We start from the raw sequence: 59,905 nt of genomic DNA, 5'->3' as shown, positions 1-59,905 counted from the left end.
CACTACTCACATACAGACACTTTCCTACCAGCATCGTATAGCGTATATATATATATATATATATATATATATATATATATATATCTATATATATATATACTACTCCAGGGATCTTGACTATCGATAGTTTCCAAAAACCTCCAGGAAATTAAATTAAGAAATTCTTTATAATTGAAGGGTTATCCATGGGTAGTACCCATATATAATATATCTATATATATATATATATATATTATTTGAAGTTAAACTTCGTTACAAGTAATTGTTATTATTATAATTAATATTATTAGAAATATATGGTTCATAGTGGACCACCATCACAAAGCCCTTTACAAGGTATGAGACTAGGGTGTGTGAACAACGCATCAGCCGCAGAGTCACTTACAACAACGTCTCACCCGAAAGACAGAGCACAAGGAGGTTAAGTGACTTGCTCTGGGTCACACAGTGAGTAAGTGGCAGTTAGCTGGGATTATCCCATCTGTATATTCTCTGTGACAGTTGTGTGCAACTATTCAGCAGCATGCATGGAACAGCAGAAGGATGTCTGTATTTCTAAACAGGGCATGATAGTGGGTGTCCATGCAACTGACTGTCCCTCAACATTGACCAAAGTGTACATCAAGAAAGCCTCATTTGAGGAAAGCACAAAGACTTTTACAACTAACTGTGACAAACAAATGAGCTGCTGGGGGAATCACAGAAGCTGTCAACAAGACACACCAGTTTCCACTAAAGCAATGTGTTGGGAGCTACTCTGCACATCGTGGGCTTTGAAATGTTACCTTAATAGAAAGAGTCAAGTGGAAATACAGCACGAACCTTACCTGACATAACAGTTTATTTCAAGTCTCCCTTGATTTCTGCCCACTTCTTATCAGAACCATACATCACCTTCCATCCAGGCGTGCACATCAAAACTGGCACATGATCAATACAATGTTCTTACTGCGTGAATAAGGAAGGAAAACACGTCTTCCTTTCGAGGTGTCAGTGAAATCTGTTTTTAAAAGCGCGTAGGGGGCTGGATGCTTCTGGATGCACTTTCTTTGTTGAAATCTCTGCTCCATATTCAGAGTTCAACCCTTACATTAAATATATTAATGTATTTGTTTGTTTTGTTTGTGCCGTGTGTAAGAGATACATGTATATATATATATATATATTATAGATGAATATATATATATATATATATATATATATATATATATATATATATATATATAGTAATACAACAGGGAGGGGGATAATATCCTCCCTGCCAAAAACATTTGCGAATGCACATTTGTGTGTTTGTTTGTTAATTGAATTAGATTACAGTTAATTGTTTTATTGTTAATTATCCCCTGCACCTGGCTATCATTGTAAATTAGAGCCAGGTGCAGGGTATTTAGCCAGTGTGGTCAGGGCTGATGCTGTGTGGAGGGCCTGGTTGATGGTGCTTTCAGCCATTAGAAAAAAAAAAAAAAAGGGGGGGGTTCTGTGTGAAAACCTTTTTTGTGTGTTTTGTTAGTTTTTAAAACAGATAAACAGCCTAAATGTCTTGTTGTGTAGTTTAGGTTCTTGTTTGTTCAGTTAGTGCTCTAGTAACAACTAGGTGTTTTGTTTGTTTGTGTTTTGAACCGCGAAGAGGAAGCCCTAAAGTGCTTTCACTTTATTTGTTTACTTTAACATAGCACACATCGAGCTACACTAAGAAACAAACAAAACAATATGCAATGGGATGTTTATTTAATAACATTGTTTACAGCACCTTTCACAACTATGATATCTGACCCTGGTGAAGTTAGGTTGATATTGAATATTCGGGTGGACATTCGCGCAAAACACTAATATTTCACCCAGACAGCGTGTATGGTGTCATGTGGGTGAGCGGTTTGTTAATGTCAACGTTGTGAACAGAGTGCCCCATGGTGGCGGTGGGGTTATGGTATGGGCAGGCATAAGCTACGGACCACGAACATAACTGCATTTTATCGATGGCAATTTGAATGCACAGAGATACCGCGACGAGATCCTGAGGCCCATTGTCGTGCCATTCATCCGCCGCCATCGCCTCATGTTTCAGCATGATAATGCACGGCCCCATGTCGCAAGGATCTGTACACAATTCCTGGAAGCTGAAAATGTCCCAGTTCTTCCATGGCCTGCATACTCACCAGACATGTCACCCATTGAGCATGCTTGGGATGCCCTGGATCAACGTGTACGACAGCGTGTTCCAGTTCCCGCCAATATCCAGCAACTTTGCACAGCCATTGAAGAGGAGTAGGACAACATTCCACAGGCCACAATCAACAGCCTGATCAACTCTATGCGAAAGAGACGTGTCACGCTGCATGAGGCAAATGGTGGTCACACCAGATACTGACTGGTTTTCTGATCCACGCCTCTACCTTTTTTTTTTAAGGTATCTGTGACCAACAGATGCATATCTGTATTCCCAATCATGTGAAATCCATAGGTTAGGGCCTAATTGATTTATTTCAATTGACTGATTTCCTTATATGAACTGTAACTCAGTAAAATCTTTGAAATTGTTGCATGTTGCATTTCTATTTTTGATCAGTGTGTATATATATATATATATATATATATATTAGTGCGCACATACTTTTGGTATCACTTCCATCCATTAAAGAACTTCAGCTGCCAGGGTGTCCCTCCTGTGGTTTATAATTCTAAAGTGTGAGAAAACTTGAAGTATCAGGTTAGAGAAATAGGACATAAAATGAATATGTCTCGTCAAATGACAAAACAGGATTAGGGTACTATATGTTTTTAATTTTTATAGGAAACAAGAATGGGGATAAGAACAAGAACAGCGAGAAAAGCATCAACAACAACAATACTATTACTACTACTGGGACTACAAAGAAGAAGAAGAAGAAGAAGAAGAGCCAGGTTTTGCTTTGAAAGGTGATGTCTTTCCTATAACTAAACAAACAAAAGGTTTTCTAAAACGTAGAGAATTTTTTTAAAAATGGCATGTTTGTTGATGCCATCTTTCATGAGGTGAAATGGCATTGTATTGCGAGTTTTTATGCAGGAGCTGTGGACCATTATATGACGTTACCTACTGTACAATGTCTAGTGAATGTGTACGCTTATTTTCCGTGTTCATAACTAGAGATTGCTTACTCGCAAATCAACGAGACATGGCTTAAATTACTCGTTAGCATGCCATCTTTCATTGGGTGAAATATAATATCCACCCGAATACCCAATATCAACCTAACTTCACCGGGGTTGATATTTGAATGTCTCTTGTCGCAAGTTTTAGGTTCTACTGCATTGATAAATTGTCATGGCCAGCAAACACACAAACAAACAAACAAACCAAAAATTATAACAGTTTAAACTCAGTAGGAATATATTCAAATCAACTCCACTGTTCAACAGGTTAAAACTGCAAGCAATTTATATCAACAAAAAAGATTCCCGCTAAGGACTGCCAAGTTAGCTAATGAATTACTGTAATGATATGACTTTAATTATTTTTTTTTCTCATATCAACCTGACTACTGTGTTTAAAACACGTCACAAACGTATTTAATTGTTCTTACCTTGTTACCTCGTGTATCGCTATTCCCAATGTTAAATGTAATCGTTATCAGAGTCTCTGCAAATGTACCATAGGATTACATAGAGAATGAGTAGAATAGCGAACAGAAATAAGGCGATGAAGATGGCTTTGGTGACAGGTGAAACCAAGGACTGCATGGCACGGCAGACAGGGCGAATGACGCGTCAAATCAGGTAAGCTGCTCTCTCAGACAACACAGCAGTCTCTGCAGAACAACGAGACCGAACACAGATATATAAGCAGCCGGCTGCTCGCTGATTGAGCACTAGCGCCACAGCGTCACGCAAGAAATGGGTTTTAATAATAATAATAATAATAATAATAATAATAATAATAATAATAATAATAATCCAGACAGGATTTACACAATGGGCTGGATTTTCTAAAACCTCATTTATTAATTGATACCAAAACAAATATTAGAGAAAATGTAATTAAACAGGAGTAGGCTACTTACAGAAAGTGTGATTTCATGGCATTTTTTGTACCTTACTAGGTTAGTAACATACAACCACACTGCCACAACTGTAAAATTAAAAAAAACTATCAGAAGTCAGCATGATGAAAAGGCTGATTACGGTGACATATACCAACAGTAAGTAGAGTAGAATAAGAATCAGCAATGAAAGTCTTAATCCCAGATTGAAAAGCAATGCTTGAGATATATGCAACAATGTACGTGTGACGAGAGCTGCATGGACAGACAGACACACCTATATATCCCAACAATATGATAGTATCAATAACTTCTGCTACCGGTATATAATGTTTATACCAAGTTACAATTGGATAAGAGGTCGTTCAGGTGCAGAAATCAAGACGTGACAGACGCATGCACTATAACAAGGTTTCGTAAAAGTAAGCTTAGAACAGGTAGGAAGCACTTTTTATAGAAGTATAAATGCATGGAGGTAATAGGATCTAAAACACTTAAAAAAACATTTGTTAAAAAAAAAAAAAAAGAAAAAAGTATAGATTCTGTGCTTTTAAATTAGTGCGTATTTTTCAGTCAAGCAGCCAGAGGACAGTGAGCTCGGGAGACATCGTCCAGCTTGCTATGCTTTTCGCACAGATTGTTCTTGGAAATATGTTGGGTTGACTAGAAATTGAATTTATACAGTACCAAGTGAATGACTACAGATCTTAGACGGAATCTGGTGCCACAAAATTGCACTCTTGTCTACACCTAGCTGAGAGCCTTGATTTCCCGCGCTTGCTAAGTTTTTCATTAATATGTTGGCTTTGCCGCACAAGTACTGCAAAAAGGCCACTGCGAGGTTGGCAACCCTGCCCCTTGAAGATCACTATCAGAGAATTTTGGGGACAGCCGGTTCCAACACATTCTGCTATTGTAGGTCACTTTAAATATACATATGCATGACCATATTTTTCCAAATATCTGGAGAACCACTTCTCCAATTGTGATGAAACGTGGTATTAACTTGATTTAGTTAATTTAGTTAAGGTGTCTGTATTATTGTAAATCAGTCATTTTAATATACTTTAAATGATAGCAACAGCTTGTTTGCTTACCTTACGACATCCAAGTCTGTGCATACTGTTAATAGATGTCATGGTCACGTTTTCATCATAGTGATCTCTTCAATTTTGAATTTACATCCGCACAGGGGGGTGTAGGTTACTGACGTGCAGCACTTTTTTTTTCATTAAAGCCCATCTCTAATAACATTGGACACAGTGGACAGCATTGTGGTTCCTGTCTATAATTATTTTATTTAATAAGTTTCTATAGCTGAAAATAACATCAAATTTACTCCAAAGGTTACTTAACCTACAAATGCTTAAATAACATGTATCCTTGATGCGCCTCAAGGTCTTACCAGTGAACTCTTGTGACTGATTTCCCTTATGAAAGTGATACTGGACAGTACTGATTCCATTTTATTATCTGTCTCATAAACAAGGCTCATGCTGTAAATCAACAGAAGAAAGGCTCAGTGGAGGAGAGGAGGAAGAGCATCAAACCAGCTCCGTGAGTAAACAGGAAAAAAGCAGAGTTTGAAAAGCAAAGAGTTCTATATAAAATGACACCTCAAGCCACCATCAATCCCGAGGCTAATGAATGAAATGTGTCAGTTGTTTTCTTTGAACTGAAAGAATCCCTCCAAAAGCAGCAATGGACGTTAAGCTCTCCGGCGCTGACATATTGTCTCTTAACCAGAGAGTGCAATGGACAGTCGGTAGTTCATATAAAAGAATGAGAATGACAGCTTTGGACAGCGGCCCGTCCCATACCTGGCACCAGATAAAGCCCTGGCAATGCTGTCTTTGGATGGGTTTCCTTTCATACAAAGAAAGCATTAGATACATTGCATTGTTAGGTATTTGTGTGCAAAAGGGAAACTTATATGTTTTTCTATGAAGGCTTGTCATACTTCTATTAATTCCCATACATATAAAGCAGATAAATGCACCACCATGAAGGTGACAGAGCGGCCTTCTTAAATACAGGGTGATTAGGAAGTTTATGTTTGTGCAAAGATTAAGATGATAAAAAAAAAATAGAATGATCTTCAGCTATATTTAATAGTACAACTCTTTACGATAACATGCCTCTATTAAGTCCGTCACCTGCTGGTAGTCAGCATTGCAGTGACATGAAAGCAATGTTCAGAGATAGGAATTGCCAGCATGCTGTACATAATAAATCACAAACAAACCTTTTCTTTTAAAACAAGAATTTATATTCCAGTTATAAAGCACAAGAGAAGAGTGCAATTACAATCTGTATGAACGGCGTGTAAATACAGTCAACTCGTAAATAATACATGAGGTTCTGCACAGCACTTGAAGGAATCTGAATTGCAGTATTTTGCAGCTTGCTGTTTCAATGTTTGTCAGCTGCCTTTATTTTAAAAAGTGTGGTTTACAACAAAACATACATACATGGCTGGTTTCACCTTATGTTAATTTAGGTAAGGTACAGTAATCCAAGATCTAATCAGGTTCTGTGAAACCAGCCGTTAGTGTTGAATAAGGAACCAAGGCCACATACACACACCAAAAAAAATAAAATGTATACAAAATTTAAAATACAAGGACCATACCCAAGACAAATGGAAATTGGCATTTTTATTGTGGCACACCAGCATTCTTTGCACAGTGACAATGAAAAGGTTAACAATGCAGTTGAACTGAAGTGTGTGCCCATGCATCTGGCACTGTTCCTTGGGCAAATCAGTTTTGTAAGGGTCACTTACGTACATAAAAATCGCCCTTGAAAACCATCACGGAATTTGTGAGCAGTTCAGCCACGTATCATATCTGCTGCAGAGGCACAGGCCTGTCTTTTAAAACGTAGCATGACAGGTTCAGATCAGAGACACACCTCCTGTAGAGAATTATAAACACAAAAAAACAGGCCAGCCAAAGAAAAAACAGAGTTACATACCGGTATACAATGCTAGTGCTATACACTACAGGAGAAAAAGAAATATAAAATAACTAGGGTTCCTTTAAGTGCAGAGAGTAAACGAAGTGTAGGCAGCTAGAGACAACTGTAGGGATTGAAATACTACTGGGAGGAACAGAACATCATAAAAGCACATAAATGACAGCTGAAGCCATTTCCTTTACTGGGTGGAACTCAGAGACTAGAATGCAGGGCAGGCACTGACCAATCACATTCCTGCCAGCAGAGAGCAGCACCCGCCCCCAGGAATCTCATGTCCATTCACGGCTAGGTAGCAACAACCCCAGACACGACAACACACACAAAGGAAACAAGCATTACGGTATAAAATAAAACACACAAATACAATACAATAACATGAGACCTGTCCTTCGTTATACAGGTATTTACAGGTTTAACGGCAAACATTTTATATACAATTGGAGAAATCACAAGTTGCTATCCAAGTGCTAAATGCAATTTGCATCAATTGTAAAGTGTTTTAAAAGAGCAAGTACCTTCAGATGTCGCTTTATTGTAGTTTTTACATCTCTTATTACTTCTATCATGCTGAGTAGCTCTTGGTTTTGTTATTCCAATACTGATTTCAAATATTCTCTCTCTCTAAACCTACCTTTACCTGGCTTTTCTGGAGAATCCTGTGCCTGGTCTAAACAGACTTGTTCATTCAATTCAAATCATGTGACATTGTGACCTTTTTAACTGAGAAATAATAACACAATATTGGGTCCACAGAACCCACAGCCACTCTAAATAATTGCAAACACTGTAAAGTAGTAAGGGAAATGTAAAACACACACACACATATATTTTTTTTATATATATATATATATATATATATATATATATATATATATATATATATATATATATATATATATATATCCTTGCTGTTTAATTACTTCCAAAATTTAACAATTACAAAGAAATGAGAGTATGGTAGTGCAATAAGTGAAACCATGGGGTAGCAAACGCATTTGGTCCAGTTGGTACAGAGAACACCGACAAAATATTGTACAACAGAGATAATCCCTACTGGTTCCACATAGGAGAATTCCGAAACTCTAGCTCTACATTGTTATAAAGATTTCATGAAAATGGTGCTTAAAATGAGTGCATTTAAGCATACCCTCATATCAACCCAGCCTTCAGCAACTAGTTCTTATATTGAACAATCCTTCATCTAGTCTTGGGCTTTTCATCTCTCGTTAAGTACATCTCTGCATTTTAAAAGAGAAGTCCTTTTCATCTTCCTGAGGTCACTAGGCCTCACATATCTCCTGGTTTAAATGAGAATCTCCACCATCTCGTTGTCAATGTCCTGTCCCAGTGATGAGACTGGGGCTCTCCTATCCAAGGTTCCGCTGTGGAACGATGGCCCGTCTGGAAAGAGAAGGTCATGTTAGTACTAGGAAGTACAAATACTGCTGGGCTAACAAAGGAGGAGTGGTAATTAGGCCTTTTTGGTAAATTAATAACCCTTGATTTTAAATACACCATTGTTGTTCAGAGGTGGAGCTGAAAAGTGAGAACTGGATTTCAACCAGCACGGTACTTGTTTTATTTGCCCATTGTAGCTGTTTATTTTGGCCATCGTGACATTTGTTTTCCGGATCAGTGTTTTTGTTAGTGATTAAACATTTGATGTATAATTTAATAAATACACGCTCAGCGCTTCATCCTGCAGTACTTGAGTCTGTCTCTTCCTGGTTTGACGTCACCACCAAGCCAATCTGCCACAGGTACATACACATAGCAACCACTCAAAGCAGCTGTACATACACATAGCAACCACTCAAAGCAGCGGTACACACACATAGCAACCACTCAAAGCAACGGTACATATACATTTGCAGATATGCTTTGTCTCTCAACGTTTAATAAAACATACAGGGACTGGATACTTCAAGCTTTGATATAGTGTTGTCCAGGGAACAATATTGGATTTGGGCAATATAATCCCCTGGTGGTCACTGTATCCTGGGGACAATAGTTTTCCACTACAGGCCTCATTTCAAATTCATATTTGCATTCAACTGAGATCATTTTTAAAGCTAGCAGTAAGGCAAAAAAATATGTTATTTACTCTGATAGCAAGCAAGGACGCCTAGCAACGCTGTCTCTACATTTTTTGAGAAACAGATTGTTTTAAACTATGCACCCATCCTAACAAATGGGGTTATTTTTGAGTGTGGAAAGCTACTTCGAACGAATGAAATCTTCTTTGAGAATACATGGAGATAAAAACTGAAACGCACTGCTGCAGGAATCCGTTTTCTTTTTTTCCCATATCCTCATGATTATCTGAAGTGCTGTCAAGTATACGAGGAAACTGAAATCCATACACAACACATTACAATCTCCTCAGCTTTAATCCATTTCTGTTTAATTTCAATCATTCTTCCTGGAACCTTTTTCTTGCAACTATTTAATTGTCACACAATGTTTTCAGGACTACCATCAGTTATATTGACCACAGTTTACTATGGTTTGTCATGTTTTTATAACGTGCTTTACCAAACTTCTCTGGGCTTAACAATGCTTACCTTTGCTTTGCCATGCTTCCACTATGGTTTAATTACACTTTGCTATGCAGTGCACTTACTACAGTAAGCTTTTATAAGCGATACATTGCAATTTGCTTAAAACAGAGTTTGGCACTAAGGGCTGTGTTTTTACGCCACAGTGAAATTTGCACAATGTTTTGTGAAAACAACAGTTCTTGTCCACAGAAATTATACAGATCTGTGACCTCTGAACTCAAGTGGCTCTATAATGTGGTGTTTAGATCACTCTATGATTTCACTGGAAGCAAGAAACACAGACACCTGGTCATGTCTATCGAACAAGTTGAAAGCTGGTTAGACAGAACCATAGAGGAAAATATATAACAATTAGTTTTTTTAGAAACAGCAACTGTATATTTCAGCCTGGCCTCACTGGGGGTGCAGAGAATAGAGTGGCGCTCATTATTACCTATCCTGTCTGGGATGTAGGCTGGGCTGGGGCTGGCCAGTCTAGACTGAACCGGCGGTAGTGCCAGGCTGGGGGTAGGCTTGCTCTGTTCACTGCCCTTGTCTGTCTGGGTGCAGCTGTCTCGGCTGCCAGTCTTGGAATGGGCTGACATCATGGGGGTGGAGGGGAGGACCGGGGAAGGGGAGGAGGAGATAGATTCAGTACGCAGGGACTCTGTGCGAAAGTCGGTGCCCAGCAGAACACCTGAAAGAGTTTCAATACAGGCTTGGGTTAGGAAAACAGCAGTGAAAAAGTAGGCCTGTGCATACATCTTTGAAAAAACAAATGTTAAAAACAGTTGATACAGTATTTTCAATTAAAGTTCATTGACCTAACAAAATAATTCCAGTAAATCTTACTTAATATGTATTACCTTCCTTTTGTATGTTTTACATTTTCATAAAAAGCAGCTCACATTTTGGTGATTTTATTTCTCAATGGTATTTTTTACTGAAGCTCTCAGTATTAAGGAAGTAATTCTGAGGTTTTTTTTAAGTTTTTTGTTTGTTACATGTTTTAAATACTTGCAATTATTCTGAGTGGTTCTTATTGAAACTCAATTACTGTGACCCTTCTGTTTTTTTTTTTGTTTGTTTGTTTTAACAGCCTAGGAGCTGCTCTTCAGGTCCAGTTGCCTGCCCTGTACATATGCCCTATACCATGAGGGAGTGCCAGCCCAATCTAGTGCACTGCTGTGTACTGCCAACAAAACAAATGGAAACATGAGTCAAAGTGGCAGATCACTAGATGGCGCTGGTGCGTGTCTATAGCTGCCTAAGCTACATGTGTACTTGGCAGGCAACTACAACTGAACAGCAGCAAAAAAATATATATACTTTGCAAACACCATAACAAGTTAAGGGGTCAGTAAAAATGGTGAAAAGGTATTTATTAAGATCAAACAAAGTTCATTTATGTTAATCAACTACTGTCACTTTTTAATTGATTAATCAATTCCACCTAATATCAGTTTAAATGATTACTATATTGTGCTTGTATTTCAAAACTATGCCACAATTCTAGTTCAATATGTAGCTGACCTCTGAAGCGACTTGCTCACTGTACAGAACGACAGGGGTTCAGTAGTGGACTCTTACCCAGACTCCCCTTCCAGCTCCGCTCCTCCTTCCTCTCCTCTGCGATGGGGCTGCTGCTCAGGCCCAGGGAGTGTGACAGCAGGCCGGAGCCGGGGCTGGGGTTTGTGATGGACATCAGGGACTTGGAGGGCCTCATGGGGGAGGACTGATCCATCTTGTTGGGCTCCTTTCGAGACCGTACTTGGAGCACCTTGATCATGGCGTCTTTCTCAATGATCTGGGCGTGCAGGTTCTTTATCCTGGGAGAGACGGACCAAGGGACTGACTCGTGAGCAGCTTTCACAAGACTTTACTGACTCAAAGACTCCCCCCCTGCACACCACACTGTCATGGCTTGACCAGACGAGGCCTCTAAGACCTGCCCTGATATTTTGCTGCGCTGCCCTGCTCTTCCTGCTGTATAACCCGGTCTCTCACCTGCTCTCCATGTCCAGGCACCTGCGGTTGGCCATCAGGATCTCCTCCTCCTCCCTCTGAATGCGTGCCTCCACCGATGTGTCATAGCTGCTGCTGGGAGAGTGGCTGATCCTGGGGGTGTCCCTAGTTTCAACAACAGCACTGTCAGCAGGGGAGGAAGGCAGTGGTTTTGAGTTTTTAAACACTCCAGACCTGCATACAGGTCTAAGAAAGATCATTAAACTAAAAGCTGCAGACTGTTTCAGTAGTACAGGAAAGATAACTCCACTCAAAAGACCAGTAATCTGATCTAACCTGCCAATGTGTATATCCATGTCCATTTGTATTTTTCCAGTACAGAACACCAAGGGCCCTTCACACAAATGTAAAAAATGTTTTAAGGAAGGTTCATTTAAAAGTGCTTACAAACACCCTCTTAGGTTAATAGTTTGAAAAGAAAGAATAAACTTGACAGATTTTGTCAACTAGAAGCTTGATTTAATGTATCGAAACTGGCTTTAAAAAACAATCATGTCGTAGTTTTGGACACAATAAACATTTTTCATTGAAATAAAATAAATAAATGCCATTGCTTTATATTGCTCATAAGAGGTCATTGTGCATTTGTGTCTTTCATATATCCCCCCCATAAAAAGACTAGAATGTTTTTTTTTTTTATCCTTCCCCATATGAGGTCGCCATGCATGAAAAGGTTACAGTCCAGGTTTGTGAACAATGCCCTAAAACATTTTAATTAGTAATCCTAGTGTGGTTTTAATACAACAAGTGTTGATAGAAACAAAGAGGTAAAAACAAGTGTGCTGAGAGGGAGGCAGCCCTCTGGCTCAGCCCTACCTCTGGGTGGTGGCACTGGTGGCTGCGTCCAAAGCGAACTGCCTCATGACACTCTCCTCCAGGTACTTCTGCTCCCACTTGGTCATGTCAGCCTCCAGAGCCAGGATGCGCTCCTCCTTCTCACGCAGGTGCTCCATCAGAACCGTGGCATTGAACTCGGGGGCGCCGCTGCTGCTCTGAGCCCCGCCCTGGCGCTGTGAGGGACAGGGGAGAGGGGGCGGGGTTACACCAGACAGCACCACGGCTGTGAGGAAACTTTCCCATGACCTCTCAAGTGTCTTTGAAAAGAGGTATGTCATTGGACGGAGTCACAACAGGTCTTTTTTAAAAAAATTATTTATCTTTAATATAGAACTCTTTTTGGTCATCTCCTGTTTTCATCATGTTAAAAAAGCCTGAAAATGATTTTTCAGCCCCCTAGTTTAGAAAACATCCATATGTATTTCTTACAATAACATTTGTGATGCATACATTTGTTAGCTACTGATATTTCACAGCACTCTATATGATACTAACAATACACAGAGTCATTAACCTCTGCCACAGGTTTTAGATTTCCCACCTGTAGTCTATGTTAAAGTGTTCTCTATTCAATTAGATCAATAACTTAAAGCTTGGCAGTGAAACGATGAATATAGATTTATCATGAAATGAGTGCGGGGCAGGCCAAGGTGTCCCTTGTTACATTATTAGTGTACATTCTGTGTTTAGGTAGAGGGTTGGCAAGGATAGGGTTAAAATTCCCAATCCTTACAGGAAAACTCTCAGGCACTGTCCATTCCAGCCATGTGAGGAAACCAGCACCCTGATTGGTTGGTCAATCAACAGTCAATTGAGGCACCCGCTAAAGAATTTAAGCAGTGGAGTGCAGGTGGAGAAGTAGGCGGTGTGTTTCCTGTATGCCACACAACAACCTTTGATTTACAGTTTGTATTTCTGTTTGATTATTTGCTGCCAACAAACAATGCAAGCGCACCAGTGGTTTTTGCTGTGTTTAGCTCCTTGCCCATCGACTGACCTGTCAGAGTATATAACCAAGGCTTCTAAAAGCCACATTCTTACCTCCTATTAGCATGATCCCCTGAACTGTAGTGGTGAAGATCTTTTTTATTATTATTTATTTATAACCACTTTAATTGGGAATGTATCTGTGTGTTCAGTATACCTAACTTGGGAAAGCAGTTCAAGATGTACATCACGCCATGGAGTCCTAACAGCAGCTCTCAATCTGTGAGTTAATCACTAGAATATATTTGAAATAATCACTGGTGACAGTGGAAGGAATTATCTTCTGTCCAATAATACCAATTTCATCCTTAAACTGTATTTAAAAGAAACTGATAAAAACTGACACTTTCACATTCAGCACCCAACTATGACGGCATCTATAAACGTCCTCTTTTGAACCACGGAGTGTGAAATATAAACAGGACACACAGCTGTTTGTAAGAAGCAACCTTCCATCCTTAACTAAGAATAGAAAACCTCCTTCATGTCAGTCTTAATCCATTGTATTTAAAAATGTGCATGATTGTCTTTGACATGGGTCAAACGAAAAATTCACAGGATATTTTTAAAAGCCTTATAATTCAACCTTTTCCTAGCAGATAAATCTGAGGAGACCTTTCAGTTTGGACTCTTTTCAGACATTATTAGCACATGCATACCATACTAATTTGAAAAGCTTTAACAGTTTAATAAATGAAGCACGTATTTCCACCCCTGCATAACATGCTCCAGTGTACCCAGAAAGCCAGCAGGATCATCACAAACAGACTGGTAAACTTCCCAAAACACATCATCTGCTATTACACAGCTGACCTGGGCCAAGTGACTCACATCCCGACAGCCACTTCCTGTCATACTTCTAGAGCTGAAACACATTCGACTGCCCTCTTACCTTTCACCTAAGCTGAATATTCCAGTATGAGGAAAGTTGCACAAGTCGAAAGCTTTGGCCCGGCCTAACCCTTTTCATACTGATCTATGTCTGAACAGATAGCACAGATAACATGGAAATCACTGTGAGCAAACATTAAGGTGGACTTCAGCTGTCCTCTAGCTGTCATTTTTGTGCAAAACTCCTCAGAAAACAGTCAAAAGCCCACAGCAGACAGCACCCTGCGAATGAGGTAACCAAGACTCACTGCTTTACACAAGTTGACAAACGTTTTGGCTTGGGCCTTTCTTCAAGAGAAATAAATTACAGACTGGAATGATTCTTTCGCAATCATATTTCAGAAGCGTCTTTCATCCATACAGGAAGAGCTTTACAAAACACTCAATTGTTTAGCAACAATAAACATCCAGCGCCCCCTACCTATCACATCCTCCCAAGCTGTGAGGTGAACAGAGCTGATTGCACAGACTCCAGCCCCTCCCTCTCACTCCTCCTACCTGCTGCATCCGGAGAGCCTCGAGCTCTCTCTCCAGCCGGGTCCGCAGCCTGTGCTCCAGCTGCTCTCGCTTCTCACAGGCTGCCTGCAGCTGCACCAGGGCCTGCTGCATCCGCTCCACCTTCTCCACGTACACCTGCTTCTTCTTCAGCTGCAGAAACACACAGCACAGCACAGGGAGGGGGGTTGTTATTGCATAAGAAGCACCTCCAAAGTGGGATGTAGAGGATATCCCATGAACTATCACGGAGCACTGTAGATATTCCAGGATTGGAGAAGGACAGATAACAGTGGAGCCCCTGAAGGGATTGCTATCAGCCATCCCTATGAGTAAAACAACCACAGCACTCCATGAACACGTATTCTGTTTGAATAACTGAGAAATAGATCATGCTTAGCAGCGCAGCAGGACTCGGAACAGCGTGGTTCAGTCCACTTGTTTGGAGTGTGGTGGAGCATGCATAAAATCGACTTTATGCCACAGCTGTGCTGTACCGGCTTCATGCTTCAGTCTTACAGAGATTTCAAGAGTCAAATATGATATAATTACTATATAATAAAATTTACAGTATTACCCTCTTCACCAGGGATGCATACCCCTTCTTGTCCTCTTTATCACTAACTGTACCATAATCCTGAGTGGCATGGCGTTTGTGTGTCTGTCAGAACACTGCAGTGAAATAGGCTGTCTTTCTGTCTATCTTTATAAAGATATCTAGAGAAGTGTTTTTCCAGTTAGGATATAAAATTCTTTAACACAAGGTATTACAAGTAGCAATACCGGGGCTATATGTAGGCCCCGTTTGTCTCCCAATATGTCACTAAGTTTTCTATACACCTGGGGAAGCGCATTCAGTTGTGGTTAAAGTTGGTACAATATATAAGGGTTGGGGTATCTGTCTGTCTGCCTGTATAATTTCCATTTTAACATGTGCACACAGAGATCCACCTTTTCATTTTACTGAAGCCTCTAATTTTGAATTTATAGGAGGGGCAGAGGATGACTCACTCACATGCTTGCAGTTTTCATCACTGCTGTAAAACACATTCCTTGGCAAGGTGTATAGCTGTATTAGGATCTCTGTGAACCCATGGGAAAATGACCAGCTACCAAATTGAAGTTCTGGGTGTTTCATCCCTTGATTACAGCATAGGGCTTAGTACAGTTACTCAACAGGACGCTGGTTAAACATGACACATTTGAGCTTTCAAAAGGTGTTATATTCTAATTTAAAAGACTGTCCCAGAATAATATTTTGTTACAACTACCGGTAAGTATTTTTGTCACTTGTCAAAAGTGCATACATACATACATTATTTAAACCTGGGGTCACTTAATATTTGGTGCCACAGTATTTTGGACAATTAGAAGATTTTATATTCTTGCCTACAGTCTTAATAAAAGTGTATTAATAAACACCACTTGGCTGCTCAAGGTGATTGAATATGTCAGTTCAGTGAGGGGTGGCTCCACTTGCACAGAGTGAAATATAAAGCCGTGGCTGGAGTTTGCATGGCAGGTGTGGACTGTGAGTTCGGGAAGTCCTTTGCCGGGAATTCCAGAGAACGGAATGCGAGGCCGGCCGTGATCCCACATAGCCCTGTGCCGGCCTGTCTCCCTCTCCACAGGAAGGGCGGACCACTGCAAATCCTAGGAACGCAAGGCAGTGGCGACTTGGAATGCCACAAATCACCTGACTATCTGGACAAGACAGCACTGCAGCAGCAGAGAAGAAACAGAGCTGTGGGGGGATTTCCAGCTTTTACTGTGCTGAGAAAAATACATAAATATATACTGCAGACCAGCGTGCCTTCAGTCTAATCAAGAGTTCCAGACATGGCCTTCGTGTTTGAAATGAACAGTCCAGAGCCGTGTTCAAGCCAGATCTTTCTTGTTTAATTGAACCACGGTGTTAAATTAATTCATTAAGGGAATTCATTTTTATTGTGCCACTGCTGTACATATATTTAAACCTATGCCTATGTGTGTGAATATTAAATATTCTTTAAATGTTGTATGTCTACTGGTTTTGAAGTTTAATGCAACTTGCAACTTGATATAGGTATGAAATATTACTGTTATTAAGTTATCAAACTGCTTGTTAAACCTACCAGACTGACTGAAAAAAATCCCAAAACGCTGGTAAATAAATCATTAAAATAATATTTCCGCATGCCTTGCTCTCTCCTAGGAGATAAACAAGGTCCAGCCATTCCCAGCACATTGACCGCAACACTGTTCCTACCTCCTCCTCCAGCTTGACCACTTTGGCCTGTGCGTTGTTCAAAGCCTGGTCTCGGATTTCAATATGTCTCCGCTGGTCCTCATTGGCAGAACGGAGGGATTTCAGCTCAATCTCCAGTTTCTCCTTTTCTCTCAGATTTTCTTTGTCTACGAAAACAAAAAAGAAATGACATAAAAATGTACGTATGGAGAGGATTCTCATTATAGTCACGGTTTCTGATACTCTCAATAGCTTGTTCAATAGAATATCCACAGCAGGTTTCATAGCATTCAGGGTTTTGTATGCTGGACTGGTTGTAGACACTCACTCTGTGCAATGAGCTGAGAGATGGTCTTGCGGTTATCCTCAGAGCCTTCATATTCTTTAGCTGCCAGCTGTTTGTTAGCCGTCTCCATTCGCTCTACAGTTCAAAGAGGAAAATGCTTTGATTATAATAGAACTACATATAAGGTTGTGCAATGCAATCTGGTGTACAGTTAAGAGTTTTGTGTTGTGGGTACTCAACCCCCAAGACTGTATTTCATCAGTTTAAGCAAATAAATAAGCCACGTTCGTACCAGATATATACTTGGTGCTACATCCTTATTCTCCCCCTTCAAGAAAGTCTGAGTGTCTCCAGTATTGGAAAATAGAGTTACAGAAAATTAAACTCGCTGCATGAAAGAGGTATTATTATGATACACAATTCTGAAAGTGCAATTAACACTATGAAGGTTTTGTCCAAAATGTCAGAGTACGTCAAAATAATACTCCTTTTTGCAGCAGGCTTCTTCTCAAGTAAGCCACAGCTTACCCTTTTCCTGGCCTGCATCAAATACTGAAATCCACTTTGCCGCCTGAAAGATTTGCTAAATAATACAAAAAAAAATGGTCTTCTAAGTTTTCTCAAAACTCCAGAATCTTTTTTGTGCTACTGAAATCTGTTTTTAGACCTGTTGCTGTCTAGTAGTACAGAATCTCTCAAGATTTCAGTCGCTGTCCGTTACAGTCTGCTCCAACCGTGACAGAGCTCTCACCTCGGAGGTCCCTGTTGAAGTCGTGCAGCCTCCGGATCTCCCCCTCCAGCTTGTTCCTCATGGCTTTCTCCAGAGCCTCCCGCTTGGTTGACGACTTGGCCAGGTTCTCATAATCCTCGGACACGTGCTGGATCTCCATCTCCAGCTGGGAAAGCAAAAGGGAGCGGGGGGGGGGGGGGGGGGGTTATTACACAGACTTCTGCAGTACATTTATCCTCCACATGGCATAAACTAAGAACAACTGTACTGAAACTAATTATGATTTTTGCTGGTATGAGTGATTTCTAGATTGGTATGACTGCATGCATAAAAGTCTGGTGTAAGTAATGAGACAACATATTAAGACTAATATATTTTCTAATAACCACTTAGCCCCCTGCAACACTCTGCACCCAGTTGATGTAACAAATAAATCAGAAATAGTACACAAAACAAATATGTTGATACAATGCAGCATATGATTAAATAAATATTCTAGTTCTTTCAGACAAAGAATAAATGCACTTTTAATCTCCAGCAGCAGCATGGCATGATTGAATTATATCTAACGGTGAATAGATTTATTTAGAAACTAGAAAGGGTGGGGAAGTAATTACAAATGCAAACAGAACGCTTTGGTATATAGTCAAAAGTGTAGAGTACAAATCTAAGGAGCTTATTATGAGATTGTAGAACGTACTGGTGAGACCACACTTAGATTATTGATTCCTGATCACTAAATATCCAAAAGGACATTGTGGATTTCCATTACATGAGAGTAGATGTTAAAACTTCATGCTGATTTGAACTCGGCTCTCGCCAAGATAAGCACCAACTAAGATGTAGCTTTACAGTAAACTAATGTGATCCATCTGCGTCTCCATTTGCGTTTCTTTCCATCTGATGATGTAGATATCCCTCTGCCTGGTGTTGATGGCTGAAGTGTAATGCTGGCTCCAGGGATCAGCTTATTTTGCCTCCCCAGCGCATCAGCACACACAACGGCTGCGATGTTGGTTCCAGAGATCAAATGCAGTGTGGTCTCCCCAGCGCATCAGCATGACAACCGTCTGGATTAAGCTTAGTAGGGTACATCTCTGTGGTCTTCAAGTGGGTACCTCCCATCCTCTATGTTTCGTCGACTAGCCCACAACACCTCAAGAGGGCTCAACAGTGATTCTGGCGTCCCATCATTATTCCCCACTCAGCTCAGCCTAGCTTACTTACCCATACATCAGCGTTGCTTTCTTTCTATTGTGCTTGAGATCCCCAGCCAGAATTTTTCCGTCTCAACCACAGCCAGTTGCTGCTCTAGATAAGTTCTTCACTGTGCAACACAACTCTTGGCCACTGAACCCGACATCTCTGAGAAACTGGGTTGTAGAGTGTGCCACAAATCCTGCAACCCACCTCCACTGGGTAAACCCAGACTCTCCATCCTCGCTGTTCCGCTTCAGCAGCTAGTTGAGCATAACAAAGTTTCTTCTGCTCATATGCCTCATCCACAGCATCCTTCCATGGCACTGTTAACTCTACCAGATGAACAAGGCATTCTGATCCAGACCACAAGACAATGTCTGGTCAAAGGTTAGTCGTGGCAATCTCAGGTGGAAATATAAGCCGCTGACCAACATCTGCCAGTATTCTCCAGTCTCTCGTAGCTTCCAGTTGTTCTGGGCGAGGATTGATTTTAACATCGTTTCTGGTGGTTGGTCTCTAGATGGAGGAATATTGTCTTTTGTGTGCAATGCTTTGATGGAACTGGTGGCAACTTATCGGTCAAGTTACACTTGTCTTCCAATGCTAAGGCCAAACATCGTAGCACCTGGTCATGGCACCAAGTAAACCGTCCTTGGCTAAGACCCACCTTACAACCTGTCAAAATGTGCCTTAATGTTGCAGGTGATTAACACAAAGGACATGACAGCTCCTCAACCACCCAGAGGTTTAGGTTCTGTCGTGATGGAAACATATATTGATCTGAAACTGATCTTGCTCTGTTTGTTTCATTGTCCATAGGTCTTGCCAGCTGATTTTGCATTGTTCCACACTCTCCCATCTCATCCATTCTCCCTGCTTGGCCTGGGAAACTGCTTTTACACAACTCATCCTCTCCTTCTGCTTTTGTACCTCATTGACTACCAGCTTCCTCTGTTGAACTGGGGTTGCCTTGTGCCATATAGGAGGATCTGAACTGAGACCAAGACCCCCCTCTTCCATGCTGAACTTGCCCCATAATCTTCCACAGCTTTCTTTGTCACTCATTTTCTTCCAGTTTTCAACACAGGTGCTGCCTCCCTTACGTATTTGTCGCGTGAATCTACTAATATAATTTCCAGTCAGACTTTGACTCAATTAATCTCCTCAGTTAGAGCAGAGACTGGTAGCTGCAGTATTCCTTTACCATAAAGTCCCATTCTGCTGAGGCAGCGTGGAACTCCCAACCATTTCCTGACGTATAAAAGGATTAAAGTTTCCAGCTTCTCAACTGTTGTCAAGGAAACCTCGTACACAGTCAGTGGTCACAGCAGTCTTGGCAGTAGACAATACTGAAAGCACCAGAGTTTCAGTTTGCCTGGTAAAGCGCTGCTGTCTATGCTCTTCAACCCTTCCACTGCTTGTTGCCTAACTTCTCCCACACGAACTGTGTCCTTTAGATCCCCATCGTACCATCTCCCAAGACTTTTCACTGGCTTCTCGGATACTGTTGGTATTGCCTCAGTGTTAATGTAAAACCTTTTATCTACTACTTTACCTTTAATTATAGAGATTCTTCTCGATTTCGTGGGCTTGAATTGCATTCGTGCCCATTCAATGTTATTGGTTAATTTGCCCAGTAACCGATTAGTGCAGGCTACTATTGGAGTCATGGTTGTCATTTCATCCATGTATGCTTAAATTGGTGGTAGTCACATTCCAGAAGCCAAGCACTCTCCTCCCACTACCCATTTTGATGCCCTAATAATTACTTCCATTGCCATGGTAAAAGCCAGTGGAGAAATGGTACATCCTGCCATTATTCCAACTTCTAGGCACTGCCATGTAGTGTTGTAAATCTCCAAAGTAGGCTTTTACTAAATCTGTTAATGTCATTGGTAAGCTGAAAAAATCAAATGCTGCCCAAAGAAGTTAATGTGGCACTGAACCATAGGCATTAGCCAAATCCAGGAATGTCACATGGAGCTCCTACCTCTCCTTTTTAGCTGAGAGAGTCTAATGAAGAACAACCAGAATAATCCCAGGGACTAAAGAAACAAGCTATAAAGATATGTTAGGGGAACTGAATTTATGTATCCTAGAACAATTAAGTCTTTAAAATCTTACAAGAAGCAAAAAACTCTCCATTACCAATACGGCAAGTGCAGGACAGAAACCAGGACTGGAGAATGAGCACTGATGGGCTTAATGACTTCCTCTAGTTCATACATTTTCTTATTTTTTTATTTAATACATCCAGTTGGGGCAGTGTTGCAGGGGGACAGGTTAATGGTTACACTCTAGTGTACTAGACATGTTTGAGAGCTCTATAGAGGCTGCAAGGGTGCTTTGAACTTCTGAGTTTTAAAAAGTCACAAGGATGTGATGAATAAAAACAGAAAGAGACATGTAAAGTCACCCTAAACAACAAGAGGAAGATGAGAGTTAGCTGTAACTGTGATACTCGGCAAGGCTTTCTCAATCCCCTCTTGAGCGCAGTAGTGTCGAGAGGGTTATGCTTTTAAGTTGCTTATCATTCATCATGCATCTGGTTATTAAAAGAACAAAGGAAGCTTGAAACAGGACACAAGGTTTATTTCTTTGGAATCCAGGATGGATGAGCATAATAACAACGTGAGGTTCACTGGAAGTTGAAAATGCCGGAAGACACAGATGGACACCATACAAAGAAACAGGACAGGGTTGATTTATTTCCTGGTAGGGGGCTGGCTGTGGCTACACATATCAAAAGAGAGAGTCAGTTTTGTGATGCAAGGATGTTTCTAATATCTGCTAATAATGTGGCCACACCCTGCAGTATGCTTGTTTTAAACTGTATTTGCAAGGTGACGACACAGGTCAATGTGTAAAACAGGAGTGTGTGGGTATAACGTAGGTAAACCTTGCATGAAAATAAAAGTAAAATAAAACATAAAGTACGTTTTCCTAAATATACGAGTCATATCCATCCTTTCTTACTAAACATCTTTGCTGAACAATCATATGATCTTAAATAAAGAATATTAAAACGCCCAAACTTATTGGGATCAGGGGGTGTTTGGATAATTGAATTGTTTGGCTAGTCAAATTAAAAACAGTAACACTGTTAATGTGACTTTCATAATCAAGAAATCTTCTAAAACAAAATTATAATAAAACCCCTTTTAAAATTATAAAATACGGTATACTGTACTATTAATACTAGTGACAGGGGACTGGTTAGCAAATTTTCTACGACAGAAGGGGCAAAGAGCACACAACAGAATGCAACCAAGGGTTCTTTGGATAACAGAGGTGTTGGCTAATCAAGGTTTTACTTGACATGCAGTTAACAGGCCATCATCCCAACTCAAAGAAACAGATTTCTGAAATAGATCCCCATTGATATATGTACGAGCCTTGGCAGTCTCCATTACAGGAAAAAAATGAAGAACAAGTGTCACCCAGTCGTTCTGTATTTATCAATCCATCCCTATCACAACAGAGCTTACCTTCTGCAGTTTGACCACTTTGTCGCTGTACACGTCCAGGTCCTGCTTGAGAACTCTGTTCTCGTCTGACAGAATCTCCACCATCTGCTGTGCCCTGGCCACGATGGCGTAGGGGTCGCCCTGGAAGCAGTGGCTGGGGGGGAAATGCTGCTGGGGTCTGGGGGGCCCTGGGTAGGAGTCTCCCTGAATCTGCTGGCCCCGGGGAGGAGGGGAGGCCAGGCCATAGGGGTCTCCCTGGTGCTGCTGGCGAGGGCCTGGCGAGTAGGGGTCCCCTGGGTACTGGCTCTGGGGATGGGCCGGCCCAAGCAGGGCATTCGTGGTTGGGGATTGGCCCAGTGAGAGGGAGCTGAGGGAAGTCATGGAGGACGCGGGGCTGTGATGGTGGCCTGGCCGCTGCTGGTGCCCTGAACCCTCCTGGTTTTGCCTGCAGAGAGAAAGCAGCAGTGAGGGCGAGGGCTAGTGTCCACCGGATTCTTGTGTCGTGTTGGACAATAATTACATTGTCGATTATCAGCTATTTTTAAAAATGTTTTAACTCCCATTAATTGGGACAGTTGCCCCTGTTAGCAGTTCTTTCTCTCTCACACACTTTCTTTCTTTTGTTCTGTCTGCTCTTCTCTTGCAAGCTTTTTATAATAAAGCCACACCACTGTTCCCTCCCACAGGGGAGACTGTGAAATAACTGACCGATTCCCTGTTTGATTACATGGTCCTTTATAACCCCATCCTAATCCTTCAGCATCTCCTTTTGGACAGGAAGATACAGGAATATCTCTGTAGCAGTGCCATTGATCCTGTTTAGTTTTAGAAGACTGTCAGAAACACTTAGCCAATAATATAATTACATGTATTTAGCCAGTAATAAAATTACATGTAAATAAATAACAAACATTAAACAAACTATTGCAAATATCACAAAAACAATTACTATTCCAAACTTTCTTAAGAGATTCCAAATGCATTCTGGAGAATCCAAATGTGCATATTTGTTGTAATGTATGTACATACAGAGGGATTCATCACCTTCAGGCTGCTAAAAACAAATGTATATATAAACACATACTATATGCAAATCTACTTTGAATAAAAAATGTCCATCCAGAAATGGAAAAGAACTCAAAAAGAATGCATTTGGATACGATATATAATTTGGTGCAGATTCATTATTATTGTCAGTTCCTACTGTTACCTGGCAACAAGATGCACTTTGGAAAGAACCAAGAAATTCCAAATGAGACAGTGAATTAATTTCATCAGAATCATCTTCATGCTTAGTTGCAACACTTACAAGTATTAACATGCTTGGTATGATGAAAATCAAACGAGTGTAGCATTCTTCTGCAATGTGTAATGTGCTAGCTTTGAGGTTAGTCCCGAGAAAGGCTAGAGGCAGTTTTGTGCAATGAAGACTATAAATAAATCCCCAGCTGTGTGCATCTAGCCCTGCATTCTGGGTATCTCATCTGTAATGCAGGAGACAGATATAAACTAAGAGCTGCACCAGGAAAGTACACAATTCCAGAAAGTGGTAAGCCAGCTCGTTGGGCAGGGTTTCCACAGTTTAACCTTTTCTTGTACTAAAAGCATTCTCTACTGTTGGCATATAACATCACTTCTGTTCTCTTAAGATCTTTACCTGAACGTTATATAGATGAAATTACAGCATCATCCATGTAACTGTGAACTTCATTAACAAACTGTAGAACAATATATCATTATCATACATCTCCAGGCACAGTTTTATCAGAGCCAGACTAGTGGTCGTCATTATTGTGAAAAAGTAGGCACTGTAAATGATGTAACAATACATTAACAACACAATCCCCTAATGTTACAATATACGGTAATATGTATCACGATGGCCCTGGTGGGCTTCTGTGTGCGATGTGCTTTAAGATCAAATGATTAATGATGGATTATCAAAAATTAAATGATGTGGGAAGAGTATGTATTCATACTAATGAGATTTCGCAATCAAGAAGCATTTGTTGAACTACAATGAACCGTGTTGTGCTTTTGATCTTGTATCACAATACAAACAATGCACACCTCTATTACAACGCCATATATCGAATTTTAAGCTACACTCACGCTATGTGGAATATTAAAGTTTTATCCAATTGGATTTTTTTTTTCCTATCTCTATTTGGTCACCCTGTGAAGGCTACTGCCAGTACTTTTAGTTGTGGGGGTGGGGGGAAGGTTTTAGAAGGAATGGATCAGTCAAATCAAACTGTGGCTTATTTACTCTATTTATTGAAATAATTCCATTTAGTTTAAATACTGCACAAGAACATAAGAAAATGTACAAACGAGAGGATGCCATTTCGACCCATGTATGCTTGACTGGTTCCTAGTAGCTGGTTGATCTCAGAAATTTGGTTCTTAAGGGATCCAAGTGATTCAGCCTCAACAACATGACTAGTAGCCCATCCATATGCTCTCTACTCTGTGTGAAGTGTCTCCTTGCCTCTGTCCTAAGTCTATATTCACTTAATGTCAAGCAGTGTCCTCAGGTCCTGGTTTCTGTGCTGTGCTAAAGTATTGTATAGGCTTAACCATGTCAACTCCTTCAGAGATTTTGAGACATACCGAGTAAAACAAGATTAAACTAAATAAAAACTCTTAATATTGTTGGCAGACATATTTGAAAGGGAACTGCCCTGGGGAAAATGTCATTAGTTCCTGCGCTCATCCGCAAAACACAGACTCAAAAGAAAAATTTGAATTCTCTCAAACAAAAATTTACTACCTGGTATACCGTAAAACTAAATGTCTCTGGCGTTCATTTACAATATTTGCCAGCAGGCCCGGCGCACATTGGAGGCCGGTGATTATTTGAGGCCTGTATTTATATTAGAACACTAGCTTCACGTGCTTCATGCGGTCATTGAGAAGCCGCTAACACACAACCTTGTAGCAACATCGTAACTCAATTTAAACATTCCAGCAACTTTGTGAAAAGGTTGTGTGTCAGTGGGAACTAAGTGTTTTGTTTTATAACAAAATTACACTGTATTGTACACAATGTAACATGAAAGCGAAAGTATTATTAGTCTTTTTATATGCACTAGTTAACAAGGTCACGGTATGCAAAACGTTGGAAAATGAACAAGCAGAAGTACAAATTTGTATTTGAAAACGGAATTAGATCTACCATTGTTAATTAAATCCACTAAGAAAGCCCTGTAGATATCAGAAAACAGGCGTGTAGGTTATGCTTACAGCATGATAAATAATAATAATAATAATAATAATAATAATAATAATAATAATAATAATAATAATAGTATATATTTTTAATTAACAATAAAAGCAATAACTGCGTTAAAAAAATATGCATTACATGTAGGCCTACCTTAAATTACATTTTCTATTATTACTTATTAATCCTGAGTCATTTCATCGCTGTCACTTATTAGCAGTTCATACGCTCAAGCACCTCCTCATCTTCCTCAGCTTCAATAGCAATGACAGAGACCCGGCGTTTATTTACAATATTTGCCAGCAGAGCGGGCGTGTATTGGAGACAGGTGATTATTTGAGACCCGGCAATTATTTTTTTGTTTCACGGTATGTAAAGTGTGGTACTGACCTAGATCAGATATTCAGCTCCAGGTTAGGTCTGGTAACTATTGTTATTCAAATGCTAGAATGCCGCTGACCCTTGAGGTACCTGGAGGTTGAACAGGTGTATTTGCTTTGCCTCATTTCAAACCACCACCACAGGAATGTCATACCTGATGACTCATTACTCGTTTTTTTTCAGGACGCTTCCCTTGAATTATTCGTCCTGGGCTTTAAGACACTATGCATCTTTATATTATGTTTTATTGCCAACACCCTTTTACAGATGTCCTACTTTTCCATACTTCTGAATTTCGTCAACCTCATAAAAGCTCAAACAATACTGCGTGGTGAGAAACCCACAACCGGAACGCTAATTTAAATAACTGCCTTTATCTCCTGCTCATCAGTCTTATCAAACAAATAGGAGAACAATGACAATCCCCTGGGACTTCCCTAACATTTGCATTTTTTTCATTGTGTTTTTATTTGCCTAAAGGCAAGAAAATAGAAGTTCCCATTTAATTGATCGACCAATTGTAAAGAATTTCAGATTCAAGAGGCATAAAACTCTGGGTAAGGAAGAATTAAAGCAAAAGGCTGTGACTCTTTGTGCAGTGGATGAAAGCAACAATTGAACCTACACACAGAACTAGATTACCATAAAGGCTCAGTGAAGGGTTATTGGGCTGTACAGTGGTAGCTATGCAAGGACGAGAGGGGTGTATTTTTTACGCCTGTCTACCTGGGCCATTCATACAAAACGATCACTGGTTCAGTCTAGCAATATTGTATCACGTATCCTACATGGTATAAAAAAGGCGCTGAATCAAGATGACGTTGTTATTAAAATGCAGAATTACCTGGGAGCCCTGTACTCTGGTGGGGGCTGGTATCTCATCACTGGCATGTCAGCCCTGGCCTGCTGGCTCATGCGGTGCTCGGTGTAGTAATTCCCGTGTTCCTGAGGCTTGGATGCCATGGGCAAGGTGGACATGTTCTTGAAGGGGTAATCCGGGGGTGGGCCCCTGTGCTCCATCCCTTTCAGAGAGTGTTGAGAGTGTTGAGAGTGCTGGGGCTGCTGCCCGCCCTGGCCCCCTTGCTTATAGAAGTCCGCTCCCGGTGGTGTGTTTTGGTACAGGTCCGAGGAGGACTGGGCTTGAGGGGAGAGTGGGGCACTGGTGACTGGTGAGTGGGCTTTCACGCCACTGGTTGCCAGAGAGAGCTGCATGAGTCTCTCGCTAAGAGAGCGGACATGGCCCTGCTTCAGGTCCTTCAGCCCGTCGTCCTGATGAACCTTCCCAGGGCTCACCCTCTGCACAGCCGGTCGCCCTTCTGTCCTCAGCTTCTGGTTGGTCACCCCGGTCACGTAAAAGGCGGCACCTACAGTGGGCGGCATCTGTTGCTGGCCCCTGAAGTACTGCGACTGCACCTTGGCCTCCTCGTAGGTGGGCAGATCCTCGGAGTTGGGACCCTGGCCGCCCCGCAAGGTCAACTGCTTCTCCATCGCGTTGTTGTCCACCTGTAGCTCCTGGCCCTGGGGCTCCTGACGGGCCAAGTGGGGGACCATCTGGTGGTCCTCTCCTGGGGGGCCCACTCCCGCGTAGCCGATCCCGCTCACCGGGCCCTGCTGCTGCTGCTGCTGCTGCTGCTGCTGGTGCTGGTGGTGGTGGAGAGCCAGGAAGTTTCTATTCTCACTGGGATTGCCATAGCGGAGCTGCTCCTGCAGGAGGCGCTGTAAGACGGTATTGTTATTGTTGCCGGAAGCTTCCTCCGTGGTCCTCATGTCAAACTCCTGGAAACCGTGGACTTCATGGAAGGAAGAGCTTCTGCCGCGTTCCACGTGCCCTAAACGGGAACAACAGTTTGGAAACAAGTTACTCCAAAGAGTTCAGGTACAAGAACCCAAACAGGGTGCTGATCTTTCAGCTAAGCTGTGTCACAGTTCTTTCATGCAGAAACATTTTTTACTCTTGGAAGTCCTTTGCTGTATTAGTTGAAGGTGAAGCTTAGCATTTTGACAATGCTCATATAAGGTAAACGTTTTTTTGGATAAATAGCTTCTGGTATCAAGGAATACGGGGCACACTTGATACAGCAAAACCTGGATACAAAACGTGATTTTGCAGGAAGTGCTTCAATTTCAACAGTAATGTTTACTGTATGGTTTCAAATGACGTTAGACGTTATTTACAATAATCTTGACTTGTTCGTCACGTTTAAAAAAAAAAAAAAAAAACAGTCTTTGGTTGAATAGGATTTACAAATGAGTTTTGGAGCTCAGTCTGGGTGCTCACACCAGCTGTTTCCAGCATTTACTCTCCGAGATCCACAGCCACCAAAACACTCATTAGGAAGTGGTGATTAAAACCTACATTTTGTGAACTTCTATAAAAGGAATTTGCTTTGCTTTGATGCCATGTACAGTACATCCGAGTGGATATTTACTCTAACTATATCTCTAAATATGCATTTGCCAGGGAAAGTGATACTGTAAGCAGTATTCAACAGCTCATTAACTCTCCCAGCATGGTGCTAGAAAACGGGGAGCCGTTTCACTTTGCAGACACTAATATATCTGCGCGGTGAGCATGTGTGTGTGTGTGAGTGTGTTCTCCTGATGCTGTTGGAATGTGTTGTAAACCCCTGAACAGCTCATGAGTCATGGCTAACCCAGACCACTTCTGAACTCAAGTAGCGTCTGGAGACACCATGGAGCTCAGGAAACCCCCCACCTCCGCCTCTTAACAGGCCTGGGGGATAACGTCCAGTAAAGAAGTGTTTCAACACTAATTTAAATACACATGTTGGAGCCTTAGATAGACCCAAGCATAGCTTGGCAGGATAAAAAAAACACACACTTCATAATACTGCCCTGCAGGAACAGACTGGTGTGTATTCCTACAGAGAAGTCAAAAGAAAGTCATTTTAAAACAATGCTACATTAAGTTTAAGACTGCTGCCGTTTTCCATATACATTTACCTGTGCCTCCCGTAAAGTAACAGCAAAATCCTTTTAATGTAAAACAATTTAAAATATGTGTTTGGATCAACATTAGTATTGTACGTGTACACACACACACACACACACACACACACACACACATTGTACAGCACTGTAGGGTGAACATATATGTACATGGTGAGCAGCCTTAATGCAAATGCTGTATCAACAAATAATGATTGGGAAATATTACATCTATTTTGTTCTGTAATTCTTCTCATTCTGAAGGAGGAGGAAGTACTTGTCCGAAACATCTGTGGTGAATAAATATTAATGTCACAAATCATGTGCTGGTTTCATTACAGCAGCTTATATTTCATTGCCTTTGTCTGTCTCCTATCTACCTGTTTAAATCTCACTCCCTTCACAAAAAACAAAAACACTGTACCGTAGAATATACATCTATATATCGTCATGTGCAAATGTATTAGAACACCCCATTGCTTCTGTACGTGTTGTGCATGTAAGCAGTAAGGCACTTCAGGGTGTGGGATATACTCTAATATCCACACCCCCCGGGTGCGTTATAAGGCACGAGTTGAAGCCGAGTTGCTTTAACCGCCCAGGGCATGTGAATATTAGAGTATATCACACACCCTGAAGTGCCTTATTGAGCTTATAAAATGGCTCAAACAACATTACAAAAAATAAATAAATAATACATAAAAACATGTTTTAATGAACAAAAAAGTCATTTTATTAAATATCCTTCTACCTCTGCCTGACCTTAGAAAAAATAGTCCCTTAAAACATTTTTTTTTTTTTAAATGCACTAATTAAAAAATAATGTCAGTTGTTGAATTGAAAATTGCCATTGAAAGTGCAGTTTTGATTTGTTACACCTTGTAATTCTTGGTTTATTCATTACATTTTAAAGTAAAATATTACTGCCCATTTTCATCATGACACAGCACAAAATGAGTCTGCCTTTAAATCATGCAGCACAAATAAGACTGCCTTTATTTTAAATCATGCAGACCCTTCCTCACAAGACCTGCAATAGTTTCAGGTGAGAGTGCTTTTTTTTTTTTTTTTTTTAAATCATCCTTTGTTATCCAGGGTAGTAACAGGAGGTATCCATACCAGATTTGTGCTACAGCTTTACAGCGGCGAGAAAGACGTTACAGTATTTGCATGGAATACCTGATTACTTATCAAACTGACTTTACAATTTACAGCTTGGTAACGCAGAGAACTACTGGGCCGGAACTGTCGAGATGAATTTATAAATGTTCAGCATCAGATCACACAGCTGCGCAGGGGGTGGGTCCAGAGGCAGCAGGCAGGCAGACCGAAGAACGGACAGCGGGGAGGGACCCAAATCTTAAACTTTCAGCTTTTCACAAAGAGATATTTTTGGGATAGGGAACCCCATAGTTCAGGGAGAAGGAACAGAGCGATCAGAATGGCGAGTGTTGAATTTATTTGAAGACTTAAGTTTGCTTTTTTTCACTACTTTAATTAATCACTGGTGACGGATTCAGATTCATTCAATATCTCATGTACACTTCGGTTTCCCAAAAGTTCAACATTTACATAAATCCCATCGGTCATGTTTACTGCGATAAATTTCAATATGTCTGCCGTTTTTGTTTTTGAATTCTAGCGGTATGGATATCTGCCAGTGATTTGCCCGTTTTTGAAAAAAAGTGCCGACCCATGGGGATATGCTGTAATATCAACACCCCCATGTGACCTGTTTTGACCAATCAGGATAGAGTATTTAAAATACCCATTTTACAAATAAAATCAAACCACTGGGACTGAAAATCCTGGTAAATTGTTAGTGATTGTATATTTTAATTGATAACTTTAATAGGCCACACAAGCAATACACTTAAAATAGTAATAGAAAATTAGTACATAGCCACTAATGGAAAAATGCATGAGACTTTTTAAGATGACTAATTAAAGCACACGGGTGTCTATTGTTTCTGTATCATTGAATACTGACCGAAAATTGAAATTCTCACCCCCAGAGGTTTTCATGCTGGTAGGATATAAATGACAAACCTTGAGGTGTTCTAATAAATGTGCACACTACTGTATATATAAATGTGCACACTACTAATGACAGCGAGGGAAAGGGAAGTTCATAGAATAGCTCCATGGAAATGTGGCTAGGTAAAGCTATGAAGGCTAAACTAGACCTTGACTAGGATTGATCCCACAAGCCAGAACACTTACCTAAATGTGGCATCTACTTATTACATTGACTAATAGCTTTCTGTGTACTCTCACTATCAGGAAGCAGTGTGTTGACAGGTGTGTTTACACATTCACTGTTTGCATTCCCAAAAGGTACTTTTAGCTGTGGTGACCCCCCCCTCCCACCCCATGTCAATCTGGGACCCAAACAGGCATGAAACCTCAAAAAGCAAAACAGATATTTTAAAAAGGGCATCACACTCCCCCCTGCAGCCCCCAAATGGTGTTTTTGTTGATAACCTTTTAAAGAAAGTTCTCCTTTAGGTAACCTTTATAAATAAGTACTACAAAAAATGAGGGTTCTACACCTTTAAAAATGACAAAGAAATGAAAAGAGTGAAAAAATCATTGAATGAAAAAATCAGTGACAGTCAAAATCTGCTTCCCATGAAAACTTAAGTTTCCAAACTACCTATTACTTTCTACATCCCTCAATGAAATCACTTGCATGATATTATTAGCTTAACAGATAATTCTGAATACAGCCTAAAATCATCTGTTAATCTTCACAGGGAAGTAAATTCTGATATTACACCTGAACACATTTTAACAGCAGAAAATAGCAAACAAAATACAAAAGTGTTACAAAACTAACGACAATGTGTAACTGGCAGTATTCACACTAATCACCTCTCCATAAAACAGGGGTAAGGAATGACAATTATTTTATACAGATAAACTACCTTCCAAAAATCAGGCTGGCGAGATTTTAAAATTAAAATAATAATAATTCTAGGAGGGTTTAGTTCAGTGCCAAATTTTATTTTATTTTTTTAAATACATTTTTCATAAGAATTCACTTTTCAAAATTATGATGTTATATTGTTATTTAAAAACACTGCATCACACAGCACTACAGCAGACTTTTCTTCCAACCCTTTCCCTTGTTAAACCTTGCTTCCTGCTTGCCTGTGTCTCACTGCCTCCCGCCTGTCACCTACCTGCCTCTGTCCAGGTGCGCTCAGCCTCTTCCTCGGTTATTACAGAGAGCGCATGCCGGAGATACCCAGACTCCTCACAGTCCTGCTGCCTCAGAACCTCCTCGACCCGCTCCACAATGCACAGCCGTTCCGCGATATCCTTCACACCCAGGGACTCTGCAACAGGAAGCCACACATACAGACTAGAACAATGGAGTTTTCCTAGGGGGTGGGGTGCCCTGCTAACCCTCAGTGTTCGGGTTAACACGAGGATGGGCTGAACTAAAAGCTTGATTAGGAAGAGGTAATGTCGCCACAGTACAACTTCAGACACTGGGGGAAAAAGAGAAAGAGGGAAATACCAGTAAGTTTCTTCCTGTTCCTCCCAAAGCATTTTAATTTTGCAGCTGTGTTCCTGGAATGGCATCTGACAGGATAACAGCATAACAGCTACACTATTCACAATCAATTGCAAAAAAAAAAAAGTGATAACTTAGTATTAGCAACATTAAATACAGTGAGGTAACGCAACAATGTCGTAAACGAAGGCTTTGGAAGGAAAGCTGATTAGGAATATTATTAGACAAATTGCAGCAGGTATGGACTGCCTCAAGATAACAACAGTGTATGGTAACTGTGTAACCAGAGCGTGGGAAACTTTAAAATGTGACATTTGACAAAAATCCAAATAGCAACAAAACAGAACAAAAAATGAGTTCACACAACTACCTGCCAAAAAGAAAACTGGATCCGCTCTGGGGAGGAACGCTGTCAACTCATTTATTGTTTTATTCAGAATGGAAACAGTTATAAGTGTCTATGAAAATAATCCACATTAGATCATTTGAACACACATTCATCGACTGTAAGGTGTTTTTAACCTAAATGTCATTGATTGTCCATCTCTTTTGGCAATTAAACCATGTTAGTATAAAAAATGTTATCCACTTTGAAATAGGCGACAAGCAATCGACTACTATAGATTTGGTGGCTGTGTTCTCTTTGAAAAATTCAGTTTTCAGCTGAATTGGAAAACAAAGCAATTATTAACATTTTGCTATGTTTTAAATGTTAGCTAGTTTCAATATGCCTCTAATACTGTATCTAACTTAGATGCTACTCTGTAATACACAAAACCACAGTGAAAAAACTACAAAAAAACGATATAAAATGCTCTTTCAAATGGAATTTCTTACGTGACAGGCACTATGCTTTTTGTTTTTTTAGCCGCATCTGTGTTGCACCTATGATACTATAACTGATTTTGGAAAATGCATGTTAAACAGTTGTGGGTATGAGCAAAAAAATACCTCACTGATACCCCTTTTATTACTAAATATGCTGGTACGCCCCGAATAGATAAAAGGTCTACTATTAATGAAGAATGACTGGTGTAATGTGTGTTCGCCATTTTATTCAGAAAACCATTTTTAAGGTAAAAACCAAGAAGAAAATATCCTTGCAGCAGGCACTGTATCTGCAGGGTTGCTGAACTGCAATGGTGATTGATGAGACACATAGCCCTTCTGCACTGGAAGAGGGGATGATTATCTATTCAGGGATACCTAGATATTTAGTAAACACTGGTATGACAAGGAGAATACATCCCTCACCCTGCATGTTGGGTTATCACTGCTCTTGTAAAGCAGCTTGCTCATTTAAAAACAACTGGCAGAGTGGACAATTATCTAGTCATCGTACCGAGATATCTTGTAAGCAAGTAGATTGGGTGGGGGAAATGAATGCCCTCCTCCCAAGCACCACAAACCAGCAGTGGGATCCAACACTTTAAGGGCTCTGCATAGTACAGCCTCTTATCTATGGCTTCCCACTGCAGTGTTTTAACTGTGGAGCATTGAAAGAACACCTGTTTCTCATCCAGAAAAATAATCTGTAAAATTACACAGAAGAGAGACTTTGTTCATTCCCTTCCCTTGTATCGTCCAATCATATATTTGAAAGTATAAACCCTAAGCCAAATATGTTTGAATGTGACAGGAAGACAAGACAAATCTAAAATCTATGGTTCATTGGTTCAAAAGTAAACAGAAGGGAAAAAAACACTTTCCCAACACTATACTCCCTGATTTGCCTGCAGCAGTTAATATGTATGACACAAACAACCACATAAACACAGAATACATGGTGCAACATGACACAGAACTGCATTCCTCTGCTTAAAGTCACAATGTAGGACAAACTGTATAAATCAGGGCTAATAGTTTATTTCCAGGACTGTCTGCAAAATGCAGAGTGGTTTGTAATCACCGAATCCAGTCATCTAGAGTATAAAAAAAGAAAATAGGAGTGAACAATTCTTTAACAGCCCTTATAAAGGTTTATCATAGCAAAAGCATAGTGAAAGTGTGGTAAAGCTTGGGTAATCATTGTAAAGTCCAGAGAGATATGGTAAAGCAAATCGAAACACATGGCAAACCACGGTAAGCTACAGTAAATGCATAGTAAAGCCTTTGGAAAACTGCAACATTTACAGCGGTAAACTTTTATAAGGGAGACAACAAAAAAATGACATTTATTTCTAAGGTCTCTAAATAAATGTATCTAGGTACTTTTTTCATAATCTGATACTGTACATTGCTGCATTAATTTGAAAATGTGAACTAGAAAAAATTTTAAAAATCCATTCTTGTAAAGATATCTGGTTGATAGATTCAAAGTAATTACAATGGAACATAATTTTACTACGCTTGCCTTTACCTAATCAATATTACTAAATGCTACAGGAAAACAAAGAATAGCAGTAATTCCTGTTCATTGTTACCTGGTTCAAATAAACAAGCGCAACCAAAAAACATGTGCCCACAAATCTTCAAAAGTATATCCAGTTTACAATGGAGGATTATAAAAATCTCAAGTCTAAATCTTTTACCAATTATATCCACATTTTTTGTTATTTCAGTTTTACAATGTCCAGTATGTTCCCCTTGAAAAGTCATAGTAATGCAACACTACAGCACTCACCCGTTCTGAATTTTTTGTTTCTTGTAAATGCTCCTTTACTATGAAACTTCCCAATCCTTCGCTCAAATCTATAGCAGAGTTTATAGATCTTTACTTACATATCATTTCTCACTCTATAGAGCAGCAGGTGTCCTGTTCCTAAGAAGCTGTTGTAGATTAACTAGCCAGGTTTAGAAATTCCTTCAGGTGTGGTTTGTGGACAGGTGGGTGTGAAGCCTGCCAGCCTGTCTTCACACCCTCATACCAAAGCAATGGAGTGACTGTTAACAGTGCCAAGGGCACCGCTTCCCTGTTTATTAAAATACATCACTGGTTAAACAAGAAATCAGAAAGCTGCTTGTGCAGCACAAACCACCACAAACAAATTGATCACTTTAACATTTAAAAAAAAAAAAAAAAAAAAAAAAGTGGTTTCTTTCCACTGGTGTCATCTGCTAAAAATGTGATTCATGGACCGTACACACGGTTTGTGTCTTTCCCTACTTTCAATGTACACAAAAAAGAAACTAATTTAAACCCAATTTCCACTTTACTTCACCCTAGGCTCTTAAACCTCCAAGTCTACACTTTCCCACAATCACATTGTTTAGTCTTCAGTGTGTTTACAGAACCAAAAGGTATTTTAGCTGAACAGAGACACAGGCTTCATGTCCTCTAGAAGCATTCTTTTCCCTGTGTTCCCCTAAACCAGACAGCAAGACTCTTGAATCTCCTCAGAGCAATATATAGTTCAGGAAACAAAACAGAAAGACATTTGTTCCAAATAGTGTTCTGTTATACTGATAACATGTTACAGGAAATACTTACTGAGCTTGAGTGTACACATCATGGAAGTAGATTTAATACTGTGTTCTTGTTTTTTTAAACCTGAGAGAAAACTCAGCAGGAAACTGGAACAATGTATGAATTGTATGTTTAATGTTTTTCTTTAAAATAAAATGTGTTAGTTGTTATTATTGGGTCCCGACTCAAGTGAACCAAGTCCTGCAAAGTGTTTCTTTCATTTGGGCTAATGATGGGAAAGGGTTGCAGAGTAGGTGCAAGTGCAAAGGAAGATCTGTGGACCTCCTATCTCACCACGGCCCTGAATATCAAAGCTTTTCCGACCATCGGGGAGGGCTTTTGTGGCAATGGTTTAACTTTCGGACTGTTTTTCTTGCAACAGTCAAAAATGGCCAGGAAGGACAAACCCCAATTCCGACAGGATGAAGAATGTTTTGCAAATAAAGTGGGTGCCTAATTAACTTACCCCCGTGCAAAAATTAGAAGGGGTAATGTGATCGGATTGAGTATCTTCCATCTAAAGAGATTCTACCTGTTTCAAAGAGTCCTAATGGAGATGGGAATCTGTTTCAAACAGGCTCCCTGCTAAAATAAAATGGGTCTTCTGTGGGTGGAGAGACTTTTTGACTATAATAATGGTAATGGTGCCCAATGTGTTGCTAGGGATTACTGCGATTTTAGAGGATGAAAGGGATAATGTAGCTGCCCCCTCAGTATGGTATCGCAGCCGAAAGTATACCCCACCAGTGTATTGCCAACGGGCAACCTGTTTGGTTCTTAACAGAACAGCAAGTGCTACAAAGATATCGAATGGATAAAGCTACGATATTGTACTTCTGTGATGAAGAGGATTTAGACTCAAGCACTCTGAGGGGTCCTGCATTGCCAGTATCACTCGCAGCCCTGTCATTCTTTACCACGTGTTGTTTGTATGATATCCTATTATACACTCACGTGTTATTCGTTTTCATAAAGTGCAACCAGGTATGGAAGATATTTTATACCAAAATGAAAAATAAATAAATACATAAATAATGTCTATGTATTTATGTATTCATATATTTTTCATTTTGGCATAAAATATTCATCATAACCGGATACATGAAACTATAATTTAATTAACACAGAACATACATTTACAAAATTAGGCTACTTTAAAAATGAGCTCTAACTTCTTTTTTATTCTTTCTCTGTCCTGACGTATTAGTTTTACTATTACGTTCTATTAAATGTATCTTCTTTCTCCATATCTCCTGAAACACATGTCTGTTTTGTTTTTCTCCGCCTTTACTACCTTTCAACCCCACCTGTCCATCAATTGAAATCCTGAAAGGACGTCTTTTGCATCATTAACATAGGTTTCTCATTTACATATAGAATAGTTATCCCGCCCCCTTTATGTAAATTGCACCCATTCCACCTGTCGGAAAACAGCAGAAAAGTGTTTCATTTTATGATGGAAACAACATTTGGGATAAAAGTCGGGTTAAAACAGACTGAGACAGTGAATTTCGGACAGTCGGAAGACACTTATAATATTCAGGGCCAATGAGTCTGAAATTTGCAAAAATACACGTTTTGATGATCTTTGATCAAATGTTTCTCCACGTGGGGAATGTAATAACGTTAATATAAGGGAGATGTCCAGCTAAACTGGAATGACCCAATTAATAAAATATGTTCCTTTTATTGAAGGCTTCATGATGTTTAAAACAGGATAAAGAAAGGAGTCTTGTAGCTACTCCACAAATGAGGATAGCCGTGCAACACCCAAAGCAGTCGAGTGAGTTGTTTATCCTCGAGGAAAAGAACGTTCTGGAGTGTTCTGTTTTTATAACAAGTACAATGTTTGGAATTAAAGTATGATCAAATCTATAGTTAACCATTCAGATAATTATATTCCTTAGATCAAGCTCCACACCGGCTTAGTAAAATATTGTAATTTGGAAAAGTGTAATTCGGCCGGTCATTTTGTTGTTGAATTTGACAGATAACATACTGCAGAATCTAAAATGAGATCCGGGAAGAAAAATACTCACTCAGGACCACCGAATACAAAACAAGTAATTTGATGGTAGATATCTCAACGCTTGCTGTACCATACGATGATACTGTGTCTATAACAGTGTTATAGTGTCAGCACTGCCTGTTTTTAAAGTCAAAAAATGCTCAACACAATTAGATGGTTATATAAACCGTGTTATGAAATGTTTACAGTAAGCCCACATCATTCTCCACATGCTTTCAAATACCCTGCAGTCATCTTCCACAATATTTGTATTTACTGTAACTAGAAACTACTGTTCTTTGTGTACGATCAAATGTTTTTTTATCCGCTATAAATCAGACTTACTTGCAGAAGAGAAACACACTAACCTATTGGTGGCGTTTTATGGTCAGGTTACATTTTGAAACACAAAACACCACCAATAGTCTGAGTTTCTTGATTTCCTCCCAACACTATTTTATATTTATTTTGCTGGTAGTTTCGCTAGTTGTTTGCCACACCTCCTCCTACTCTATATTACACTTGGCCCCAAGCAACAACTGCCACACCACACAACTGGGCACATTCCATACAGTGCCACACATCAAAGACGCAACATAAAAACACAGCAGTAAGAAATAAGGAGGCTAATAGGCCACCTTCTTTAAAACAATTCACATCAAGGTACACCGTGGTGAGGAAGTCAGCTGATCTCCTTGTGTTGCTGTGGAAGATCGAATTCAAAACAGAATAAAATGATTCAATCCACAAAGAGAAGCTGTGTGCCCCTGTGAAAATGCTGCTTTAATTCATTCACTCTCACTGAAGGAACCCTCCTAGCAGTGCAATAACACAACCAGAACTCATCTACAGCATGTGGTGAATTCCCCATTAACTACACTCAATGCCTTGTAATCCCTTAATAGGCAACTCATCCAGAGGCCCACAAATGCATTGTGGCTCCCCAAAATGTTATTCATTCCCTACCAATTACGGCTTGGGATATTTTTTCTTCATGTTACTTCAAAAGCTGGTTGAACTACAATGGTGAATGACAAGACAGAGCTGACATTGCACACTGTACCAGTCTTGAAATTCCATGGGGACTCACTCAGCCCTTCTGCACTGGTAGCATATAGATCCCATTTATTAATATTTTTACAATTTTTTGAAGAGTGAACGAGTATCTATTCAGGAATGCCAAGATATTGAGTAAACAATGGGTCCAAATGGGGTTAAAGGGCAAACAATGGCCTACCCCAATCATTTACCGATTGGGTACTGCTGCAGTTTTTCAAAGAAACTACTGTACGTTAACGACTTCCGTACATGTTCACAATGTTTTAAAGTCATGGTTGCGAAGTATGGTTTAAATTTCATGAACACAAAGAAAAGCAGTGGATCAGAATCTAGATCTATAAAGGGTAGAGGGCCGGTCTTCTGCTCCCGTTTGACATTATGAATGTCTGGATACAACCGTTTGGTCCCTAAGTTTTAACCACCAAGTCTTTGCAAGATCTTATTAATGTACAAACAATTTCAATCAGCTCTCTGTCTGTTTTACCCAAATTATTGACATATATTGCAAACATTGTACTGTAAGACAGCGAGAGACAAAAATAGTTAAAGATTCAAAATAGATACTGTACCGGTCAACTGAATGTTGCCAGGCCCTAAAATTTTGCCTGGCAGAATACCTTGAATGTGAGAGAAATACAAAGCAAAAGGCAAATCTTGGCTAAGTGACTACAGTCTACAGAATGAAAAAATCTGTATCACCTATGTGAAATGTGAGCGTCAAAAACTGACATGAATTCTCTTCTGTCCTGCAGTAGATACACCCACCCTTCTCAGGTCAGATCAAAGACGTCATTCAACTTCATAGAAGCAATGTTCAAGAAAACAGCAACTCAAGCTGCTGCATATGCGGTTACCTGTCACTGTCTGAGAGACCCAATTTAACAGCACTGCACTTTCCTGTTTGGATTTGTTACTGTTAATTATAATAATTTATACTAACATGTATGCAGTTCTTGTTAACTTGTGCTGACTAATTGCTTTGGGAAAAAAAACAAGCTTGTTTTGAAATTGAAATTTCAAGAGAGAGAGAAAGAGAGGAGGAGAGGAGAGATGCATATGAGAACTGAGCAACAGGAAATGAAATATTCCAGCTCCAGGTAAAAGTGACAATCATCTAGAACTTAGACACTCAGTCATCATTCGAAAAGCAAATCAAACTTGTATGCTGCTGCCTTCACCAGTGTCCCATGATCAAAATCTTCAAACGCACAAATTCAGGCATGTAATACATCTTGGAAATACAGAAGGGGGCACAGATGCCTCCATTTTCTTATGTATTTTTCGAAGTGTTCGGTATCTATCTCTAATCAAGTTGAGTGTGTATTTCATTCTAGCACATTCTTTGCTTGTCAGGCGTACAAGCGAAGCAAGTCGGATCAAAGTTCAAGAGTAAGTACACTCTCAGCTTGATTACAGATAGCCACCGAACATTTATAAACACATTACAAGTCATTAATCTCAATAAAAATTTTAAAAAAACTTGATTTTAATGCACTTAATCCGTTTATATAGATCCTGTTGTGATTTAAACGTCATTCTGAGGGTGAGACATGAACTCTCAATATTGTGCACTGTAGTTGCTGCTAATAGAATTCAATGAGGATGTGACTTATAATTATTATTATAGGTAATGAAGTACAGTCTCTTGACATGACTTGCCCATCAATGTGTCAAGGTAAAAGTGTGCAGTGCAGAGCAATGAACCTTAGCAGGTAGCATCAAGAGAACATGGAAAAGGATTGTAGTTGTCTGCTTCATTGAGGGCACCATCTTAGCAGGTCTAAAGGTGCTCAATGTGTCCACATGATCCAGTAATATAGGACAATAAGTGGAATGTCACTAATTCACTTTCACCGGAATGACAAATCACAATGAAAGCCTGCTGCTGAGTGACAGCACATCTCACTTTTGTTTCATTAAAATCCAGGAAGTTAAACAAAACAGCTATGCTCAGATATAATCGCTATAACATGTTGTGGCTGACCGGAGAAAACCATCTCCCTTGCTAGCATAATAACCTTGACTCCATCTCGGATTTTATCAGACTGTAAAAATGATATCTGCTTGCACACTTTATGTGCCCAGTATCTGAATAAATAACATTTTGTTTTACAATGTATTATTTTTAAATTTTCCAGTAATCGCAGCCTACAAGGCACGGATACGAAAATAATTCAAATAAACAAGATGAGAACCAGAACACAACTGGAGCAAACTTCTTCCCTGTAAAAGTACATTTCTTCCTAGAAACCCATGATTTCCCATGAATTTACCACATTATAGTTATTGTTAGCCAAAGAACAAAAGATTTCCAGGAGATAGAGCTTCAGCTGCCCCTGCCCCTCGTGTTTAAGAGCAGTCTTAAACACAAGTGTTTTAGGAGGGTTTCATGCAAAGTGGCGCCTGGTAACTCAGCTAGCTGGAGCATTTGCCTGCTGTCAGCATTCTGAAGCCCTCCACAGGCATTTTAAGCATTTTCCATCACCAGGACTCTGTATTATGTGGTTTCCCCGCTCACTGACTGAGTCCAAACTCCCCCACTCTAATGAAAACCATGTGATGCTAAAATGAAACAGAACCTCAATCTCAGGCACTTAGTGTTACTACCCCCCCCCCCCCAAAAAAAAATGCAATTTTTATTTATTTTTTTTAAGCTTTCCCACTTACGAATTTATTGTAATTAACTTATTACAAGACCTGAAATCGGCACAGCTGCTTATCTTGAAAAGCAATACGATTTACACACTTTCACAGAGGCCTCAGCTGGATTTTATACAGCAGGACGCTTTGGCAGCTTGCTCACAAATGTCCTCTCCGATTCCAGGGACTACCCCCCCCCCCCCCCAAGCACTGACTGCGCTGGGAATTGAAACATGAATCACACATACTAAATCACAGCATACTTTACAGAATAAATGTGTGTGATTAAGCTACAGTAGACAGGGATTTGGATATTTTAACATCTCCAGTTTCACTATGTATTCTACAGAATAGTTATTTTCCCCTGTGAAGATTTATACAGGAGGCCCTTGCATTGTGTGTATAGCCACATGTGTCGTGCATTTGTCATACTTAAATTTTGAATATGTAGAAATAAGTATGTCAGTAACATACATAACATACAGTCCAGAATAGTGTAGAATAAGAATTGGCAAGGATTAGCTTAATGAAAATCAAATAGGGAATTTTAGACCTAGATGTCACTAGGTAAATGCTTTAAAATGCAGGACACTGTATGTTAGCCCATACATTGTACTTTACATTTGTATTAGCTATAGCCTGAAAACGGCTTCTCAGATTATGATGAAACGTGTTACAGACATTCTTGAGGCTCTTTAATTTTGCTAAACTTTTAAAATCAGAGCTAAAAGTGTTTTTTTTTTTTTTTTTTTTTTTTTTTAGGGGCTCCCGTGTGGCGCATGCAGTAAAGGCACTCCACGTGGAGTGCAGGATGTACCCAACAGCCTGGAAATCGGCAGTTCGGGTCCAGGCTATTCCACTGCTGGCTGTCGGCGGGAGTTCCCAGAGGGTGGTGCACAATTGGCCGAGCGCTGCCCTGGGCGGGGAAGACTTGGGTCACCAGATGAGTCCTTGGTTCACCACGCACCAGAGACCGCTGTACAGTCTCTGGGTGCCTGCGGGGCCTGCCTGCAAGCGGCTCGGAGCTGCGTGGTCCTCCGATGCTGTAGCTCTCAAGGTAGCTGCACGGCGGGCCTGCAGAGTGAAAAGAAGTGAGCAGCTGACTGCACACGTTTCGGAGGACGCGTGTGTTAGTCTTCATCTCGGTGTCAGAAGCAGCAGGATGTGCCACATTCACATCTATTACAAGTAGCAGTTGACAGCAGAAGGTGTGAAAAGGTTCTCTAATTTCTGGATTCCTGAGTCTGGTATTAATACATTTTGAGTAAAATTCTCAATTCCTGGTAAAGGCAGTATTCCACAGACATGGCTGTTATTGCTCTTCCTTTCCAGGTGCACAAGGATATCTTTATTAAAATTTTAAAACACACTTTTCAGCAGCGAGGCGAAGGACAGAAAACAGCTCCAAACAACATGTTTCCACTCAATGGCATGACTACAACAGGAAACAGATAACTGCACATCTGAGTGGTCAATCCAACCCTTGCAAATCAGGGAAACGTCAACCCTGGTGCCTAGAGATCTAGTTTTTGAAATCATTTTTACATATTGCCCTCCTCTACTTGGGCATTGATTTAATCATTCCATATGAAACCGGGATAAGATAAAGCTAGTGTTTTAGAGCATTTTACTGCACCGGGGAATCACCCTGGATTGCGACGAATCTACCTGTGACTATTTGGGGATTACACCTAAAATAAACCATCTGGTGCAATACAGGTGGATTTGCTGGTGCTGTAAAATACTGATGGTGACAATGGAATGGCTTTAGAAAGTGAATGCACAAAAATGAAATATTCTACAATTTAGCATTTACTGTTTTTCAGGTAAGCAAATAAATATTTAGGCACATTTATTGTAGGATATCTCTATAGAGACATTGATACTTTTTGAATGTGGCAACGCTATTTTTAAATTGCGAAATATCTTGCAATACCTATTTTTTAGACTGTGAAATAAGCCATTTACGGTCCTTCTTATAAGAAAACAAAGTTTAATCCGTAGAACTGTCTTCAGTGTTGTGACGGTAAAAGTGGAATTCCTCTGAGTCCATAGATACTGTATGAATAATTTTGTTCTCCTATAATAAGTGGGAGTTCATTGTTTACACAGGCCTGGCTTTTCCACATATTTTAAAGATAAGACGGAACACAAATACAGTAAAACCCCACCTCACTTGTAATCTTTGGCCAAAACTTCGATTAGAATGGGTTTCACATCAGAGATGTAAATATATCTGTTAAACATGTAGGTCTTGAGACTCACAGCTAAACAAGCAAAACCAGGCTTGAAATGGAAAATCTATACTCACTCCAAACACAATTCATTCCAAGAAATTTGAAAGATCAACTCAAACTGGAAGACTGCAAGGGATGCCAACTTAAAACAGACTAACACTCATCCCCTCCCCTTTCATTTCCTCTCCCTACAGCTGTGTGTGTGTGTACGTACGTACATACACACAAATGAATAAAACAAAGTCCCTCGAACACCCCAGGGCCACGCTCAAAGACAATTAGCAGTTACTTCCAAACTGAACTGGGTAGCATCTGTTTATAGCCATTAACTGAGTTTCCAGGCCAAACAACCTAACAGTTTAAACAAATCTCTTTACTAATCCACACAGACACGTGTGTGATAAAGGATTAGTACAGCCAAGCCCTACAAAGTGAGCCAAGTTCACACCAGGGACACTGAAAAGGGTTCTCAACTAGGAAGACTGATATTTTTGGGGCTCTCCCCAGTGGCGTGGTACAGTAGTATGTGTCTGGGCAGCTGGCATGTCTAACCATTGTCAGAGCCATAGTAAGTTGTTTTTTTTTTTTTTTTTTTTTTTTTTTTTTTACTTACAATATATTACTGCAACTCTCTCAGCATTCATGACTTGATTTTATCAGTTGAGTCACCCCTGTATTTTAGAAGAGCGTTTTACAGCATAATTGATTTCATCAAGCACCTATTTTTAGGGGTAATCCAGGGATAACCATTGAGAGCTGCTTGATAATAGAAGTCGATTCCCAGTGCTGTAAAATTCTCAAGAAAAATCTTAAAATGTACAAAAGTCAGGTAAAGGTTGATCAAATCAACCCAAGTAACTTTACAGCCAAAAACACAAATAACAGTGTTTAAGACCAGTCGGGGTCACAATACAATATGTATCTCAGCATGCAAGTCGCTAAACATGTGATGATCCTGACTGTGCTACTTGTATGATGCATAATAAGATGAAATGATTAAATGATGGACTATAATTAAATGAGATAAGGAGAGTATGTATTCTTCATTTGAGAATCTTTTGGTGAACTGGAATGAACTAGGTTATGTTTTTGTTCTTGTCACAATACAAACAATACATAATATATCATATGCAGAACATATCCACTAAACTCTAGTTTAAAACATGGCTCTCACCAACAAAATACATTTAGCTGTACGGTACAGCTAACCTGCCTACAATCTCTGTTTTCAGAGTCATGGGCCCACACAGTAAGTACAAAACTATTAAATTACTACAATTCAAAATCCTTATCCATCCTCTCCAGAAAAACTGCCATTCCAACAAAAACACATACATTCGAGCTATCTAGGATGGTGATCTAATTGCAAAAATAAACACAAAACCACCCATTTTGCAGAATAGTATTAATATCATACTAGATAAAAAAAAAACTACAGAAGTGTTATTCACATAAGGGCTCTTGTGGAATAACAGGCTGTTCAATTGCTTTCAAGTTATGAAGTTGGTTGGCTTTCGCTAAAGACCTGAAACGAAGCATTTAGGAATCAGCTACTCAGTACAGTCAACAGATCCTTATGTGAGCTTGGAAGGCAAAAGATTATAGTTAATGCACTAGCTTTTCATCTAGGGTCTCTCTCTCAACCTTTTATCTGAGTCTCAATCTCACATTGTTCCAATCTGCTGTCTAAAATCCAATATGCAAAAGGACATGACCTAGGTCAGAGATCGCCTATATGATATAAAGCAGGTTTTATGTAAATGCCATTTAGAAATGAATTCTTCTAACTCTAATATTGCCCAGATAATATAATTGATTCACAGCGCTCCATTCTTCCTACAAGTCTCCTGTCCTCTGCATTGGAAGCTCACTATGTATCCTCCCCCATCAGCTTAGAGAGATTGAGTTCCACCAGCCTACAATCCTAACTAAGGCCGATAGAGTCCCAACTCAAACACATTTGATCTTGATCTGCTGCCAGTGGAAACAAAGGGCACTGTCAAGTCACGACTGAATGGCAGAGGGTGTTGAGAACAGGACTAAAGGGGCTCTCACAGAGTTACTGTATGAGCACTAAATTCAACAGAGAATATGGCAATGATTAAACCAAGTTCAGTCTTGTCTGAAAAATGCCTTGAATACTGCTTGATGAAAAACCCCTAGAATGGTTGCAGCTGGCCACCAAGGAATATATCATTTCAAGACCAAGGTAGTTAAAAACTATGATTGTGACAGTTCTCTGGGAGGTCATAGATCTATGGTTTGAGGGTTCCATGAATGGGGCTTACCATTCAAATTGAAATGGGCAGCAGCAGTTCTGACTGAAAGCAACAGGCATCAGACACTGCCAGGTCCATCACCATCTGAACTGTGTCCTGGACTTAGGGGCTGGCGCCTGCAATCTGTAGCACACACTTTTCATGAATGCTCCTGCAAACTGAATCCCAACATGTATTCTGCAATATGCAGAAGCTACACCCTGTCAGTCACGGTGGCTTGGGGGTTCTGGTCAGCGCCATCCTGACAGTACATGGGTATCTACACTCTACTGACAGTGTTATAGCAGGTGGCTCTAAGTGTTTGTCCAACCCATTTCTCTCACTGGGACATTATGTTTAATTCAAATTAGCTTGTACTGTTAGTTGCCCTCCAGCTACCTCTGTAAACATGGACTTGAGTATTTAAATCTAATTAGCAATGTATTCCATGTAATAACATAATTATCACATCACGCATAGACATAAGTTAACCCATAAGATAAAATAATATGACAAACTTGTGAAATAAGCCTGACGTGTACGAGGTTTTAAATGTGATGTATTAAGAGATCCCCAAAACATGAAACACATTCAGTGCAAGTATATGTTATCGTGAGGTTGCAAAGCATTGCAAGTGGCTTAAGTAGGCATACTGAGATTTATCTTTAAAACTCTACAGTCCTTAAAATTGTGAGCAGGACCCAATAATTAGTAGAAATACATACATATGTTCAGCTTTAACAATATAGACTGACTGGTTGGGACAATTGTGGTCCAAGCTTCGTAATCTCCTTGGTAACAATACAGCTCAACGTGAGCATTCCGCAGAGAAGGCGCTCTCTCCTGCTCAAACCGCAGACTTGTGTTTTTGGACCGCAGTACAGATGATAACTTCGTATAGGCTACATAACATGTGACATAAAAGACATGATCGGAACAATACTTCGAATCCTCGTGTAGCAAATATTTTACACCCCCTAAAATGTTCACGCTAATGCCCCAAGAACAGTACTATTATAGCCACGTATTTGGCAGCAATTGCCAAAGTCGGCTCAACGTGAACGAGAATCTAATTATTCTCTTCTGCCAATGCCAACTTCAAAAATGCTTTTCTGACTATAAACTTGGACGACTTCTTGTGATTTTTGAAACAAATGCGTGATTTAAAACAAAACACTCACCAATAAAAGTACATTAACTAATTAAGATAGAAATTATGTATGTTTATACGTTTAGCATCAGTGTGGTTTTAAATTTTTACAACACAAAACTAAATATACATAAATGGCGGTACAAACAAACAGTATAATCTACTGTAAATTAAATTATCAATATATTCAGTTTAGTTTACCTTGCTTCTAGCTCCTGATTCAACGCGTGGAATGTAAAACGGAACTTTGCAGCACAGCGTAATCAAATCATACATTTAAAGCATTCATAAAACCCACTAACACACATTTTCTTTTTTTCTCTGGTAATCCCAGTGTTTTTTAGTGCTGGAAGGCTTGAAAATATGGCTGATCCTCAGAAAAAAAGTTACTAAAAAGCGCTAAATTAGGAATCAGAATGCTGCTTCACGTTTTTTCTTTCCCTAAAAAATATCCTATCCGCTGATGCCATACAATTCAATAATCGTTTTGCACCGCTATGAAAATAATACAAGAAAGACTCCCTCTTCCTTTAAAAACAGCAAAATCCCCGAACCGTGTTCCAACAACTTCATCAAACAACTTCTCACGAGCTGAAAACGAAAAAAAAAAAAAAAAAAAAAAACATAAACTCCCCTTTTGGTTTTCTATGCAATGCCGAAGAAATCCAAAAGTTGAACATGGGAAATCCCTCCTTCTGAAAGTGCGATTGGACCTCAGCCAGAAAAACTGGGGTTTGGGTTGGCTTTGTAAAATGTCAGTCTGGCATTCCATACAATGACAAAGGGCTTTTGTACGGAACTTTGACAATTTTCTTTAAAGACACAGCTCCCCGAGTACTAAAGAATTCCTTGCAAGAATAGTAATCGATCCAAAAAGAGAGCCAGCACCAAAAGCATACAAGTTGTGCTTGTTCACTACGCATTTTTACTTTTTTTATTCCAAAAACAAAACTTAAAAGCTACATATCTTTAAATCAATAACTCATGGGTTGAGAAGTTTCTGTATGCCCATGGCTATCTGGTAAACAACAAAGATCTACACACACACACACACACACACACACACACACACACACACACACACATATATATATATATATATATATATATATATATATATATATATATATATATATATATATATATATGGGGGGGGGTGCAGCAGTTTCAGGTGTAATTCATTATTTAATGGTCAACAAGGATTTCTCATTCAAAAGTAAAGGAACAAGTTCTTCACTTTATAATTGTTACAGTGTTTCCAATCTAAGCACTCTAGATAGCCCATGGCTGGGGTCATAAATAATACAGTATCACTAAAGTGTCTTGGATACACAAGCGACTGCTAACTTGCTGGTATCTGCCCTCTGTCAAAGTCTGTCCTCTTGCCGATTGTGATTGAAACGAATGTGCAACAGGGAGGTGCAGCTTTTATATATCCAGAGCACACATCACTCGCATTACAGATGAATCAGAAATGTACACACAACCATGTACATAAAAGTATGTAGCGTTTCCTTATGTTTTGTCCAAGCTTTCTGTTCCATGTGTTAGACAGATAGTTAGGTTCCTTTAAGTATCATGCCAGTAGTGTGTTTTTGTTCCAATCAAGTCTTAATTTAGTTAGCTGACCCAAAGCAAGTTCAAATAACTAGTTGAGGACTTACTTGGAATAAAGACCTGCACTGGAATAGATCTTGAGGCCAGTGTTGTGCACCATAGCATTAAGCATGATTCGAATTCCTGAAACGAGATGTTCATAACTCAGGGCTGGGAAACTCTGTCGCCTCTTGATTCTCCCTTTGTAACAGAGATTCCAAGAATGCAGATAAGAAGCAGAGGGCTGTGGCTGCACACAAGAGAAAGCGACTGGGAATCCAGAGAATGGAAAGCGCACTGATAACGAGCACTTCAAACACAATCTAACTGATACAGGCATGCGGATTCCGATCGCTGCATTGCTTCTGAACTCTTCATAGGGGAGAAAGGAGCTAGAGCCGCAGGTGAAGCAGGGTAGCGCTACAGATCCAGGATCGAATATCAACATTGCTCTTATCAGAAAAGAACAAGTGGAGTCCGTTTGGATCCTGGTAGATGATTGATCTCAGAACTTTGTCAGGTTTGGTCTTAAAGGATCCAAGTGGTTGTGCCTCAAGAACATTTAAGCATTCATTAGTCCAGCTTGCAACTCTCCCAGCTTGACACAGGAGAAATGTATGCATTTGGTTAGTCATTAAAATGATTTCATTTCCAGATTAGCCCACGTTGAACATTGCTGTTCATCCTATCCAAAACTCCAGCCAAGTAAGAGCAGATGGAGACAGAACTGCTCTGACCCAAGATATATACAAGTCTTTATGACAAACAGACCTAAGCACTCTGATCAAATAAATATATGTAGCTAATTTAAGACACAATAAAAAAAATGTCCATGATAAACAGATATCACAGCTTCAGCCAACTGACTTTTTTTTGTGAAATGTTTTGGTCTGATGAATATAGTGCATTCATAAAGTAGCATAATATGTTTATTTAATTGCAGGCATTGTAGTGATTGATCAGTTCTTCCCACACGATCGCTCTCTCTGAGGAATGTTGATCACATCAAAGCAGGGAGCTCAGATAACACCCAGCTCCACCTACAATGAAAAGCACAACACTGCGGCTTGGAGCTTCTTAGATGTGCAGTACAATGAGAGACTTCCAAGCCTGCGGAGATGTCTTGTACATAACACTGTACCACTCTGGGTTGTGATCTCTTCAGATCAGAGAATCGAAGCACAGTCGCACCTGGTCAGAACTGTACTCGGATGGGGGGCTGAAGAAGTGAAGATTATGATCTGTGTTTGAATCAGGAGTCTGAAAGACCAACTTGGTATGGATACGAAACAGCAGAGTAATCTAATGGAATCTTTTTTTCTTGTTTAGATTCACTTTGTATATCATGTTCAATTTCAGCCGTCACGTCCTGGTAGCGTCTTTATAATTCAGAAGTTTAAAAATAGCCACAGTAGAGTTCTCAGTATAATATGCAAGTACACCAGGGAGTAATTAATCTGCCCCCTTGCAACACTGCCCCTAGTGGATGTAAGAATGCCAGTAAGTCACTTTGAACAACTGTAGTATTTCTTACATCTACTATGGGTATGGTTAGACTCTGGAGTTCCAAATAAAGATTAGACATGTTTCTCAGAGCTCTACTGAGGCCACAGCGGTGCTCTTAATTTCTGAGTTCTAAAAAGTCACCAGGATGTGATGACTGAAACAGAAAATGATCTGCTAAGTGAATGTAAGCAATGAGAAGAATTAATTAGTTAACACAACGTTAATATTTAATATGCCTCCCAAGTTCTTTAGAAAGACCTGTGCAGATAATAAATTAATACTGACAGACACAAAAAAAAAGGTCTCACTGCATTCCCAAGAGGTAATTGAATTCAAACACTTTTCCTGTGCCGAATTCCATTTCCGGAGTGGTTGTCGTGGTTATGTGGGATACTCCCCAGTGGGGACTCAGCCGAGACCAATGCCTGTCTCTTATCCTAAGCTGGTTCTGCACCCAGGCCTCCAGACGTGAAAGGCCACTACGCCACTTAGTCAACCATTGTGTTCTTCAAAAGAGTCACATTCTTACATGCATCAGCTGTTTCCACACTACTGCCCGCTGTGCTATTGTCCTTCGACTGCTAGTCTGAGGGACCTTCGTAACAGAGCTTCTAAATGTATTCATTCATTTCCTTACAATACACAGATATCACAAACATGTAGAAACACACAACATCTTTCTCAATGTCTTCAATGTTGAAATGAGTTTTAGGTCACATTCTGATACCACAGGTGCTGTCTGGTGTGAAATCTCTTCATGGACCATTAAGATATAATAAATCATAAAGCCGTTCTCAGCCTGTCAAAATGTTAGATTCCAGAGCATTATATTTTTTCCACAAGTGTATAACTGACAAATTTTAAAGCCATGGGTATCATTAACCATGTACTGTGAGATTATGGAATGTCACCTAGACAAAGTGATGCTAAATCATTGGGATCCCTCAAGGATCCCTTCAGATCAAGAGGAACCAGATGAGTATAGATGGGCTGAATGTCCTCCTCTCGTTTGTTAAAGTTATGCTCTGGGGGTTAAATTCTGTTTTAAAATCCAAATCCAGGGCTACAAACACTACTTTCAGGTACACTGCAAAGTAAATGAAAACAGTGAAAACAGATCAGCTAACAAAGTACACTCACACATGTTGTAAATATGTGAAACATCACTTGTACAGCAGTGTGCAAATGTATGGGAACACCCAATCCCATTGCTTCCGTTGTTTTGATTTGCTGTTCATATGAAATCAAAGCACTGTAACTAAAAATCCTGCAAAATAGTCTAATTCATGGCTTTAATAGGCCACGCATGCAGTTCATTTAAAATAGTAAGTGGAAAGGAACACATAGCCCTAAAAGTTAAAATGCATGAGACTTTTTAGAAGTTGTTGCCTAATCAAAGAACAAAGTGGTCTAACATTTTCACACATGAGTGACTATTGTTTTTATAGTACCAATTACTGAGTGGAAATTGAAATTCTCACACCCAGAGGTTATCATGCAGGATAAATGGATATACATAACAAATCTTTACTTGTTCTAATATATTTGCACACTGCTGTACCTTAGACAGAAAGGGATCAGGTATAATGCATATGTGCAATTTATCACTTACATGCACATACATGTACTGAAATATTCCTATTAATCTTACCTAAAGATGAATCTGTGATTTCCAGAAGATCTTGACCACAGACATAATTTTCTGAAAAACAAAAATATTTCAAATCAGAAACTCCCTTTCTTTCCTGGCTTGCCAGCAATGATTAATGAGAGGTCTACACCAAATCGATCCCCCAGTTTCCTCACTTCTCAATTAACTACAAGTACAAGTAAACTTCTAATAGCTGTTGCTTTCCAGAGTTTTAATTCATGGCAATCCAGTTCTTTATTAACAGCAACTTGTTACAATACTGCAAACAATAAAGTTGTATTTCAGAACAGTTGACAGTGAAGGAAGCAAGCATATTCTTTCTTCTCCATAGAGTGCCCTCTGCTGACATATTAGACAATGAAACTCAAGATAAAATGAAAAACAAGTTTAGGTGAAAAAGACACACACACACAAGTGATCTTAAACAAAAGAAAATGAGCCAGTGATAATGTTGCAAGTGCTAATTAGATATAAGAAAACAAAGAAGTGAAACATTTACACATTTCTAATACCCTGTGCACTCCTAAATGATGCCCCACCCTCACATTTTGAAAACATGTGTGCATATGGTATATTAGGCTCATTGCATGACAAGTACAATAAAAGTAGTGGCACAAACCCAACAGTAATAAACTGTAATTTGGAGGTGTTTATTGAGTGTGACTTATCAAACACCAAGTAGGTGGTCAAAAAAAGACAGGAGGCTGTAAAAAATCCTTATACCCCAGAAGGTAACGGCATGGTTCTGAAAGCCAATGTGACTGAGCCAGTTCGCCACGTCCTCTGGGCTCCAGTCCTCCACTGCTGCCATCGCTGCTGCCTGTGGTCTGCCTCGTGCAATCCCTGGTCATACTCCGGTCCTCCTGAGAGAGTGAAGGAATGCACATTCACCTGCATGGCCTGGACAACAGTATTCAAATAAACTGCAGAGTCATGGGCTGCCCTCACATGACTGATGAATTTATCATGCAAATGGATTCAATGCCATAGATTCAGTAATACAGTGGTTTGCAGAAGTATTCACCCCCTACCAATAATGTCACATTTTGTTGAATTACAAATAATGTATGCACAGTTTTTCAAACCAACTTTTTTTTTATTCAAAGCTGTAGTGGTTAAACTGAACACTGTTATATGAGGAGGAGGTTCAATGTTAGCAAAACATGCAAAGAAAATGTACAAAATCTAATTTACTGGTTGCATAAGTATTCAGCCCCTTAAGTCAGTACTTGGTAGAAGCACCTTTTGCAGCAATTACTGCTATGGTCGTTTTGGATAGGTCTCTACTAGCTTTGTACAGCAAGATGGTGAAATTTTTTGCCCATTCATCACAGAAAATTTCTCCAGTTCTGATAACAGCAGTTTGTTGGGGATCGTCAATGGACTGCAATCTTCAAGACTGGCCATAAATTTTCGATTGGATTCAAGTCAGGACTTTAAATATCTTCTTGTTCAACCACTCCAGTGTGGCTTTGGCTTTGAGCTTTGGGTCATGTCCTGCTGAAATGTAAATTTCCTCCCCAATGGCTGACTGAAACAGGTTTTCCTCAAGGATTCACCTGTACTTTGTATCATCCATTCTCCCTTGTATCCTGATAAGCTTCACAGTCCCTGCTAAAGAGAAGCATCCCCATAACATCATGCTTCCACCACCATGCTTGACAGTTGGGATGGTGTTGACTGGGTGATGTGCCGTGTTGGGCTTGCGCAAGACGTAACACTTTGAATTTAGACCGAAAAGTTCATTTTTTGTCTCGTCTGACCACAAAACCTTTTTCCACATGTCTGCAGTACATGCTTTTTCGTAAACTCCACACATGCTTTAAGATGAGGCTTTTTGAGTAATGGCTTCTTTCTTGCCACCAGTCCATAGAAGCCAGCTTTGTGTAGGGACCGGCTTATTGATGTGTGAACACTGACTCCCACCTCAGACACAGGACTTTGCAGATCTCTCAAGGTCAGTTTCCAGCTTGCCAGGCTGCTCAGTTTGGGAGGGTGACCTGATCTGGGTAATGTCTAGGTGGTATGATGTATCTTCCACTTCTTAATGATGGACTTCACTGTGCTGAGAGGGATAATCAACACCTTTGAATTTTTTTTGTAACCTTCTCCTGCTCTGTGTCTCTCTACCACTTTAACCCTGACTTGTTTCGAAAGCTCCTTGGTCTTCACAGTTGCTTTGTTGGATCACTATGTGAGTTGCAGCTTGAAAGTCTTTATATACCTGATAAATTATCTACAAGTTAAACCACTTTGAGTACACACAGACTGAAACCATTTCACTAGTTTTGTGACCTTTCAAACAAATCATTTGCACCTGAGCTGATTTAGGGCTGCAGTAGCAAAGGGGTTGAATACTTATGCAACTGAGATGAATCTGTTTTTCTCTGTAAATCTTTCTTATTTATATTCTATATGCATTTTTTAACTTTATCAATGTGGAGTATTTTGTTTAGATTCTACATGTAAAGTCTAATTTGAAAGCGCTGTGGAGTACGCTCAGGTGCCAACAAAATGTGAAAACTTTGCAGGGGGTGAATACTTCTGCAAACCACTTTATATAAAAGCTGCATCTCCCTGTAACACATCAGTTTCAACCACAATGGGTAAGACGACAGGTCTGACAGTGATAGTGCATGGATAGGCTGTTGGCAGCTGCTTCAGCATTCATTTGATTGATTAATACACAAAACAAGGAGAAGAAAGGTAAAAGCAGTGCACGCTGATACAGAGGGTTCTCAGCGTTGTAAATATTTGCCAAATGCAATCCGAATCGTGTATTTGCTCAGAGTGTATGAGAAAAGTTTGAAGACTGATGTAAACTCATGGCAGTGTCATTTTCACTGTATAGAGTGCGACTAAGACAGCCCAGTGGACAGACATGATCAGCGCATAAGGGTCCCTGTGTTTTGCATTTAACTCTAGAAAGCAAACTACTGAACTGTTGGGATATTAATATGTCCTTAGTCATTAAATATTGAGATCAAAACAACATTTAAAAGAACACCACTCAATGCCTCTCGTTACCAACACAGTTGTCATAAGGTATATTCGCGCTGGTGTTGAAGGCGAGACTAACAATAAAATTAGTCTTAATCTCTAGCGTGCAGTCTCACATTAATGACACTCACATCCCTTGTGGGATGCTAAACTGGGGCTAGAAAAGGTGTTCATACACTGTATTCCACTTAAACTGTGACTATTTGATGAAACAGAAACAAGACAAGAATTTGAAATCAAATAACATGAATGACACCAAAGTAAAATAACAACCAATTTTTTACACCCTTAATTTGACCAACTTTACAGTTAATTAATAATAATAAAAAAAAAAGTGGTCATTAATATTGCAGGGTGTTACTGACTCAATATTTCCCAATTAGAAAAGGTCTTTCTTGCGCTGTCACTCAAGCACACCTGGGTGCACTTCACAAAGCTGCCTGAATGAGATCCTAGCACCAGACAGGGCTTTATTTCCCCCAAGGGGAATCAGTCTTGCTATTGTATCAGGCTGAGACAATACCCTCCCTGCTCGTGGACGCAGAGGTAGTAAGACGCATTCTTTATCAGGTTTGCATTTTAAACGAAGCAGCATATTAGGTTCAGGAGCACGTAGGAATCGAGCTGACTGGGGTTCTGAATTGAAACAGAAATTTACAGGACGAGTCTGATGAACAGAGTGGCTGTTATAAGAAGGAATGTTGTGGTCTTGACTTTCTGGCACCAGCAGGAAAGCCAGTCAGGTGTCCAACAACCACTAGACCATTGCAAAAAAAAAAAAAAAAAAAAAACAGCCAAAAGGGTTTTCTTTTTTATGGGGGTGTCTGTATGTCCATACATCCATCTGTCAGTTACATTCGACATAGTGAACACGATACCTGCCTTCAATTGAATCTAATCCAAACTTTTAACATAGATCCTATTTCTCATTGTGTTGTAATGAAAAGATATGACTTATTTAATTTAGCAAGGTCAGAAACAATACTATATTTCCACTTTCTTTAATGACACCTGTTTAATGTTGTCCTTTTACACTTTCACTTTTTTTTATTTGCATAATGTTCCTTTTATTGGGATATTAAACTTAATTGAAGGGGCATTGTCAACTTGAGGGCTTTCTGGTTGCTTTTCGGTGTAACTACATGTCTGTTGATTATACACATTCTGGAAACTATGTATCCAAATACAGACAATCTGACCTACAGCACAGGAAGTGATACTAAGACGTTTAAACAAAAAAGCTACAAATCCTAAAAAAACCTATCAAAGATTTGTGTTATTATTACTAATGGATTAAAAAGCAGTGATCACTCTTTATATCTCAAAGGTGGAAACGAAATTGACATGTGCAAGTTACTTTTGCCATGTTGCATGTTGAGTTTTAATAAGGCAAATCTGCATGAATACATTCCTTTAAACCCAACACTCATTTGTAATTTGTAATGAACCTGGCTAAACATTATAGCATTGGAACTAGAAAACCCTGTCCTAATTGAGAACTGGTTCATGTCATCAATAATAAGCCAATTGGTTCTACGACAATTCTTTATCAATGTCTTTATTGTTTTCAGTACATCCTTGAAAATGTTTCCTTGTAACCGGATTCCAATTTCAAAAGCTGACAAGAAAGGTAGGCCATTTTAATTTACATTTTGTAATTGCCCTTTGTTTAACAAAGTACAGCCTTTTGTAAAAGGTTACTGGTTACCTGAAATTAGTTTTTTTTTTTTTAATTTGTGTAATTATTATTATTGTTATTGTCTATGCCCCTTAAAACATTTTAAATTGAATTTTAAAGTATTGAAATCAATTATTTTTTAGTTAGAAAACCCTGCTACTGTGGATTTTTTTCTGATTATTGCAAAGCTTAAAACTAAAGCATAATACACAATTGAGACAAAGTGTGCCTCCTTCACACTTAGAAACAGAAGTTTAGGACTGCAATGAATATAATAGTTTTTTTTTTCAGTGTTTCTTTTAGCGAGGATACAATGTCATAACATGTAACTGCAAACATGTTTTAAACACTTAAAAGTGTTTAATCCTTTGTAATAAGTGCAAGAGGTGGACCTGCTTGATTTTGAACGCAACATATGGGCAAGTCAAGGGTGATATTAGAAGGAATATCTTGTTGAAACAGAATAGTATTCCTATCTTGCTATTGTATGCAGCATTTAACTTCTTCAAGCAGGAGACAAAGGAAAGCGAATGAACCAAGTTTTCTGTTTTCTAAATCACAGATTTCAAATTCTTCATATCTCCAGGCACTCCATTTAGTGACACATCGCAGGCCAAGTTTTAAATTTTTCCAAACACAACCTTTTTCTAAATTGAGAGTTAAACTTAAAATTGCAGTTCCCTGTATGGATTTATCTCCTAAATAAAAACTAAATGGTCAGTCATCATGGTCTACTTAAGAGATAATGGCACTGCTGTAGCATGTAACAAGGTAATAATGGAACTATTCGCTGAATTTAATGTTCCAGCTCTCATGGAAGCCTATGCTTACTTATACAGGATATAATGTAATTTGAAGCCGAATGTATAAAACACAAAATCAAAATGGGAATTTTCAGCAATGTCAGTCATCAAGAAAGCATTCAAGATTTCTCTCTTTTGAAAAGAATGTCTTATCTTCCTTTATTTATTTTTTTAATCACATTCACTTCCTACAAACGATGACAGTATACAGTGTGTCTAAACAGAAGTGCAAAAGCAGGAAGAATACGACAAATGTAAGGAGATTAAACTATCACGATATAAGTGAATTGCACTGAAATAGCTGTTTCTGTGTGTTGCAATGTTTTTACTGACATTGTATATATCTTTATGCCTTTGAATTTGCTTCAAAGCAGGGTTTTTAAACTATATGAAAACTGACTGTGGAACTGTTGGATATTGGAAAACAAATAGAAGAACACAAAACTTGTATATTAACTCTACACAATACATAAAGAGCCACAGCACAGGATTTGTCTCACGTTACACAAAGTACTGTACGTACCAATGCATTGCCTTTTGTTGATCCTATTTACCTAAGCAGCTTAAATTCAAAAGTAGACTGTGAATGACACAGCCCTTTAAAACAATAATCAAAATCTGGCAAGCACTTTTAACTTGGAACCAGCAATAACTGAACAGGACAATAGTTTATTTGAAATTCAAATTGAACAGGCCTGTAACCACACATACTGGAACACACATCCGTCTTACCAGTTGGTTTGTCTGCAGACAGCCTCTCCTTGAAACCACTGGGTAAGGCTGGAAAAAGCAATATGATCTATAAAATGGTGTACAGCACTTCAATATATTCAAATAATACAGAGAAAAACACCTGCTTCCAAAACGTCTCTATCAACCGACCAGGTGTGTCTCCAACAACATGTGAGCTTGCAGGTAAAGGGGTGGTTGTGGAAATGGGTTCTGGTGCATTGTGGGCACTGTAGTTTTTAGACTGTTTTCTACAGCTTTGATGTAGCCAATTATAGCCATGGAAATAATGACTAAAGTATATTTTGCAGTTTCCCAAACTCTAATTATTATTATTATTATTATTATTATTATTATTATTATTATTATTATTATTATACCTGCTACATTGTTCAAATCTACACATTTCTACCAATTTGCAGAAGTTCAGTTTTTTTTTTTTTCTCTAACGGACACATCCTGAATTTCTTTATATCTGATAGTTTCTTTTGTCAGATGTAAGTGAGATCACATTGGCTTGGTTTACATGCACTTGAAAATGAACTCTACAGTCATGACTGTGTGACGTTTACATGCGAATACATCTGAAACAGCAAAAGGATGTCCTCTTGGAAGCGTAACTTTAAGGGCAGGGTCAATCGCTTTCTCATGATATGAATAGCTGTAAAAACACATGTAAGCCGGAGCAGGAATCATGCTTGTGGCTCACAAGGTTTCAGCAGTCAAAAAACAGTTTTTCTGACTTAATATCACGCAATCTCCAGTAGAAAGGCCGAACAAAACATAGACACCCCCCCCCTACACACACTGTATATGTATGGACTACTTCAACACTAGAACCACCTCAGTTATGCTCATACAAACACCGGTACATTTTAAACAAAGTTTTACTGCACAGCCAAAACACGGTATATAAAGGAACAATTTAAAATAAAATTGTTTATTTTCTAATTTACCATATATAAAGCACTACTTAAAAAAATGGAAAACTGCAATAAAATAAACATTTCAAAAGACACTAGTGTGTATACCGGTTTTTAATCTAAAATTAAAGTAACATATGTTTGATATTTTATATTTAAACACTGAAACTCAGAATCAATTATTGTAAGGTGACATTGGTTTTATGTTGGGAAATATTTTTAAGAAAAATAAAAAAACTGAAATCTCTTGCTTGCATAAGTATTCAACCCCTGTGTTGTGGAAGCTCCCAGTTTGCACAGATGAAAGAAATTGCCTCAACGAAGACACAATTACCTTACCATTGGCCTCCACCTGTGAACCATTAAAGTTGCTGTCACATTTTCTGGATAAAAACCCCACTGTTGAAGGATCATTGGGAAGGCTGTGAATCTGAAGGAAAATGAAGACCAAAGAGCATTCTACAGAAGTTAGAGATAAAGTAATACAAATGCATAG

At 39.4% G+C, this 59,905-nt stretch overlaps 1 protein-coding gene across 8 annotated transcripts; it reads right to left on the bottom strand.

The window, feature by feature from the left end:
• Window positions 1-6,666: 6,666 nt before the first annotated feature.
• LOC121318688 (angiomotin-like) lies at window positions 6,667-58,655 on the bottom strand. 8 transcript variants are annotated; one of them, XM_041255622.1, is made up of 15 exons: window positions 58,490-58,655; window positions 53,000-53,139; window positions 52,277-52,327; window positions 32,428-32,583; window positions 27,138-28,122; window positions 22,708-23,131; window positions 18,041-18,185; window positions 17,332-17,424; window positions 17,025-17,170; window positions 14,780-14,929; window positions 12,383-12,576; window positions 11,549-11,689; window positions 11,132-11,370; window positions 9,996-10,238; window positions 6,667-8,402 (listed from the first exon to the last, which is right to left on the bottom strand). In XM_041255622.1, the coding sequence occupies exons 2-15, from the start codon at window positions 53,085-53,087 to the stop codon at window positions 8,305-8,307; spliced, it is 3,153 nt and encodes a 1,050-aa protein (XP_041111556.1). In that variant the 5' UTR covers window positions 53,088-53,139; window positions 58,490-58,655; the 3' UTR covers window positions 6,667-8,304. The 8 variants fall into 8 exon arrangements, with proteins under 8 accessions (XP_041111556.1, XP_041111553.1, XP_041111555.1 ...); XM_041255619.1 differs by lacking the exons at window positions 52,277-52,327; window positions 53,000-53,139; window positions 58,490-58,655 and adding an exon at window positions 35,487-35,744 and having other exon boundaries at window positions 32,428-32,739; XM_041255621.1 differs by lacking the exons at window positions 52,277-52,327; window positions 53,000-53,139; window positions 58,490-58,655 and adding an exon at window positions 35,487-35,743 and having other exon boundaries at window positions 11,549-11,671; window positions 32,428-32,739.
• Window positions 58,656-59,905: the final 1,250 nt, after the last annotated feature.

Source organism: Polyodon spathula, chromosome 7 (genome assembly GCF_017654505.1).
Source record: "Polyodon spathula isolate WHYD16114869_AA chromosome 7, ASM1765450v1, whole genome shotgun sequence".
In the NCBI taxonomy this organism is placed as follows: domain Eukaryota; kingdom Metazoa; phylum Chordata; class Actinopteri; order Acipenseriformes; family Polyodontidae; genus Polyodon; species Polyodon spathula.
This window is presented reverse-complemented; position numbering and strand designations above follow the sequence as displayed.

What these genes read in the sequence shown, in the direction of transcription:
- LOC121318688 (XM_041255619.1), bottom strand. An exon ending in TGCCTGGACATGGAGAGCAG is followed by an intron (nt 11,371 to 11,548) that starts GTGAGAGACCGG and finishes CGTCTCTCCCAG; the next exon opens with GATAAAGAACCTGCACGCCC. An exon ending in CTACATCCCAGACAGGATAG is followed by an intron (nt 8,403 to 9,995) that starts GTAATAATGAGC and finishes TTCTCTTTCCAG; the next exon opens with ACGGGCCATCGTTCCACAGC.